This window comes from Rutidosis leptorrhynchoides, chromosome 10, assembly GCF_046630445.1.
Source record: "Rutidosis leptorrhynchoides isolate AG116_Rl617_1_P2 chromosome 10, CSIRO_AGI_Rlap_v1, whole genome shotgun sequence".
Taxonomy (NCBI): domain Eukaryota; kingdom Viridiplantae; phylum Streptophyta; class Magnoliopsida; order Asterales; family Asteraceae; genus Rutidosis; species Rutidosis leptorrhynchoides.
The window spans coordinates 128409194-128481282 of record NC_092342.1 but is presented as its reverse complement, the minus strand read 5'-3'; positions in this window follow the sequence as shown (position 1 = coordinate 128481282).

Here is a 72089-nt window from a genome sequence, read left to right as displayed (position 1 = left end):
TGATTCAATATTGAAGGAAAAGTACGTAGACGCAACGGAGATGATAAACACTAGGTTTGACTTGCGAACAATACCCATGAACATTACCCATAACCTCCATAGCTATAACTCATAGTTTCCTTAGCTTAAACCCGTTTGAAAACCAGTTTTAAAAATAATGCTCTCATGACCTCGTCGTAGTATTTTATGTAATACATAATAATAATACTAATAATAATAATAATAATAAGATCAATAATAATAATATTAATCTTAATAATAATAATAATAATAATAATAATAATATAAATAATAATAATTTAGAGAGAAAGAAGAAAGAAAGAAAGCTGAATGCATAACAACTGAAACTCGCTCGATTTATACATGTTTTCTGCCACCGACACCCATGCGATCACATAGGGATTGTGCCTTAGTGCCATGCGATCGCATGGGCTGCACCTCCAGCTCATGATCGATTGTTTTTTAGCTTGTCGACATATTATTATAATATACATATAATTTATATAATTTATATTAATTATATATATATTATATTATATTCTCGTGTATAGGTGACTTGTAATTTTAGTTCCGATTACTTGTACGTAGTCACTTGACTTATATCTCGGTTCCGGATTTTTGAACGTTACTTCGTATGCTTTATTAACTTGTACTTTACGTTTCGCGACGTGTACCTTTGTGAAAATATAGAGTTACATTACCAATAACTATATTAATCAAAGTGTATCTTGAACTTTTGAGTGTTTTGGTCATTTGCTTCTATAAATTAACGTCTTAATATATAATAATATTATTTTATATCAAAACGTTTTATATCTAAGTTAATATTATATTTTTATAACATTTGTAAAATATACATACATTTTCATTTTGAAATAGTGTTTTACTGTAGCAAAATAATTTTTACTGTAGCAAATAGCAGTTTTTGAAAACACTGTAGCTTAGTAGTTTTTGAAAACACTGTAGCAATTCGAAAATACTGTAGCAATTCGAAAATACTGTAGCAAATTAGTATTTTACTTGTTCATCCTAAATATTTTAGTTAACTTATCTAAATATCAATCGAATCAATAAACAAATGTTACTATCGTATACTAAATAACTTGAAATTATATATATGTATATATCTTTATTTAATATACATAAATCAGTTTTTAAATACACATTGCAAGTTATTTATAATTAATTTTAATAATTAATATTCCAACTTATTGTGTGTATATATATATATATATATATATATATATATATTTACAAGTAGATGTTCGTGAATCGTCGGTCAATAGTCAAAGGTTAACTGAATATATAACATTAGTTCAAAACTTTTAAGAATCAATAATACAGACTTTGCTTATCTTGTCGAAATCATATAAGGATTAAGTTTTAAATTTGGTCAGAAATTTTCGGGTCGTCACAATATGACATAAAAATCTCTGTTTGGTTGCAAGAGCTTAAGGGTATGTTTGACAAAACTAGTTGGTAGCTTTTAGCTTTTTAAATATAATTTGATATTTGACAGAGGAGCTGAATTTGTTAAATAAAGAGTAAAATGACAAGAAGCTAGAAGCTAAAAGCTAAAAGCTAAACGCTAAACGCTAGTTCTAGTAGCTTTTAGATTTTTTCCTCTATCTAAAAGCTTTAAGCTCCTTTAACTAAACCGGGATTTTTATTAAATAGGAGCTTTTTCATAAAAGATAAACCCTAAAAGCTCTAAAAAGCTACGCACCAAACATAGCCAACAGCTAAAAGCTACCAGCTACCAGCTAGTTTTGCCAAATTTAGTTGATAGCTGGTAGCTTTTAGCTTTTAGCTTTTTAAATATATTTAGTATTTGGCAGAGTTGCTGAATCTGTTAATAAAGAGTAAAATGACAAAAAAATATAAACTAAAAGTTAAACGCTATTTCAAGTACCTTTTAGCTTTTACTCCCTGTCTAAAAGCTTTAAGCTCCTTTAATTAACACAACTTATTATTAAATAGAAGATTTTTCATAAAATCTAAAAGCTCCAAAACGCTTCAATAAGCTCGTCGCCAAACATAGCCTATAAGTATCTACAATTAACTTTTAAAATCTTTATTTATCAACTTTAACCGTAAATATATTTATTTGTGTTATATAATATTTCATGAAATTTATATGAATGGATTGAGTGTTTTAAATGCTATTTTATTTATATAATTTTTATCAAATAATATATAATGCAAATAAAAATATTTATGGCAAAAGTTGATAAAGAAATACTTTGAAAATCAAATTTGAATGTTTATATTGGGATCGAGAAAGTAGTATATAAGGTAACTAGGACCCTCATAAACAAATTTCTAATCAATACGACAATATAACCCATTAATTATGACCTAAAAACCCAACAAAACTTATATTAAAATTATTTTCATTACTGATGAATAACATAACATTTCTCAAACCATAAATAAATAACATATTCACTTTCAACAATTATACATTCTCAAAAAATTGAGATCCACTGTATTAACTAAATATATCAAAGTATATTGTTGGTTGAATGTTGGTTAATAGACTAACTGACAAAGTTAAGTATGATGCTTAACTAAAGAATATGTTTTGATAATGACACATACATATGCATAAGTGATGATCGACATCTTAACATAAAACACGCAAGTTCACTAATCCATACTTGATCTTGCAAATGACCAAGTCAAACAAAACTTACAGAATGAAAATAAAGATCATTAAAGTACACGGTCAAAGTACGGTTGACCGTATACTTAACCGTAGAAGCCCAGACTGAATTACAACACAGTTTTGTGAAAACAAGTTGCACGGTCGCCACCATGGTCAACCGTAGTGCGACCGCAGATCTCTCTGTCACCATTTTCGATCAAATTTAGTCTGACTACTTCCCGATATCTATAATTCATTAAACCTTTCTCAACATACTTAGAATAGATGGCCTCTCCATACTCAATTGAGTTTTGGTCATAAAAACACTAATCTTGGTTAATTACGCATAATTACATCTTAATGACAAATTAACCATGATTAGGCATAACATATAAGTGTTAATCAACAACTTGTGATCTTAAAACTTCTCTAGACATTCTTAGGATGATCACCAAGTACCAATACACATAAGCTAATGTCACTAGAACACTAATTACAATTAAGGATACTTAGTGACAAATTAAGGCTAAATGAAGAACAATATTTTCAAATGTAACTAGTAAAAACTTGTAATCCTAAAATACACTTAGATACATGTAGGATGGTCACCAAGTCCCAACTAGAGATTGCTCTTCCCTTTTGCATGTGTTGAACATTAATGTGTGCTTACACACTAATCATGCAATATGTTATATTGCAAATAAGCTTGCTAAAGCTTAAACCTTAGTGTTGTGAAAATATCTATATGATTGATCTTAGACTAACCATCTCTTGCTATGTGTGAGTATTACTTACTACTTGCTAGTATATTTAATACTCATTAATTTGCCAACTTGATTAATATGCTTGCTATGTGTTTACTAGTTAGAATACTAGGATTCAAGTAACTAGTTTACTCCAATGAATTAAGTATAAAATGGTTCACAAAAGAATAATAGTCAATAATCTATTTGGTCTTGTCTAAGTAACACATTGTGTTACTTGTCCAAGTATGACTTAACATTGATGTCTTTACACACTTAATGTTTATTTTAGAAAGACATCATTCAATTAATCTCTACTTAATTTTAAAAAGAATATGACTTGTTATTAATTGAAACTGGGAAGTTAATGACATGTTGACTAGTGTTTAGGATTGAACCAAATGCAATAATGAGCCTAACTAAGTCTTGACTAAACTGAGATTATCCAAAATGTCAATCAAAACACCTCTCCAAGAATGTTGGGTTTACCACATTTGGAGTGTTATGTCATTTTCACTCAATAAGACTGATAGTGCTCCAAATGAACATATATTTAGGCACAATATCCTTCCAATATGTAAAGCTTTTAGTTGCAATTGTTCTATTTTTATGTAATATTCGTTTAAATAAATAAGTGCGAAGACAAAAGAAGAAAACGACGATTTGAAGACGCAAATGACCAAAAAGCTCAAATGTACAAGATATAATTCAAGTGGTTCAATTTATTGATGAGAAACGTCTCAAAATTACAAGAGTACGAGTCGCAAAACGCAAAGTACAAGATATTAAATTATACGAAAGGACGTTCGAAAAACCGAAACCGGGACCTGAGCCAACTATCAACGCGCTACGCAACGGAGCTAAAATTACAAGTCAACTATGCACAAGAATATAATATAATATTTAAATAATTATATAAATTATTTATATATTATATATTATATTAAATAAGTCGACAAACTAGGAAACAAAAAATATGTGAGCTGGATCTGACGGCCATGCGATCGCATGGGAAATAGGCATAAAACTCATGCGAGTGCATGAGCCCATGCGAGTGCATGAAATTTTCACTAAAATCTCATGCGACCGCATGAGTTACTGTAGCAGGCCACGTTCTATAAATTCAACATTTTTCGAACGAGTTATACACTTTTTTTTAATCTCTCTTTATCTCTATGTAATATATAATTATAATTGTAATTTTAATTATAATTAAGATTAATAATAAATTATGGTTTAGTTGGGTTAATGTAAGAAATGTTTTACGGGTTTTAAAGTCAGAACTCTGTCCGTGCAACGCTACGCGATTAATCACCACTGTAAGCTATGTTCTTTCTTTTTAAATTAATGTCTCGTAACTAAGTTATTATTATGCTTATTTGAGCCAAAGTAATCGTGATGTTAGACTAAAAATTAAGACGGGGTTATTAGATTTTGTACCATAATTAAGGTTTGGACAAAAGACCGACACTTGTGGACATTGGACTATGACTATTAATAGATAAGGGGTATTGTCTAATTGAGCGACAACTCATTGGAACCTGTCGAACCTATCTTCAAATTAGTTAATCTAATAATTATTAAAATGATTATGTATGTCCTATTTAGTGACGTTTATACGACATCTTTTACGATCATTTAATTAATTATTTGGGTTGGGTAATTGATTATTCATTCTGATCAAGTGGGTAAATTAATATTCATATCTCATTAAAACAGGGGTGGATTACATACAAGGATAATTGGTGTAATTGTTAACAAAGTATTAAAACCTTGGATTACGCGCAGTCGATAACCTGGTGTAATTATTAACAAAGTATTTGTCATAACCCGTCCTTAACCATAAGAACGTGTTAGATAACGTATGATTTCATTGCGAGGTATTGACCTCTATATGCGACATTTTTAAAAGAGAAACTGCATATATTATACATTACAAACCATAACCATTATTTTTGTTACAAGCTTTAGACAATAAAAAGATGATTATCGTTTAGCGATAATCTTCGACTTACAAACTTTACATATAATGATAACAACACGATTTCGAGCATATTTTACAACACAAATCCTTGGGTATGCAGTTTTATTTTTGACACAAATATGCGTACGCAAGATCCTGCTCAAATTCAACATAATGCAGCGGAAGCTTTAGTAATCACCTGAGAATAGACATGTTTTAAAAGGTCAACATAAAGTTGGTGAGATATAGGTTTAATGCCGGCAGCAATATATATATATATATATAGACCACAAGATTTCGTATATAAACAGTTTAATAAAAATATTCTAAGTGGTTGAGCACTTGGTAACCATACTTAACATTTAATCACGTCGCATATTCCCTTTATTATGAAATCTTACTACACCGTACCAAGTGTAGTCACGAAACGAAGTACTGTGCAACCGTTGAATACTGGTCGTCCAGTCCGGCTGGGGTTGTCAGGCCCGATAGATCTATCAACAGGATTCGCGTTTACAATACCGCTGTAAATAACAGTTACCAAGCTACAGGGAAGTATGCCAGTGGTACAACTCAACGTAGAATATATTTTTTAGTTACTTGTGTCCATAACGTAAAACATAAAATACATGTATTCTCATCCCGAAATATTTAGAGTTTAAAAGTGGGACTATATACTCACTTTCGTCTTGAAGATATATATATAATTTGACTTGGTCTCCGGTTGATATCACGAACCTATCCATATATAATATATCAATACCTTTTCTTTTTAAACAAACGTCACATATATATACTTGTTATACTTTTAATACTTTGAATAATTCCTTAGTCCGTAGTTAGCAGTTCGTTGTTAGTAATTCAATTTTAATGGTTCATTTTTAGATGTTTAATATACCCGCAATGAAATAAATAAAACCCCCAACGAAATAAATAAAACCCCATCGTATATGTATTGGTCGAGATTAATCTTGACCCATGGTACCGGTGTTGTCAAATGACGTGTTGCGTACATAAAGTACCGGTGTTGTCAAATGACGTGTTGCGTACAATCATGGGATCTTATGATTAATCTTCTCGTGTTGTTTACGGGTGATCCTGAACCATATAAAATTGAATTATAAGTACATATATATAAAATATCATGTTAACTTAAAAAGATGTGATTTATTTAATTTTTTCCCAATTATTTTCGTGGCTAAACTAGTCTTGGATATCCGATTTTGTTTCGGTCATAGTTTCTTCGTTACAACTCCGTTTTCGTTGATTCAACTTGCCATCTCCTTGGATCGAGTCCCTCTTTAAGACTATGAACTGTAAATACCTTAGTTTGTATTCAAAATCACACGGCATAGGTCAAACTTTAGTGAAACTTATGAAGTTAATCATTTTCCATCATGTAAACAACCTCAAATGATTATTTTTCTAAAAATACTTATACTTTGAGTTAAATCATGAAATTTTTATGTGTTATCATATTCATAGTAAAAATCATTTTTCCAGAAAATAAACCTCCAATTCAAAGTTTAAGATGGTTTTTAATTATCCAACCCAAAACAGCCCCCGGTTGCACTCCGACGTCGTAAATTCAGTTTTTAAGGTGTTCTTTGAAAAACCAAGTTATACCTTGTTAAGTTAGCATATAATTAAGATATGTTACAGGTCTTGAAGTATTTTAAAAGTTAAGTTAGAAGGATCTATTTAGTTTGCGAACAAGTTTGAAATCATTCAAACTATGTTCTAGTTTATAAACTCTTATATATATAACTTTAAATATATGAATTGAAAAAGAGTTGAAGTAGAGTTTTTACCTCAAGTTTAAAATGTAAAGTTGCTGGAAAGAAGTAGTAAAATAAAAGTTGAGAGAGTTCTTGCAAGTGTGTGTGAAAATTGGAAGTAAAATTTGGAAAATGAATGTGTAAAAAATGAGTTAGAAATGGTGCTTATTTATAGGCTTGAAAATTTGGTTTTTAGTGAAAATATCTAAGATAAGTTAAAATTTATTATGTCATGAATGACATATTATTCCAATAATTGAAGATTTCTATTGGTATATACCAATAGTAAATACTTCTAGAAGCTGTGTATAGTACCCTAGATATACGTATAGGATTATTGAGGAAACGGAACGAGAATTCAAATATAACTATCTTTTGCAAATATACTTATATTGTTTTATGTATAAAAGCCCTTTAAAAATGATTAAATACATTACTTATACGATATATGTATAAACATTATAAATCATCAGTATTTATGTCAAATAACGTTACGTAGGTTATTGTTTTGAAAACTTAAGTTAGTAGTTTCAAAATATACTTATGAATTTTTGTTATTAATACAAAATGAGATATTAAAACATCCTTAGATCATGTTAAATATGTATGTATAATTATCATATATTGTATAGTTCGTGATATCATCGGTCAAACTAGACGGTCAAACGTTGTGTAAAACTCTTTTCAAAAACATAAGTCTCAACAATTTGGATTGCTTATCATGTTGGTAAGGTTTAATTTATGTAAATATTAATCTCATAAGTATAGAACGATCGGAAAAGTGCGGGTCGTTACAGTACCTACCCGTTAAATAAATTTCGTCCCGAAATTTTAAAATTGTACCTATTTTGCGTCATCGAGAAACAAGTGTGGATACTTTTGTTTCATCTGATCCTCTCGTTCCCAAGTAAACTCAGGACCTCTTCGAGCATTCCAACGAACCTTAACGATTGGTATGTTGCTCTGCTTGAGCTGTTTAACTTCACGATCCATGATTTCGATTGGTTCTTCGATGAATTGTAGTTTCTCATCGACATGAATTTCTTCAAGAGGAATGGTGAGGTCTTCCTTTGCAAGACACTTCTTAAGGTTTGAGACGTGAAAGGTATTGTGTACTCCGGCGAGTTGTTGCGGTAACTCGAGTCGATAAGCTACCGGTCCAATGCGTTCGATGATCTTGAACGGGCCTACATATCTTGGGTTCAGTTTACCTCTTTTACCGAAACGTATTACACCTTTCCAAGGTGACACCTTTAGCATAACCATGTCCCCAATCTGAAACTCTAATGGTTTCCTTCGGACATCGGCGTAGCTCTTTTGGCGACTTCGGGCTGTTTTCAATCTCTCCTTGATTTGTACTATCTTCTCAGTCGTTTCGTGTATGATCTCGGGACCAGTTAATTGTCGATCTCCTACTTCATTCCAACAGATAGGAGATCTACACTTCCTTCCATACAATGCTTCGAATGGTGCAGCTTTAATGCTTGCATGATAACTATTATTATACGAAAATTCTGCTAACGGTAGATACTTATCCCATCCGTTTCCAAAATCGATCACACATGCCCTGAGCATGTCTTCAAGAGTCTGAATTGTTCTTTCACTCTGCCCGTCGGTTTGCGGATGATATGCGGTACTCATATCTAAACGAGTTCCTAGTGCCTCCTGCAGTGATTGCCAGAACTTTGAGGTAAATCTACTATCACGATCGGATATAATGGAAATAGGTATTCCATGCCTTGAAACAAGTTCCTTTATATACAATCGTAATAGTTTCTCCATTCTATCCGTTTCCTTTATAGGCAAGAAATGGGCAGATTTGGTAAGACGATCAACAATCACCCAAATGGTGTCGTATCCCCAGGCAGTCTTTGGTAACTTCGTGATGAAATCCATGGTAATACCATCCCATTTCCATTCTGGGATTTCTGGTTGTTGAAGTAACCCTGATGGTTTCTGGTGTTCTGCCTTGACCTTGGAACAAGTTAAACACTCCCCAACATATGTTGCAACGTCTGTCTTTAAGTTAGGCCACTAATAATGTGTCTTAAGATCTTGATACATCTTTCCAACTCCAGGATGTATCGAGTATCTTGTCTTATGTGCCTCGTTCAATATCAACTTCCTTAATCCACCCAACTTCGGTACCCAAATACGGTTTGCAAAATATCGAATTCCATCTTCCCGTATAACGAGTTGCTTCTCATACTTCTTCATTATTTCATTTCCTATATTTTCTTTAGTAAGTGCTTCTCGTTGAACTTCTTTGATTTGTGAGTTGAGATTCATGCGAATTTTTATGTTCATCGCTCGTACTCGAATTGGTTCTCGTTCCTTTCTGCTTAGTGCGTCAGCCACCACATTCGCTTTCCCGGGATGATAACGAATTTCACAATCATAGTCGTTTATTAACTCGACCCACCTACGTTGCCTCATGTTCAGCTGTTTCTGATCAAAAATATGTTGAAGACTTTTATGATCAGTAAACACAGTGCATCTAATCCCATATAAGTAGTGTCTCCATATCTTTAACGCAAACACGACTGCTCCCAGTTCTAGATCATGCGTCGTATAATTCCGCTCGTGAATCTTCAATTGTCGAGATGCGTATGCAATAACTTTCTTTCGTTGCATAAGAACACAACCAAAACCTTGTCGCGAAGCGTCACAATATATTTCAAAATCATCGTTCCCTTCAGGTAACGATAAAATAGGCGCCGTAGTTAACTTCTTCTTCAGTAATTGAAATGCGTTCTCCTGCTCCGAGGTCCATTCGTATTTCTTCCCTTTTTGCGTTAATGCTGTCAACGGCTTAGCTATTCGGGAAAAATCTTGAATAAACCTTCTATAATAACCGGCTAAACCCAAAAATTGGCGTATCTGCGTTGGTGTCTTAGGAGTCTCCCATTTTTCAATGGCTTCAATTTTTGCTGGATCAACCTGAATTCCTTTGCTGCTAACAACGTGGCCAAGAAATTGCACTTCTTTCAACCAGAAAGCACATTTAGAAAATTTAGCATATAGCTGTTCTTTTCTTAACAACTCTAATATCAACCTTACATGCTGCTCATGCTCTTGCTCACTCTTGGAATAGATAAGAATATCATCAATGAAAACGATAACAAACTTATCTAAATATGGACTACAAACTCGATTCATGAGGTCCATGAATACAGCTGGCGCATTCGTCAATCCAAACGGCATAACCAAAAATTCGTAATGACCGTAGCGTGTCCGAAAAGCAGTTTTCGGAATGTCCTCTTCTTTGACACGTAGTTGATGATAGCCCGATCTTAGGTCGATTTTCGAATAAACACATGATCCCTGGAGTTGATCAAATAAGTCGTCAATTCTCGGTAGTGGATACCGATTTTTGATAGTTAACTTATTTAATTCACGATAATCTATACACATCCTAAAAGATCCATCTTTCTTTTTAACAAATAGAATCGGAGCTCCCCACGGTGAAGTACTTGGTCGTATGAATCCATGATCCAGTAATTCTTTTAACTGACTCTGAAGTTCTTTTAACTCGGACGGTGCAAGTCTATATGGAGCACGAGCCACTGGTGCGGCTCCTGGTACTAAATCTATTTGAAATTCTACAGATCTAAATGGAGGTAATCCCAGCAACTCTTCCGGAAAAACTTCAGGAAAATCTCTTGCCACAGGCACGTCGTTGATGCACTTCTCTTTTTCTTTCTTTTCGACTTTATTAACATGTGCTAAGATAGCATAGCACCCTTTCTTCAAGCACTTTTGAGCTTTCAAATAACTAATGAGTTTTAGCTTTGAGTTACCCTTCTCTCCATAAATCATTACTGGCGTTTTATTCTTACGAGGAATGTGAATTGCTTTCTTGGCGCACACAACTTCGGCTCCTGTTTTGGACATCCAGTCCATGCCGATTATTACATCAAAACTTCCTAATTCTACGGGTATCAAATCAATCTTAAATGTTTCTCCGGCTAAATTTATTTTACAATCACGGCAAATTTTATCGGCTTTAATTAGTTTACCATTAGCTAACTCAATCATGTACTTAGCATCTAGAGGTAATGATGAACAATTCAATTTAGCGTGAAAGTCTCTACACACGTAACTTCTATCAGCACCAGTATCAAATATAATAGATGCGGATAAGTTATTAATGGTAAACGTACCCGTAACAAGCTCCGGGTCTTCACATGCCTCTCTAGCATTAATAACAAATGCTCTCCCACGTGCAGGTCCGATATTCTTCTCTGGATTCGGGCACTGGCTCTTATAGTGACCTTGTTTTCCACACCCAAAACAAGTAATGGTAGCCAAAGCAGTTCTATTTGCATTGGTGGCAGGAGTCTTGGTACCATTTGTATTTGTAACGAGAGCCCTACAATCTTCAGCAAGATGACCCTTTCGATTACATTTGTTGCATACCACATTACAGTAACCAGAGTGATGTTTGTGGCATCGGTTGCATAAAGGATTTTGTCCTTTATAACCAAAGCTTAAACCACTACCCGCACCTTGCGTGTTTTCTTGTTTCTTAAAAGATTGTTGTTGGTTACCTCGATCATAATTTCCATTCCACTTTCTTTTGTTACCTGATACCTTCACATCAGTATTGGATACTTTCTTATCCATGATGACCTGATCCATTAGCTCGTTTGCCATGGTTATAGCTTCATGAATTGTCTTAGGTTTCGATGCTGTAACGTTTGCCTTGACCTTTTTGGGCAAACCATCTTTGTACATTTCAATCTTCCGTTCTTCGGTTGGAACCAATTCAGGACATAGCAAAACTAATTCCATGAATCGCTGATTGTAGTTGGTGATTTCAGTACCAACAACCTTCAGACTTCGTAATTCATCTTCCAACTTCCTAACCTCGTTCCTTGGACAATATTCGTTGATTAACATTGTTTTGAATTCTTCACATGGAGTATCATAAGCTACATCTCCTCCTACAGCCTTCACATAATTTTTCCACCACGTGAGTGCACTATCTTGTAAAGTGCATGATGCATACTTGGTCATGTCCTTTTCAACACAACCACTGATTTTAAACACAGTCTCCATCTTTTCTATCCACCGGGTTAAACCGATTGGTCCTTCTGTTCCACTGAATGATGAGGGCTTGCAAGCTTGAAAAGTTTTGTAAGTGCACCCCACACGAGGATTTGGGTTAACTGCAGCACCTCTTGCAGCCTCGACCCATAACATTCTGTCGTTCACTCGTTGATTGATGAGTTCCTGGATTTCTTGTTCCGTCATTCGGTTCAATCGCGCCATATTCTTCTATAAGAATGAAAAGAAAATAATTATTCACATGGAATATTATAGCTGTAGTGTATATTTACAGTACATTATAGCTTATTAATAATATGAACCAGGTATTATTATAAAAGCCTTTTCTTCTTATTAGCGTTTTATAATTATATCTAGGGTAGTACCTACCCGTTAATGTCCATACTTAATAGCTTAGTACAGAATCAATTACTACCATCTAAATAATACTTAACCATGGAAAATTATTGCATTTCACACTTCACTATTTTACATATGCTTATCTTATATCGAACATTAAGCAAACCACACTAATAATATTATACAAAACATTATATGATCCCATGGTTTAATACGGCAGCGCATCATTTGGTCTATTTTCTAGGACGTTTAGGTTCAAAGAATCGCTTAACGCTTATCCTGGCTGTCTGCCTATATTTTGGCTGTGGGGCTGAAGAACTGGATGCCGGGACAGCACGAATAGGAATAGCGGGAATAGGGGTGGTAGTGTCTAGTGGAGTTGGTGCCACATCATCCTTACTAAACTCGGGATTTGAATTTTCTAATTCATTAGCCTTTCGTTTCTTTCCTAGTTCGAACTCGTCTTTTGTAATTTCCTGTATTTCTTCCTCGGGTTCACTTTCCTCCTCGGGTTCACTTTCCTCCTCGGGTTCACTTTCCTCCTCGGGTTCACTTTCCGGGTTCTCTATAGTCGGTTCATCCGGAATTTGTGAGTCTTCCCCAAAGATATTATTTTCGTCATCGGATAGGTTAATGACTGGAACACCATCTGAAGATTCTGGTTCGGAGTCGCTGAATGTGATAACAAGTTTTGAGCCCGACATCTATCATACAACAACTAACCCATTAGTACTACATAATATTTACATATAAATTTTAACCAACAATGATAAACAATGGTTTTTAAATCAGACCCGGTCAAAGTCCAGACTTACTAATGTATCCTAACGACTTATCGGTTAGACACACTAATGCAAACCTGGTTCGCTAAGACCACCGCTCTGATACCACATGTCATAACCCGTCCTTAACCATAAGAACGTGTTAGATAACGTATGATTTCATTGCGAGGTATTGACCTCTATATGCGACATTTTTAAAAGAGAAACTGCATATATTATACATTACAAACCATAACCATTATTTTTGTTACAAGCTTTAGACAATAAAAAGATGATTATCGTTTAGCGATAATCTTCGACTTACAAACTTTACATATAATGATAACAACACGATTTCGAGCATATTTTACAACACAAATCCTTGGGTATGCAGTTTTATTTTTGACACAAATATGCGTACGCAAGATCCTGCTCAAATTCAACATAATGCAGCGGAAGCTTTAGTAATCACCTGAGAATAGACATGTTTTAAAAGGTCAACATAAAGTTGGTGAGATATAGGTTTAATGCCGGCAGCAATATATATATATATAGACCACAAGATTTCGTATATAAACAGTTTAATAAAAATATTCTAAGTGGTTGAGCACTTGGTAACCATACTTAACATTTAATCACGTCGCATATTCCCTTTATTATGAAATCTTACTACACCGTACCAAGTGTAGTCACGAAACGAAGTACTGTGCAACCGTTGAATACTGGTCGTCCAGTCCGGCTGGGGTTGTCAGGCCCGATAGATCTATCAACAGGATTCGCGTTTACAATACCGCTGTAAATAACAGTTACCAAGCTACAGGGAAGTATGCCAGTGGTACAACTCAACGTAGAATATATTTTTTAGTTACTTGTGTCCATAATGTAAAACATAAAATACATGTATTCTCATCCCGAAATATTTAGAGTTTAAAAGTGGGACTATATACTCACTTTCGTCTTGAAGATATATATATAATTTGACTTGGTCTCCGGTTGATATCACGAACCTATCCATATATAATATATCAATACCTTTTCTTTTTAAACAAACGTCACATATATATACTTGTTATACTTTTAATACTTTGAATAATTCCTTAGTCCGTAGTTAGCAGTTCGTTGTTAGTAATTCAATTTTAATGGTTCATTTTTAGATGTTTAATATACCCGCAATGAAATAAATAAAACCCCCAACGAAATAAATAAAACCCCATCGTATATGTATTGGTCGAGATTAATCTTGACCCATGGTACCGGTGTTGTCAAATGACGTGTTGCGTACATAAAGTACCGGTGTTGTCAAATGACGTGTTGCGTACAATCATGGGATCTTATGATTAATCTTCTCGTGTTGTTTACGGGTGATCCTGAACCATATAAAATTGAATTATAAGTACATATATATAAAATATCATGTTAACTTAAAAAGATGTGATTTATTTAATTTTTTCCCAATTATTTTCGTGGCTAAACTAGTCTTGGATATCCGATTTTGTTTCGGTCATAGTTTCTTCGTTACAACTCCGTTTTCGTTGATTCAACTTACCATCTCCTTGGATCGAGTCCCTCTTTAAGACTATGAACTGTAAATACCTTAGTTTGTATTCAAAATCACACGGCATAGGTCAAACTTTAGTGAAACTTATGAAGTTAATCATTTTCCATCATGTAAACAACCTCAAATGATTATTTTTCTAAAAATACTTATACTTTGAGTTAAATCATGAAATTTTTATGTGTTATCATATTCATAGTAAAAATCATTTTTCCAGAAAATAAACCTCCAATTCAAAGTTTAAGATGGTTTTTAATTATCCAACCCAAAACAGCCCCCGGTTGCACTCCGACGTCGTAAATTCAGTTTTTAAGGTGTTCTTTGAAAAACCAAGTTATACCTTGTTAAGTTAGCATATAATTAAGATATGTTACAGGTCTTGAAGTATTTTAAAAGTTAAGTTAGAAGGATCTATTTAGTTTGCGAACAAGCTTGAAATCATTCAAACTATGTTCTAGTTTATAAACTCTTATATATATAGCTTTAAATATATGAATTGAAAAAGAGTTGAAGTAGAGTTTTTACCTCAAGTTTAAAATGTAAAGTTGCTGGAAAGAAGTAGTAAAATAAAAGTTGAGAGAGTTCTTGCAAGTGTGTGTGAAAATTGGAAGTAAAATTTGGAAAATGAATGTGTAAAAAATGAGTTAGAAATGGTGCTTATTTATAGGCTTGAAAATTTGGTTTTTAGTGAAAATATCTAAGATAAGTTAAAATTTATTATGTCATGAATGACATATTATTCCAATAATTGAAGATTTCTATTGGTATATACCAATAGTAAATACTTCTAGAAGCTGTGTATAGTACCCTAGATATACGTATAGGATTATTGAGGAAACGGAACGAGAATTCAAATATAACTATCTTTTGTAAATATACTTATATTGTTTTATGTATAAAAGCCCTTTAAAAATGATTAAATACATTACTTATACGATATATGTATAAACATTATAAATCATCAGTATTTATGTCAAATAACGTTACGTAGGTTATTGTTTTGAAAACTTAAGTTAGTAGTTTCAAAATATACTTATGACTTTTTGTTATTAATACAAAATGAGATATTAAAACATCCTTAGATCATGTTAAATATGTATGTATAATTATCATATATTGTATAGTTCGTGATATCATCGGTCAAACTAGACGGTCAAACGTTGTGTAAAACTCTTTTCAAAAACATAAGTCTCAACAATTTGGATTGCTTATCATGTTGGTAAGGTTTAATTTATGTAAATATTAATCTCATAAGTATAGAACGATCGGAAAAGTGCGGGTCGTTACAGTATTAAAACCTTGTTACAGTTCGAATCCCTAATTAGTTGGAATATTAGACTTCGGGAATAAGGTTAATTTGACGAGCATTTTATAATTATGACCGATGGACTATTATGGACAAAAACCAAATAGGTATCAAATAATCCAGGACAAAGGACAATTAACCCAGGTAATAAATTAAAATCAACACGTCAAACATCATGATTACGGAAGTTTAAATAAGCATAATACTTTTATTTCATATTTCATCGTACCTTTATTTACTGTCATTTTAATTACTGCAATTTACTTTATCGTAATTTAAATTCTGTCATTTATTTTATCGTCGTTTATCTTTACGCTTTATTTAAAATCGACAAACCGGTCATTAAACGGTAAAAACCCCCTTTTATAATAATATTACTATATATAATTATATATATTTTATACAAATATAGTTTTTAAAATATAGCGTTAAACTTGGCTAGCTCCCTGTGAAACGAACTGAACTTACTAAAAACTACACTACTCTACGATTAGGTACACTACCTATAAGTGTTGTAGCAAGGTTTAGGTATATCCCATCTATATAAATAAATAAAACTTGTATCATATTTCATAGTATTTCGTAGTAAAAATATAACTATTTCGTATACACCTCGTAACACATCAAGTTTTTGGCGCCGCTGCCGGGGACTCGATGAAGCGAAACGCTATAAAAAAATTAATTTTTAAGATATTTTTGTAAAAATATAATATTTCTCATTTTGTAAAAATATTTTGTTAAATATACAAAAATATAAAAAGAAAAAAATATATATATATATATTTTTAAGAGTTTGTTTAAAATATATAAAATTATAAAGTATTTCTATTTTTTATTTTAGTTTTTAAAGTATAAGTGTTTATTTATTTTATATAAATATTTTATAAGTTAAAAACAGAAAAAATAAAAAAAAAAAGTAGTAAAAAGTATTCGGGTCGTACTGTAGCAGCCCAAAACATTTGGCATGGTATCCACTGCCATGGACCCCATGGAAAAACAACTAACACCTCATGCGATCGCATGAGGTGATTTGACTGGTCTAGATCCTAGTCTGTACGATTAGGGTTATGTATTAATAAATATTATTAATAATTAATTATAATTAGGGTTTTTTAATTTAATAATATTTAGTTTTAGTTGTATTTAATTTGTAATATTTAGTTTAAATTAGTTTTATTAATTATAAATTAATACTTTTATAAAATAATAATATAAAAATAATATTTTTATAAAAATAAGTAATTTTAACATTTTTTATATTTTTATAAATTGTATCTTTTTAATCGTATAATTCGTTTAAATTGTATATTTTTCGTTCGTAATTAGTTTTAAGTTTAGTATTTTTCCGTAGTTATTTTTATTTCTAGATTTTTAGTCTTTGCCGTAAAATCCCTTAAGTTCTTTTTCTTTAGACTAAGATTTAGGTGCTTTAGAATTTTGCGACGCCGTTTTAAGATTTTAGTACTTTTTAAGTTATTGCCGTTTTGGATATAGAATTCCTTTTAAGCTTTAATACCTTTAGGCGCAACTTTTTATTTTTAGTTTTTAGAATTCTAAGTTTCGACGTTTTTCTTTCTTATTATTATTTTTCGACCTTTTATTTTTCAACGTTTTTCGACGCACTCTTTTTCTTTCTCATTTCTCGACGCTCTAGTTTTTTGGACATAGATTTTTTCTATTTCTTCTCTAAAATTTCTAAACAAAAAAATTATTTTAAGCAGTTAAATTGATAGATATCCAAAATTTTCTGGTTCGTAGTAATAGTTGAATTTGTTAGTGGCGAGTTGTGGGCTTCCGATTTAAAGGGTCCTGGCTACCTGCTGCATCTATTGGCTATTCGAAACGTGGGCAAAATCAGAAAAGTCTATTAATTTGATAACTTATATAATTTTTATCTTTTATAACTAATAGGATATTCAGTGAATGCACCGAGCAAAACGTTCACCACCTTTTATACGTTCACCACCTGTAACTCGATCAAGACATCTAACCAATATTGTTGCCGTTGATTTTTCTTTAGAATCGTCATCTAGTCAACCAAGTACTCCAACTCAACTTTTTGATAATCCATTTTTTGAACCCGACTTCACTACCGAGAACCCGGAGGATATTCATGGACAATTCCAAGATCCTGAACCACAAATCACTCATCTAGAAATTGTCGAGGAAGAAACCATTAAATCAGAATCCTCTAGTGATTCAGATTCAACAAATTTAATTATGGAAGTAACAGAACCTCTAAGTATGGAAGACCGAATGAGAGCCACACGCACGGGCCAAGGTCACGCCATTATTAAGCCAGATATTAATGCGCCAGATTATGAAATCAAAGGACAAATCCTACACATGGTAACTAATCAATGCCAATATAGTGGTACGCTGAAGGAAGATCCAAACGAACATCTTCGAACCTTTAATAGGATCTGTACTCTATTCAAAATCAGAGAAGTTAAGGATGAACAGATCTATCTCATGTTATTTCCCTGGACTTTAAAGGGAGAAGCCAAAGATTGGTTAGAATCGTTACCTGAACGGGCGATTGATACATGGGATGTCTTAGTTGAAAAATTTCTTAAACAATTCTTTCTGGCATCTAAAGCCTTGAGACTTCAAGGAGAAATAGTTACGTTCACACAAAAGCCAAATGAAACATTATATGAAGCGTGGACAAGATTTGGAAAGTTGTTGAGAGGATGTCCGCAGCACGGTTTAGACACTTATCAAATAGTGCAAATATTCTATCAAGGTGTCAACGTTGCTACACGAAAAGACATCGACATAACAACTGGAGGTTCCATTATGAAGAAAACCGCAACTGAAGCTCACAAAATTATTGATAACACAGCCTCCCACTCGCATGAGTAACATAAAGAAAAAGATATCTTTCGTTCATCTAAAGCGGCTAGAGCCGATTCTAGTCATGACTTTGATTCCATTTCCACAAAAATAGATGCTTTTGAGAGACAAATGGAAAAGATGACTAAAGATATTCATGCAATACGAATCAGTTGTGAGCAATGCGGTGGACCACACTTAATGAAAGATTGTCACATTGAACAAACGATGGAACAACGTGAGAATGTTTCCTACATGAACCAAAGGCCGGGAAATAATTATCAAAATAATTATCAACCACCAAGGCCAAACTTCAATCAAAATCAAAACATTCTTTACAATCCAAATGGACCCAACAATAACTCGTACAACCAACAAGGTCGGAATAACCAACCAACTCAAAACAACACTTTCAATCAACAAAGACCTGGTTTGTATAAACCACCACAACAAATCGAAGAGAAAAAGTCAAATTTAGAAGAAATGATGGCAAAGCTAATGGAATCTCAAACACAATTTATTAAATCTCAAACGCAAACAAATGAGAGGTTTGATCAGTCATTAAGAACTCAACAAGCTTCCATTTTGAATCTAGAAAAACACGTAGGTACTCTTGCTAGCATGATGAGTGAGAGGGAACAAGGAAAGCTACCGAGTAATACTGAAGTAAATCCTCGGAATGAGAATGTTAATATGGTCTCAACAAATTCTGAAAAACCAGCATCAGAAGATGGGAAGGTTTTAGATGTGAGTAACAATGAAGAAGTTACAACACCACCACCACCCGAGTATGTAAAGCCAATGGTGGCACCATACAAACCACCCATCCTGTTTCCAAGAAACGGAGTTGAGTATGAGAAAGTAATAGGTAATAAAGTTTGTGATACCTCTGGAAAGAAGAAGAAGAATACAAAAGTACAAGAAACAAAAACCGTAAAGATAAACCCGGTGAAGACAGTTCCACCAAAACCTCCACCCAGGGTGGGTGATCCGGGTGAATTTATTGTTCCTTGTCTACTTAGTGATTGTGTCATGTATGATGCACTAGCAGATTTAGGTGCAAGTGTGAGTGTTATGCCTCTTTCATTATATAAGAGATTAGGAGTAGGTGAGTTAAATCCAACAGAGATGAGTGTTCGACTCTTTGATCAAACCATTAGGCACCCAATTGGAATTGTTGACAACCTACCCGTTCAAGTGGGTAATTTAACCTTTTTAGTCGAATTTATTGTCATTGACATAGAAGAGGACTCAAACATTCCTCTAATTTTAGGTCGACCATTCTTAGCGTCTACCGGGGCGTTATTTAATGTAAGAAAGGGTAGAATGACACTTAGTAATGATGAGAAATCGATCACCTTTATGATTCAAAAGTCTAAATCTCCACCAACCAAAACCGTTGAACCGACAAAAACGATATGTAAGAACCATGTTGTTTTACCAACTCCAACGGTAGTGCTTAGCAATAATAAAATGCCTAAGTGTGGGGAAAATGAAGTAACACCTAATGATGACCTGATAACAAAGAACCCCGTTGTTGATGCGAAATTAAATGACTCCATTATTAACAGTTCAATGAAGAAACTTGTTAAACGGATTCGCGATGCTAGAACCAAGGGGAAATTTAAGTTATGTAACCGGTTAGTATCCAATCTATCGCCTAAAGAAAAGGCAAAACTAGTTGAATTTGTGGATATTACACTGGAATCCGACCAATGGCTTAAAGCAAAAGTCACAGATATGCAAGTTGATTATGGTCCAAACGAAATTAACGATGAAGCTAATCACAATTTCAAAACCACAGCTACCTAAGTGTGGGGAGATTCAAATGTTCTAAAAAGAAAACGTTATTTAGAGTTAGTTGTTCTGTTCTCGTGTAGTTCCGAGAATGGAATCCGATTGGTCTTTTCCACTAGCAGACACTAAAGAACTAGTTTTCTCCCCCATTCTGAATTTTTGTTTTGTAGGTTTTGTATGAAATTAATATGCATTTTTAAATTTAAGTTTTGTGTGAATTTAAAAACAAAAATTACTTTATTTCATTAAGTTTAAAAAATGATTTCTAAAATTCATCGTAAGTTGAAGACTAGGTCATGGAACTGAAATTGCTTTACCCGAGGGCGGGGCGAAAAATTTTGTTATCATTATTTTTAATTTTATTGATCTAAAGTATAAAAAAAAAATAAAAAACCCAAAAATCTTTGCTTATAAAACAATCGCTTTAAAAACGACAAATTTTAAATTTTGTCGAGGGACGGACTAGCTAAACATACCGAAACTACCTAAAGTAAAAGGAAACAAAATTTTAAAAAAAATTATTCATTTAAATTGTTTTAATAAATAAAGGTTTTTATAAAAAAATATATATATTATATATATGTTTGTAGTTTATCTTATGTACAAAACAGGGTAAAACAGCGCATTTTCAAAGACTGACATTAAAGTTCAGCAAAAGCTACTAATTTTGACGATAAGACGCAAAACATATGTGAAATTACAACAAAAGGAATGAACGATGAGGCGCGCCATCTATCATTCGACGACCTTAGTAATTACAAACTGGGTATTTTTAATCACTTTTCTACACTAATCACACATCAAGTTTTTGGCGCCGCTGTGGGGAAGGGTTATAAATTCTCTCGGGTTTACACATCAAGTTTTTCTACACTAATCACACTCATGAATTTATAATTATAGTCTGATTTCATGCAAATGAGGGCATTGCATGATCTCAACTGTGGGGAAGGGTTATAAATTCTCTCGGGTTTACACTTAGTTTAATTGCCAAACTTTGTGAAAATTTGAAAAATTTTCAACTAAATGAATTCAAAACCAAGTTTATACATATTTATGAACGATAAAACTAGGTGTTAATGCCGGAATTATTGTTACCTCGGAGAGAACATAAATGGAGAAACAACCCAAAACGTTAGAATTCATTTAAAATGGAATAGAGGAGAATAAAAAGGCAAAGAAAAGAATAAATAAAAGCTAAGTGTGGGAAAAATGCACCAAGTTCTTTAACATATATCAGATATTTGTACAAGATTATTGCAGGTACTTTTACTTTGGACTAAACTAATCAGTTTTACCCGATTTACTGTAATATATTTGAAAGAAAGATGGATCTACACGATGAATCAATTCCATCATTAAAAGGAAGTAAAGTCTTCTGAAAAAGACACGCGCTTCTTGATTTAGGTCAGGAAGTTGTCGTCCAGACCAGCTGTAGGTTGACGAAAAATCTAGAAAAGTCATCTCTAAAATCACCAGGAAATCCACGGACCTCAGCATCAAACAGGGTCGCCAAGTGGTCAGACTTATCCTAACCATGAGAGGATCTGTCTCGTAAAATGGGGAGGGCGCCGTGCAAATTAGCTTGAATCAGACCTCCAGAAAGGATAATCTCCTTAAAAGATTAAAAATCAGCTTTTAAGCCTGATATTACTCAATCCTTGTGATTGACTTTAAAAATTGAGAATTACAAACTCATGGAATTCAATGATATCTAAACTCGAGCTTGAACGAAAAAATATTTTGATCAAATTACAAACCGATTTGTTTTCTGAAAACCCATTTTCAATGCGTTCATTACCATTGAACGTAAAATCCTAAAAATTCACCTGGAATTCATTAGGTCACCTGAACCAATTCGGGTGTCAACCGTAAGAACGGTGGTTGCATAGCATGGTCGAAGATAGGACCTTGTGCCAGACCGAAAAACTATAGGGTGATCTTTACTATTGCTCCTACAAAGGATAGTAATTGCATCCGACACGTTTTAGACCATGAACATCTGCATGTCATTAGACATTGCCTTAACAGTTGCTTGTTCAACGCTTTCCTTTACAACCGGACGGTAGTTTACCGAAAGGTAATATACGGAGCAAGTATACTGGACGTGTTGCTTTACCAATACAAGGTTAGCAAGTGGATGACACAAAACCGCAAGTTTTGAGCTAAAATTTTAAAATCTGAAACCCACAAAACCCACAAAAATATTTTGCAAACACCGGTGAAGGGTTATTTCAGAAAACTTATCTAGGGTAAAAGCTAGAATAAATTTTCAAAAGATCAAATATTTTCATAAATATCCAATTTCCTTAAAGGATCTAAATTTTTATAGTCATGTGGGACTGTAAACCACATCGTTACTATCATTGTTTATACCGCCGTATCAAAATCACTGATGTATAAAGTGTGAGAATAAAAAAGTGATTCGAGTGAAGTGTGATTTTAATTTCAAATTCTGTATTGCTTGAGGACAAGCAACGCTCAAGTGTGGGGATATTTGATAGTGCTCCAAATGAACATATATTTAGGCATAATATCCTTCCAATATGTAAAGCTTTTAGTTGCAATTGTTCTATTTTTATGTAATATTCGTTTAAATAAATAAGTGCGAAGACAAAAGAAGAAAACGATGATTTGAAGACTCAAATGACCAAAAAGCTCAAATGTACAAGATATAATTCAAGTGGTTCAATTTATTGATGAGAAACATCTCAAAATTACAAGAGTACGAGTCGCAAAATGCAAAGTACAAGATATTAAATTATACGAAAGGACGTTCGAAAAATCGGAACCGGGACCTGAGCCAACTATCAACGCGCGACGCAACGGAGCTAAAATTACAAGTCAACTATGCACAAGAATATAATATAATATTTAAATAATTATATAAATTATTTATATATTATATATTATATTAAATAACGTCGACAAACTAGCAAACAAAAAATATGTGAGCTGGATCTGACGGCCATGCGATCGCATGGGAAATAGGCATAAAACTCATGCGAGTGCATGAGCTCATGCGAGTGCATGAGATTTGCACTAAAATCTCATGCGACCGCATGAGTTACTGTAGCAGGCCACATTCTATAAATTCAGCATTTTTCGGACGAGTTATACACCTTTTTTTTAAACTCTCTTTATCTCTATGTAATATATAATTATAATTATAATTTTAGTTATAATTAAGATTAATAATAAATTATGGTTTAGTTGGGTTAATGTAAGAAATGTTTTACGGGTTTTAAAGTCGGAACTCTGTCCGTACAACGCTACGCGATTAATCACCACTGTAAGCTATGTTCTTCCTTTTTAAATTAATGTCTCGTAACTAAGTTATTATTATGCTTATTTGAACCAAAGTAATCGTGATGTTAGACTGATGTGCAGCGGGGTAGTATATAAAATAGTTATTATTTTACTAGAAAATACTATTAAATACGATACAATTTTACACAAGATATTTATTTATTTATAGAATGGATATACTTAAACCTTGCTACAACACTTATAGGCAGTGTACCTAATCGTACAGTAGTGTAGTTTTTAGTAAGTCCGGTTCGTTCCACAGGGAGATCTTTAAGCAAAGCTCAACGCTATATTAGTTTACTTTTATAAAAATACAAATATATATATAAGTAATATTATTATTATAAAGAGGGGTTTTTACCGTTTAATGACCGGTTTGTCGATTTTAAAACTTTAGTCGCAGTTAAAACCTAATGTAAAATATAAAATAAATACAAGACTTTAAATTAAAGCGTAAAGTAAATAACGATAATGAAATTGCGAATAATAAAAATGCGATAAAAATTAAATTGCGATAATTAAAAAGTACGATAATTAAAAGTGCGATAAAATGAAATAACAATAAATAAAAGTGCGATAATTAGAAGTGCAATTAAATATAAAATAAAGGAAATAAAATATGATATAAAAGAATTATGCTTATTTAAACTTCCGTAATCATGATGTTTGACGTGTTGGTTTTAGTTTTATGCCCATGGGTTAATTGTCCTTTGTCCTGGATTATTCAATATGTCCGTCTGGTTTTTTTGTCCATAACAGTCCATCAGTCATAAATATAAATTGCAAGTGTCCTTGTCAAATTATTATTATACCCGAAGATAAATATTCCAACTAATTGGGGATTCGAATTGTAACAAGGTTTTAATACTTTGTTTAATGAATACACCAGGTTATCGACTGCGTGTAAACCAAGGTTTTACTACTTTGTTAACAATTACACCAATTACCCTTGAATGTAATTTCACCCCTGTTTTAATTATTCTAGTGGCTATTAATCCATTCCCGTGTCCGGTTAAATGAACGATTATTCGTACATATAAATACCCTGCCCATCGTGTCCGATCGAGTGTATATGGTAATTTATAGGGACGCCCAATTGTAAATCTTTATATTAACATTAACAAACTTTCATTTAGTTAAACAAATATAAAGCCCATTAATAACCCATAGTCTAGTTTCCACAAGTGTCGTTCTTTTGTCCAAACCCCAATTATGGTACAAAGCCCAATTACCCAATTTTAGTAATTAGCCCAACATCATGATTACTTCGTTTTAAATAAGCATAATAATAACTTAGCTACGAGACATTAATATAAAAAGGTTGAACATAACTTACAATGATTAAAAATAGCGTAGCGTTACACGGACAGAATTTCGACTTACACCCTTACAACATTCGCTAACATACCCTTATTATTAGAATTATAATTAAAATTAAAATATAAATTATAAATATAAATATATTTACGTTGAAGAGGAAGAGAAAAAGGATGATGATTTTGATCAGAATTCGGGTTGATTTATAGCCAGACTTGAAATTTGGGGCTCCGCGACTCGCGGCCAAATACCCTTAAAACTCCGCGAGTCGCGGAGAGGTATTTACAGTTTACACCCTTGGAGTTTCCTGCTGCCGACGGTTTTAAATATATATATATAATATATATATAATTAATATAATTAATTATATATTATATTATATTTATATATATAGTTAACTTGTAATTTTTAGTCCGTTGCATCGAGCGTTAAGAATTGACTCTGGTCCCGGTTCCGGATTTTCGAACGTCCTCGCGTACAATTTAATATCTTGTACTTTGCGTTTTGAATCTTGTACTCTTGTGATTTTGAGACGTTTCTTATCAATAATTGGAACCTTTTTGATTGTCTTTTGTTCTTTTGAGCTTTTTGGTCGTTTGCGTCTTCAAATCGTCGAATCTGTCTTTTGTCTTCACCTTTTATTATTTAAACGAATATCACTTGTAAATAGAACAATTGCAACTAAAAGCTTGTCTTTCTTGAGGAATAATGCTATGAAATATATGTTCGTTTTTAGCATTATCAAATATTCCCACACTTGAGCGTTGCTTGTCCTCAAGCAATATCGTCTTGAAATACTAGAATCACTTTTTTATTCTTCACACTTTGTACATCAGTGATTTCTATACGGCGGTATAAACAATGGTAGTAACGATATGGTTTACAGTCCCACATGACTATAAAAATTTAGATCCATTAAGGAAATTGGATCTTTATGAAAACATTTGATCTTTTGAAAATTAAATCTAGTTTTTACCCTAGATAAATTTTCCGGAATAACCCTTTACCGGTGTTTGCAAAATATTTTTGTGGGTTTGGTGGGTTTCAGATTTGAAAATTTTAGCTCAAAACTTGCGGTTTTGTGTCACCCACTTGCTAACCTTGTATTTGGAAAGCAATACGTCCAGTTTACTTGTTCCGTATATTACCTTTCGGCAAACTACCGTCCGGTTGTAAAGGAAAGCGTTGAACAAGCAACTGTTTAAGGCAATGTCCCGTGACATGCTTTTGATTATGGTCTATAACGTGTCGGACGCAATTACTATCCTTGGTAGGAGCAATAGTAAAGCTCACCCTTATAATTTGTCGGTCTGGCACAAGGTCCTGTCTTTGACCATGCTATGCAACCACCGTTCTTACGGTTGACACCCGATTTGATTCAGGTGACCTAATGAATTCCAGGTGAATTCCTAGGATTTTACGTTCAATGGTAATGAACGCATTGAAAATAGGGTTTTCAGAAAACAAATCGGTTTATAATTTTGATCAAAATATTTTTTCGTTTAAGCTCGAGTTTAGATATCATTGAATTCCATGAGTTTGAATTCTCAATCTTTAAGGTCAATCTCTAGGATTGAGTAATATCAGTCTTAAAAGCTGATTTTTAATCTTTAAGGAGATTATCCTTTCTGGGGATCTGATTCATTAGTCTTATCCAGCTAATTTGCACGGTGCCTCCCCATTGTACGAGATAAATCCTTCTCATGGTTAGGATAAATCTGACCACTTGACGACCCTGTTTAATGCTGAGGTCCGTGGATTTCCTGCTGATTTTAGTGATGATTTTTCTAGATTTTTCGTCAACCTACAGCTGGTCTGAACGACAACTTCATGACCTAAATCAAGAAGCGCGTGTCTTTTTCGGAAGACTTTACTTCCTTTTAATGATGGAATTGATTCATCGTGTAGATCCATCTCTTCTTTTCTTTCATTGGGTAAAACAGTTTAGTTTAGTCCAAAGCAAAAGTATTTTCAGTTATTTGTTGCAAATATATGTGGCATATGTTTAAAATAACTTGGTAAATTTTCCCACACTTGGCTTTTTATTTTTCTTTTTATCGTCCTCTATTCCATTTTAAATGAATTTTAACATTTTAGTTTGTTTCTCAATTTATGTCCTTTCCTAGGTAACAATAATTTCGGTGTTAAAACCTAGTTTTATCGTTCATAAATATGTATAAACATGATTTGAATTCATTTAATTGAAAATTTTGAAAAATTTTACTAGAATTGGGTAGTCAGTATATAAGACTAGGGCTGTTCTTTTTTATCAGAGAGCACTAGATTCTAATACAACTACTGCTTTACTAGTATTTTTAATGGTAACCAAGTGTTTAATATAAAAATTTTTAAAATCCGAAAGAATTTAATCCCTTCCCACACTTAAGATCTTGCAATGCCCTCATTTGCAAGAAATCAGTAACAATTTAAATTATTGAGGGTGATTTGTGTGAAAATGATTAAATTTTTACCAAAGTTTCCAAATATATTGGCGTTTGTTTGCTGAATGATAAATGGTGCACATCATTTGTTCATTCCGTCTTGTTGTTATTTCACATATATTTTGCATCATTGTCGTCAAAATTACTTGCTTTTGCTGAACTTAATGCCAGTCTTTGAAAATGCGTTGTTTTACCCTGTTGTTTACATAAGATAAACTGCAAACATATATACATATTTTTGAAGTTTGGTTTATTACCCCACATTCAAAAATTATTAAAATCTAAGAATAAAAGTTAGATAATTATAAAAATGATTACAATATTAACAAAAATATTAAATACATCAATAATTACAAATTACATAATAATAAAAAAAATAAGTAAACTAAGGATGATATTGGTACCAATAGGGGTTCCACGCATAACCATAAGTGCTATAGAATGCTTCGGCAGGGTCATACGTAGGATATGGTGGCTGCATCTCTATCGACCAAGGAGGGAAGACGGGCTTCGGTGTAGGAATATAGTTTCTACCTATATGTTGGCAATGCCCTATGATCTGGTTCTGATGAACTTGCCAATCTTCAAATGCTCTCTGTCTAGCATTTTCGTATTCCTGAGAAGCTATAAACCTATGCATCTCATTCCCCCCTCCTACATTACCTTGTTCCTGGTTTCTCTCTACCTGTGGATGTCTACCATTGTATCGTACTGCGGCGTTATTTCGCCGCTTCAACACTTTCGCACCATGGTATACATTTAAACCTATAGTGTCGCGGGGTTCCGGCTCTTCTACTAATAATCCCCCCCGACTTATATCCACACCGAGATATTCACCAATCAAAGTAATAAAAATACCACCTCCTATTATGCTATGTGGACGCATCCCTCGAACCATAGCTGATAAATAATAACCCACACAATATGGTATACTTACAGCGCTGTGTGGGTCTCGAATACACATATGGTAAAACAAATCTTGTTCATTTACCTTTTCTTTGTTTTTACCCCTTTGTGTAATCGAGTTAGCTAAAAACCTATGTATTACTCTTAATTCGGCTCTATCTATATCCAAATAAGAGTAGTTTCCTCCTTTGAAACGGTGATGGCTTGTCATTTGACTCCACACACCGTGTGTATCAAAATTTTCATCTATTTTCCTACCGTTTAGTATCAATCCTCTACAATCGGCAGACGCTAATTCCTCAGGCGTATATATACGTAAAGCCTGAGCCATGTCCAGTAAAGACATGTGGCGCATCGAACCGCCTAACAAAAATCTAATAAAAGAACGATCGGTTAAACTAGCTACCCGATCATTCAACTCTATACTACATAACAACTCTTCACACCATACTTTATATACAGGTCTGCGTATGGTGAATAAACATATCCAGTCATTAAAATAAGAATTACCATACCTCTGTACCAGTAATTCCCTAATTGGCCCGGCCAATTCTACAGCTTCCAAGGGTCCCCATTCTATGACCCTCGGTACCTCAACAACCTTGGAATGAAGAGTATGCAAACCCCGTTGATATTTTGGATAATCTATCCAAAGTCTGTCAAATCTCAGGTTCGGGTGCAACTGTTCCAAGTGCATATCTGAAAAGGTCATGACTGGATGAGGTACATCCTGCTTGTAGTAGTTATCTACCTCCTGTTGTTCCAAGTTCTCAGCAGGAGCATGGCGGGCTTGGGATGAAGATTCACCCCTTTCATTCTGCAAAACACATCAAACACAAATTTTGTGCATCCAAATATGCATTAGTGTCAGCAAAATCATCAATCAAAATAATTACAATGACATTATCAATTTATATCAAACTATAGCTCATTTTCACATTTTTATCAAATCTATACTTTTTCAAATAAGCATATACGAAAATTTTCGCCAAGTTCATAAGCATTCAACTCAAATAACATGTCAAAATAATCATTACTAGCAATCAAACAAGTCTCAAATGGCATTATCTTTCAAAAATCAAGTTCATGAATTTTGGACTTGAAAAAGTCCACTTTAATTCTCAAAATCATGTTTAGGCTCAAAGTTTGGATCATTTAACTACCTAGACATGTTACACTACTCAATTTAGCAACAATTCATGACAAAAATCGGCCATAACCTGTTTATATCAAAAAGCCCCAAATTTGCTCAAGAACACAAACCCTAGATTCTAAAGATTTTGAAGTTTTTGGCTTCAAATCATGTTAACAAGCATCAATCTAGGTTATACATGCATAATATACTAACAATTTAACACTAATTACACTAAAAATTAACAAAATTCAAATTATGAAAATATGCTCAAGAACACACTAAAATTCGGATTTAAAGGTGATTTGGGGTGTAATTGTACCTGTTTTCTTGAGTAATTCTTAGATATCATCCTTCTCAACATGATTTTAGCAAAAAATTTGGTGATTAACGGTTAAAAATTGAGATTTTTGGGGGTGATTTTCGTGGGTTTTCGGGTGCTTTTTCGCAGAAAATTTCTGTGTTTTTGGTGGTGGGAGTTTACTGATCGATTCAGCTGTTTTATTTTTTTTCTGTGTTTTGGTCCCTCCGCGAGTCGCGGAGGTTTTCACTGAAAACTCCGCGAGTCGCGGAGTTACCCTTTTTTTTTTTTTTTTTTTTTTTTTTTTTTTTTTTTTTAATCCTTAACTTATAAAACAATTAAGAAATTAATTTTAAAATTTTGTTTCCCTTGTTATTTAGGACGAGGTCGTTTCGGATCGATGTCCTAGTCCGTCCCTCGACAAAATTTTAAAATTTGTCTTTTTGTAGCGATTGTTTTAAAAGCTAAGATTTTTGGGTTTTTTCAATGTTTTTGGCATACTTTAAATCAATAAGATTAAAATTAATGATAATAAAAGTTCTCGTCCCTCCCTCGGGTAAAGCAATTTCGGTTCAAAGACCTAGTCTTCAACTTACGACGAATTTTAAAAATCATATTTTTAACTTAATGAGATAAAGTAAATTTTTGTTTTTAAATTCACACAACATAAATATAAAATTCAAAATTAAAATTAAAAATTCACACCAAACTCAAAATTTAAAATGCATAAAATTAAAATTCATATTTTAAAAATTAAAAATTCACACCAAACTTAATTTAAAAATTCATAAATTTATATCAAACTTATATTAATTTTTCAAATATTTACAATTTTGAAAATATTATTTTTATAAAGTTTACAATATTAATTTAAGGTTTAAATATTAATTTTAAAAACATGGTAAAAATAAAATTAAAAATCTTTTTGTCTTTTTATCCCACTTTAATCAATCAAATATTATCAAAAATATGCGCCCCTCTTTTCGGTAAAGTAATTTCGGTTCCAAGACCTAATTTAACTCATGACGAATTTTTGAAATATTTTGGGTTGATTGATTAAAGATATTTATACCTTAAGAATAAACGTTAAATTTCGCAGTGATGTAATAAATTTTTGAACGATATCAATAATTTCGGTCGCCAAACCTAATTTTATTTAATACCAATTTAATACTTTTTAGCGAACAAATTAGCGTTTATTATCAAAAGGTTAAAAATAAAAATAAAAAAATAAAAACTGTACAGACATACCTGTGAAATAGATTTCTTAGTTATATGATCTATTATATTCATAAGATAGTCGGTTTAATTGGTCTTCCATGGCTGCATAGGCGTAACCTCGAGCATTCATTGTCTTTTCTTCTAAACATATGAACGGTCCGTCTCTGCATAAAGTAACAAATTCGGTATTTGAATAGGTTTGATTATTTGAACATTTACCTCCATGTGACCATTTTCCGCATTTGTGACATCGTTCTAGGTGTCGTGCTCTTCTTTTCGCTGCGGATTTTGATTTTCCTTTACCAAATTGTAACTTATTATCTTCGCATCTGGATCCTTTTCTAACTCCGTCCATTCTTTCTCTGATTACTGATACTATTTCACTCGGGAGTATGTCATTATTACGTTTAGCGATCAAAGCGTGTAGCATTAGACCATGGTTTAGTTCACAGGCAGTCTTCATTTCGTAAAAACCTAAAAAAAATAAAAATTCAGAATGGGGGGAGAAGACTAGTTCTTTAGGGTCTGCTAGGGAAAGACCATACGTGTTCCATTTTCGAGAACTATACGAAAACAGACAATCTAACTCTAACAGAATATATATTATCCTTTAAAGACTTGATTCTCCCCACACTTAGTTAGCTGTGGTGTCGAAATTGTGATTAACTTCGTTTTCGACTTCCATCGGACCATGTATGTAATGTTTAACTCTGTGACCATTAACTTTAAATTCAATCCCATTTGAATTTATTAATTCTATCGTTCCGTATGGGAAAACTCTTTTGACTATGAATGGTCCAGACCATCTTGATTTCAATTTTCCAGGAAATAGCTTGAATCGTGAATTGAAAAGAAGAACTCTGTCTCCTTCTTTAAATTCTTTTGAACTTCTGATTCTTTTATCATGCCATTTCTTCGTTCTTTCTTTATATATTAACGAATTTTCGTATGCTTCATGTCTTAATTCTTCTAATTCGTTTAGTTGACTTAATCGTAGACGTCCGGCTTCATGTAAATCAAGATTACATGTCTTCAAAGCCCAAAATGCTTTGTGTTCAATTTCTACTGGAAGATGACATGCTTTTCCATAAACAAGTCTAAAAGGTGTGGTTCCAATTGGAGTTTTGTAGGCTGTTCTAAAAGCCCAGAGTGCATCCTCCAATTTAATGGACCATTCCTTCGGATTTGATCCTACGGTTTTCTCTAGAATACGTTTTAAAGCTCGGTTGGTATTTTCAACTTGTCCACTTGTTTGTGGATGATATGCGGTGGAGATTTTATGAGTTACTCCATATCTTTTAAGAACTTTCTCAAGTTGATTATTACAAAAATGAGTACCCCGATCACTTATTAAAGCTTTCGGTGTTCCAAACCTTGCAAAAAGACGTTTTAAAAAGTTGACTACAACTCGTGCATCGTTAGTTGGGAGAGCTTGTGCTTCCGCCCATTTAGATACATAATCAATGGCTACGAGTATATATAGATTATTATGAGATTTTGGAAATGGACCCATAAAGTCAATACCCCAAATGTCAAATACTTCACATACTTGGATGACATTTTGTGGCATTTCATCACGTTGACTTATTTTTCCGGCCCTTTGACATGCATCACAGGATTTGCAAAGAAGGTGTGCGTCTTTGTAAATTGTAGGCCAATAGAATCCAGCTTCATAAACTTTTCTTGCTGTTAGTTGAGGCCCATAATGCCCTCCTGTTGGTCCTGTGTGACAATGGTTTAAAATTTTACTAGCTTCATCTCCAAATACACATCGGCGTATTATTCCATCGGGACAACTTTTAAACAGATGTGGATCTTCCCAGAAATAGTGTTTTATATCACTGAAGAATTTCTTTCGTCTTTGGTACGATAATCCTTTTTCAAGGAATCCACAAACTAAGTAGTTTGCATAGTCTGCAAACCATGGGATTTCTTTATAATCTATCTTCAATAGATATTCATCAGGAAAGTTGTCTTGTATGGCCGATTCATTCAGAACTTCTAATTCGGGATTTTCAAGACGAGAAAGATGATCAGCGGCGAGATTTTCTGCTCCTTTTTTATCTCGGATTTCAATATCAAACTCTTGTAAGAGTAAGATCCAACGGATTAATCTTGGTTTAGCATCTTGTTTTGAAAATAGGTATCTAAGAGCAGAATGGTCGGTATAGACCACCGTTTTTGCTAGAACGAGATATGATCGAAATTTGTCAAAAGCAAAGACAATAGCAAGGAGTTCTTTTTCAGTAGTTGTATAGTTCGTTTGTGCTCCTTGTAATGTCTTACTAGCATAATATATAGGTTGAAATCGTTTTTCAATCCTTTGTCCTAAAACGGCTCCCATTGCAAAATCACTTGCATCGCACATTAGTTCAAATGGTAGATTCCAATTTGGTGTTATCATGATCGGCGCATTAGTGAGTTTTTCTTTAAGAATATTAAAAGATTTGATACATTCATCTGAAAAGATGAATGGCGCATCCTTTTCTAGGAGTTTATTCATAGGAGTGGCAATTTTAGAAAAATCTTTTATGAAACGTCGGTAAAAACCGGCATGCCCTAGAAAACTCCTAACTCCTCTAACATTGGTGGGATGTGGAAGTTTAGCAATTACATCTACTTTAGCTCTATCCACTTCAATTCCTTCTTTTGAAATTTTATGTCCAAGAACGATGCCTTCTTTAACCATGAAATGGCATTTCTCCCAATTGAGTACTAGATTTGATTTTTCGCATCTAATTAGCATTCGTTCCAGATTAACTAGACATGATTTAAATGTATCACCGAAGACTGAAAAGTCATCCATGAATACTTCCATGCATTCTTCTATCATGTCATGAAAAATCGCCATCATACACCTTTGAAAGGTTGCAGGGGCGTTACAAAGTCCAAATGGCATGCGTTTGTAAGCAAAAGTACCATAAGGGCACGTGAATGTGGTTTTCTCTTGATCTTCGGGTGCTATTGGAATTTGAAAATATCCGGAAAATCCATCTAGAAAACAATAGTAACTATTTCCGGCTAATCTTTCCAACATTTGATCTATGAAAGGTAAGGGAAAGTGATCTTTTCTGGTGGCGTCATTTAATTTTCTATAATCAATACATACACGCCATCCTGTTACAGTCCTAGTAGGAATAAGTTCATTTTTCTCATTTGTGATGACAGTCATGCCACCCTTCTTAGGCACGCATTGAACTGGGCTTACCCATGGACTATCAGAAATTGGATATATCAAACCTGCATCTAGCAGTTTAATAATCTCTTTCTTAACTACATCTTGCATATTAGGATTTAGTCTTCGTTGGCGTTGCACATACGTTTTATGACCTTCTTCCATAAGGATTTTATGTGTGCAATACGAAGGACTTATTCCTTTAATATCATGAATCTTCCATGCAATGGCTGGTTTATGAGCTTTCAACACAGAAATGAGTTGTGATTTCTCATTTTCAGTAAGAGAAGACGATATTATTACAGGTAATTCAGATTCACCATGTAAATAAGCGTATTCCAAATGGTTTGGAAGTGGCTTTAACTCTAATTTCGGAGGTTCTTCTATCGATGATTTATATCGATATCTGTCTTCTTCTTTAAGCATTTGAATTTCTTCTGTTGTTGGTTCATATCCATTAGCTATAAGTGTAGCTAACATTTCGGCTTCATCAATTGGTTCATTACTTTCTCCTAAAGAACATTCTCCTGTTCCTTGTAATTCTGGAAATTCTTCTAATAATTCTGCATGTGCATCTATAGTTTGAATATAATAACATGTATCATCTGCAGATTGTGGTTGTTGCATTGCTCTATCAACTGAAAAGGTAACACTCTCATCCTCTATACTTAGGGTCAGTTTCTTACCGAACACGTCTATCATTGCTTTAGCCGTGTTTAAGAATGGTCTTCCTAATATGAGAGGAACTTGAGAATCTTCTTCCATGTCCAGAACAACAAAATCTACTGGAAATACTAAAGTACCAACTTTAACTAGCATGTTCTCCATTATCCCTCTAGGATATTTTATTGATCTATCGGCTAGTTGTATGCTTATTCTGGTTGGTTTCAATTCTCCAAGGTCTAGTTTAGCGTATAGTGAATACGGCATTAGATTTATACTAGCACCTAAATCTGCCAATGCTTCTATTGAACTAAGGCTACCCAGAAAACATGGAATTGTGAAACTTCCTGGATCAGATAATTTTTCTGGTATCTTATTCAACAGCACTGCTGAACAATTAGCATTCATAGTAACAGCCGAGAGTTCTTCCATTTTCTTTCTATTCGTGATTAGATCTTTCAAGAATTTAGCATACCTTGGCATTCCTGAAATCACATCAATGAAAGGAAGATTTACATTTATCTGTTTAAACATATCCAAGAATTTGGATTGCTCGGCTTCAAGTTTTTCCTTCTTCATTTTACTCGGATAAGGAAGAGGTGGTTGGTATGGTTTAACATAAGGTTTATCCTTAACTGTGTTATCTTCATTAACCTTTTCAACTACCGGTTCTTTTTCCTTATCTTGATCAGGTTGTGGTTCTTGTGTAGTAGGAATAGTTTCATCAGAAGTTACAGGTATTTCAGGTGATTTAAGTGTTGTACCACTTCTTGTGGTAATAGCTTTAGCTGTTTCATTCCGGGGGTTAACATTCGTATCACTAGGTAAACTTCCCGGTTTTCTTTCACCTATTAACCTTGCTAGGTTACTTACTTCTTGTTCCAGATTTTGAATAGAAGCTTGTTGATTTCTAAATGCTTGAGCATTTTGTTCATTGGTTTGTTTTTGAGATGTGAAAAACTGCGTTTGAGTTTCAACTAGCTTTGTCATCATATCTTCTAAATTCGGCTTTTTATCATCGGTTTGTTGTGGTGGTTTGTTTTGAAAATTCGGTCTTTGCTGATTGTAAGTATTATTGGATACTTGTTGATTGCTAGGACCTTGTTGGTTGTTGTATGGAATATTTCGGTTATAATTCTGGTTTTGATTGTAAATCGGTCTTGGCGGTTGATAATTATTCTGATAATTATTTCCAGGCCTTTGGTTTATGTATGAAATATTCTCTCTTTGTTCCATTGTTAATTCAATACTGAGACAATCTTTTGTCAAATGTGGTCCTCCACACTGCTCACAACTAATTCGTATTGAGTGAATATCCTTAGTCATCTTTTCCATTCGTCTCTCCACAGCATCTATCTTTGCGGAAATGGAATCTAAGTCATGGCTAGAATCGGCTCTAGCTGCTTTAGATGATCTAAAGATATCTTTTTCTTGGTGCCACTCATGCGAGTGGGAAGCAGTATTATCAATAATTTTGTAAGCATCAGTTTCGGTTTTCTTCATAATCGAACCACCAGCTGCTATATCTATGTCTTTTCTTGTAGTGATGTCGCATCCTCGGTAGAATATTTGTACTATTTGACAAGTGTCTAAACCATGTTGCGGACATCCTCTTAACAACTTTCCATATCTTGTCCACGCCTCATATAGAGTTTCATTTGGCTTCTGTGTGAACGTAACAATTTCTGCTTGAAGTCTTACGGCTTTAGATGCAGGAAAAAATTGTTTAAGAAATTTGTCAACTAAAACATCCCATGTATCGATCGCCCCTTCAGGTAACGATTCCAACCAATCTTTGGCTTCTCCCTTTAAAGTCCAGGGAAATAACATGAGATATATTTGTTCATCCTCCACTTCTCGGATTTTAAATAGTGTGCAGATCCTATTAAAGGTACGTAGATGTTCATTTGGATCTTCCTTCGGCGCACCACTAAATTGGCATTGATTAGTCACCATGTGTAGAATTTGTCCTTTGATTTCATAATCTGGCGCATTAATGTCTGGATGAGTAATTGCGTGACCTTGGCCAGTGCGTTTAGCTCTCATTCGGTCTTCCATACTTAAAGGTTCCAGATTCTCCATAATTGAATTTGTTGAATCAGTATCACTAGATGATTCTGATTTAATAGTTCGTTCCTCAACAATCTCTGTTTGAATGATTGGTGGTTCCGGAGGAAAGTTTAATGGTTCAGGATCTATGAACCGTTCCTGAATATTTTCTGGATTCTCAATTGTGAGGTCGGGTTCAAAAAATGGATTATCGGAAATTTGAACTGAAGTACTTGGTCGACTGGATGACGATTCTAAAGAAAAATCAACGGCGGTTATATTTGTTAAACGATGTCTTGATCGAGTTACAGGTGGTGAACGTACAAAAGGTGGTGAACGTCTTGCTCGGTGCATTCACTGAATATTCTATTAGTTTTAAAAAGGAAAGAAAAATTATAATAAGTTATCCAATCAATAGACTTTTCTGATTTTGCCCACGTTTCGAATAGCCAAAAGATGCAGCAGAGGGGCAGGATTCGTTTGGTCTCAATATAATTGAGGACTGTTTGGCTCCAATAACCCGGTCCACGTACAAATCCAACTATTACTACGAACCAGAAAATTTTGATGTCTATCAATTTAACCACTCAAAATAAATTTTCGTAATTTTTAGAAATTTAGATAAGAAGTAGAATAAAATTCTAAGTCCTAAAAACTAGAATGGCGAGAAATAAGAGAGAAAAAGATTGCGCGTCGAAAAATGTCGAAAAAGAAAAAATGGTTGAAAAATAAAAGGTGACGGAAAAATAAAAGAAACTTATCAAAACTTAAAAATACTCAACTAATTTAACCTTATTACTACAACTAACTTAAAATTATAATCGCAAATTGAAATTACTAATTGAAATGATAATTGATACATAGTAAAAGGTCTAAAAATATTAAAGCTTACAGGAAAAACTAAATCCCAAATGGAAATATCTTAAAAAGAAACTAAAACTTAAAAAGGCGTCGCAAAATTCTAAAGCACCTAAATCTTAGTCTAAAGAAAAAGCACTTAAGGAATTCTACGGCATAGCCTAAAAATATAGGAGTAAAAATAACTATAGCAAAGACTAAGTTTAAAATTAATTATGAGCTAAAAATATAAATATTACGCTACAACGATTAAAAAGGTACAAAATATAAAAATATACAAAAAGTTGTAAAAATTACAATTTTTATAAAAATATTATTTTTATATTATTTATTTTATTAAACTACTAATTTTACAATTTAATAAAAACTTATTAAAACTAAATACATAAATATAAAGTAAAAAGTAAAAAACTAAAATTAATAATAATAATAATAATAATTAAGTTAAATAATAATAATAATAATTAAAACCCCGTAATCAATGCGAAATTAGGGTTTTGTCCGTGTGTCAGAGGGCCTCCGCGAGTTGCGGTGAATAAAGAGGAAAACCCCGCGAGTCGCGGGGTTCAGGAATTCAGTTGACAGCTTTTGTTTTTACGCGTTTTTCTTTTTATTTTTATTTTTTTATTTTGTTTTCTGTTTTTTAATTAAATAAAAGATATTAAAATTAAAGTTATATTTTTATAAAGTAAAATAGAAATAAAGAAACTTTTAAAACTTAACTATTTAACAAAATCTTAAAAATAATAATATTTTTGTTTTTCTTTTTATATTTTTCGAATTTTTAAAACGTAATTTTACAAAAACGACTTTTAATAAAAGTAGATAAAAATCTTTTTTTTTTTTTTTTTTTTATATTAGCGTTGCGCTTCCGGCTTTTAAGATAGTTCCCCGGCAGCGGCGCCAAAAATACTTGATGTGCAGCGGGGTAGTATATAAAATAGTTATTATTTTACTAGAAAATACTATTAAATACGATACAATTTTACACAAGATATTTATTTATTTATAGAATGGATATACTTAAACCTTGCTACAACACTTATAGGCAGTGTACCTAATCGTACAGTAGTGTAGTTTTTAGTAAGTCCGGTTCGTTCCACAGGGAGATCTTTAAGCAAAGCTCAACGCTATATTAGTTTACTTTTATAAAAATACAAATATATATATAAGTAATATTATTATTATAAAGAGGGGTTTTTACCGTTTAATGACCGGTTTGTCGATTTTAAAACTTTAGTCGCAGTTAAAACCTAATGTAAAATATAAAATAAATACAAGACTTTAAATTAAAGCGTAAAGTAAATAACGATAATGAAATTGCGAATAATAAAAATGCGATAAAAATTAAATTGCGATAATTAAAAAGTACGATAATTAAAAGTGCGATAAAATGAAATAACAATAAATAAAAGTGCGATAATTAGAAGTGCAATTAAATATAAAATAAAGGAAATAAAATATGATATAAAAGAATTATGCTTATTTAAACTTCCGTAATCATGATGTTTGACGTGTTGGTTTTAGTTTTATGCCCATGGGTTAATTGTCCTTTGTCCTGGATTATTCAATATGTCCGTCTGGTTTTTTTGTCCATAACAGTCCATCAGTCATAAATATAAATTGCAAGTGTCCTTGTCAAATTATTATTATACCCGAAGATAAATATTCCAACTAATTGGGGATTCGAATTGTAACAAGGTTTTAATACTTTGTTTAATGAATACACCAGGTTATCGACTGCGTGTAAACCAAGGTTTTACTACTTTGTTAACAATTACACCAATTACCCTTGAATGTAATTTCACCCCTGTTTTAATTATTCTAGTGGCTATTAATCCATTCCCGTGTCCGGTTAAATGAACGATTATTCGTACATATAAATACCCTGCCCATCGTGTCCGATCGAGTGTATATGGTAATTTATAGGGACGCCCAATTGTAAATCTTTATATTAACATTAACAAACTTTCATTTAGTTAAACAAATATAAAGCCCATTAATAACCCATAGTCTAGTTTCCACAAGTGTCGTTCTTTTGTCCAAACCCCAATTATGGTACAAAGCCCAATTACCCAATTTTAGTAATTAGCCCAACATCATGATTACTTCGTTTTAAATAAGCATAATAATAACTTAGCTACGAGACATTAATATAAAAAGGTTGAACATAACTTACAATGATTAAAAATAGCGTAGCGTTACACGGACAGAATTTCGACTTACACCCTTACAACATTCGCTAACATACCCTTATTATTAGAATTATAATTAAAATTAAAATATAAATTATAAATATAAATATATTTACGTTGAAGAGGAAGAGAAAAAGGATGATGATTTTGATCAGAATTCGGGTTGATTTATAGCCAGACTTGAAATTTGGGGCTCCGCGACTCGCGGCCAAATACCCTTAAAACTCCGCGAGTCGCGGAGAGGTATTTACAGTTTACACCCTTGGAGTTTCCTGCTGCCGACGGTTTTAAATATATATATATAATATATATATAATTAATATAATTAATTATATATTATATTATATTTATATATATAGTTAACTTGTAATTTTTAGTCCGTTGCATCGAGCGTTAAGAATTGACTCTGGTCCCGGTTCTGGATTTTCGAACGTCCTCGCGTACAATTTAATATCTTGTACTTTGCGTTTTGAATCTTGTACTCTTGTGATTTTGAGACGTTTCTTATCAATAATTGGAACCTTTTTGATTGTCTTTTGTTCTTTTGAGCTTTTTGGTCGTTTGCGTCTTCAAATCGTCGAATCTGTCTTTTGTCTTCACCTTTTATTATTTAAACGAATATCACTTGTAAATAGAACAATTGCAACTAAAAGCTTGTCTTTCTTGAGGAATAATGCTATGAAATATATGTTCGTTTTTAGCATTATCATAGACTAAAAATTAAGACGGGGTTATTAGATTTTGTACCATAATTAAGGTTTGGACAAAAGACCGACACTTGTGGACATTGGACTTTGACTATTAATAGATAAGGGGTATTGTCTAATTGAGAGACAACTCATTGGAACCTGTCGAACCTATCTTCAAATTAGTTAATATAATAATTATTAAAATAATTATGTATGTCCTATTTAGTGACGTTTATATGACATCTTTTACGATCATTTAATTAATTATTCGGGTTGGGTAATTGATTATTCATTCTGATCAAGTGGGTAAATTAATATTCATATCTCATTAAAACAGGGGTGGATTACATACAAGGATAATTGGTGTAATTGTTAACAAAGTATTAAAACCTTGGATTACGCGCATTCGATAACCTGGTGTAATTATTAACAAAGTATTAAAACCTTGTTACAGTTCGAATCCCTAATTAGTTGGAATATTTGACTTCGGGAATAAGGTTAATTTGACGAGCATTTTATAATTATGACCGATGGACTATTATGGACAAAAACCAAATAGGTATCAAATAATCCAGGACAAAGGACAATTAACCCGGGTAATAAATTAAAATCAACACGTCAAACATCATGATTACAGAAGTTTAAATAAGCATAATACTTTTATTTCAAATTTCCTCGTACCTTTATTTACTGTCATTTTAATTACTGCAATTTACTTTATCGCAATTTAAATTCTGTCATTTATTTTATCGTCGTTTATCTTTACGCTTTATTTAAAATCGACAAACCGGTCATTAAACGGTAAAAACCCCCTTTTATAATAATATTACTATATATAATTATATATATTTTATACAAATATAGTTTTTAAAATATAGCGTTAAACTTGGCTAGCTCCATGTGGAACGAACCGGACTTACTAAAAACTACACTACTCTACGATTAGGTACACTGCCTATAAGTATTGTAGCAAGGTTTAGGTATATCCCATCTATATAAATAAAAAAAACTTGTATCATATTTCATAGTATTTCGTAGTAAAAATATAACTATTTCGTATACACGTCGCAACACATCAAGTTTTTGGCGCCGCTGCCGGGGACTCGACGAAGCGAAACGCTTTAAAAAAAATTAGTTTTTAAGATATTTTTGTAAAAATATAATATTTCTCATTTTGTAAAAATATTTTGTTAAAAATACAAAAATATAAAAAGAAAAAAATATATATATATTTTTAAGAGTTTGTTTAAAATATATAAAATTATAAAGTATTTCTATTTTTTATTTTAGTTTTTAAAGTATAAGTTTTTATTTATTTTATATAAATATTTTATAAGTTAAAAACAAAAAAAACAAAAAAACAAAAGTAGTAAAAAGTATTCGGGTCGTATTGTAGCAGCCCAAAACATTTGGCATGGTATCCACTGCCATGGACCCCATGGAAAAACAACTAACACCTCATGCGATCGCATGAGGTGATTTGACTGGTCTGGTATCCTAGTCTGTACGATTAGGGTTATGTATTAATAATTATTATTAATAATTAATAAATTAGGGTTTTTAATTTAATAATATTTAGTTTTAGTTGTATTTAATTTGTAATATTTAGTTTAAATTAGTTTTATTAATTATAAATTAATACTTTTATAAAATAATAATATAAAAATAATATTTTTATAAAAATAAGTAATTTTATCATTTTTATATTTTTATAAATTGTATCTTTTTAATCGTATAATTCGTTTAAATTGTATATTTTTCGTTCGTAATTAGTTTTAAGTTTAGTATTTTGCCGTAGTTATTTTTATTTCTAGATTTTTAGTCTTTGCCGTAAAATCCCTTAAGTTCTTTTTCTTTAGACGAAGATTTAGGTGCTTTAGAATCTGAGTCAAACGGCTATACAATGAATACATACTTTTGGATTGGAGCACGCACGGTCGAACCACGGTCGACCGTGCATGTGACCGTGTGACAACGGCTAGTTTTTGAATCTCACTATAAAAAGCAAGCATTGAAGAGCATTTGAAGCTGACCCTCTTGCATATTTCAAAGGCATATTTCCAGATATCACAAGGGCTTTAATTACTACTCAAATGTGATCAAGCTAGAGAAGATTCTATGATCTTATAGATATAGAATTTGGTTGTTGTAAACCTACTAATCAAAATTGTGTATCTTGTGAGTTTACTTAGTGTGATGTATGTCCTAGTATTGTCTTAGGATCATCATTACAAGTTGTATAAGTCTTGTAACTTCAGTTAGTAGAAGCATAGGCTAGCTTAGTGATCTACTTCCTTAAAGGGACTTAGGAAGTTGATTAAACTTATTTGAAGATTAATACTTGTCCAAGTTGAAGACAAGTTGAGCTAGGTTGGAGTTGGTCTTTCAAAGGGATAGAAAGATTAGGTTTGTTGTCTACCAAAGAAGTTGAAGACTTGTAATTTGTCTAAAATCCATCCCTTCCCCCACTCTCTATTGGCTCGTTTCGTAGGTCCTTACTCTGGATGTTGTTCATACGGTGTGAAAGCAGTTAGTTACGATCTCCACCGGGTTTGGAGAAAAGTGCTTAGTGTAGCAAGAAATCCCGATTAGTGTAATCAGGTAGTGAATTAAGGTGGATTAATTAACATCCACCTGAACCACTATAAACCCATGTGTCTATGTTCTTTACATTACTTTGCTGATCATTTTGAACATACACACCACACACATCAAGTTTGAGTTGAATTGGTTGATCATAGTTAATCAAATTTAGTGATCAATCGAAAAAGTGCTAAAAACGTATCAAGTAACTATTCACCCCCCTCTAGTTACTTACAATTGGTATCAGAGCGGTTACTCAAATCATTGCTCTATAAACGTTTTGATAGTGTCAAAATTCGTTTTGTGCAAAAACTTGAGTCAATGATTCTCGGATCAACTCAAACTATGGGATACTTAGAAGAATTGGTGAAAGAAGCACCAATCTTTGATAAAGAAGATATTGATGTGTGGAATTTAAGATTTGAAGTTTATCTCAAATCTAAGGATTACTACTTGTGGAGAATAATCAAAGTAGGAGACTTTGTTCCACAAGCTAGTTCAAGACTAGTGAAATCAACATTTCAAAACAATGAAGTTTTGAAACAATTTGATGCTATTTCACTACTTCATGAAGTTCTTCCTAATGAAGAAAGAATGAAGAAAATTTCATATGAAAGTGTAAAGGAATGTTGAAATTCACTATGCTCTCAAGAAAAAGAAAACTCTAGGAGTTTAAAAGGTAAAAAGGTAAGAGAGAAATTGAAGAAGATTGGAGATTTTGATAGAGATACTCAAGAAAAGGGTTTGAATGGAGATGAAGAGTTTTGCCTCATGAGATCATGGAATCATTTGAATCAAGATGGTCAAAGTGAAGAAGAGGTTGAATCTCCCTTCAAAGAAGATGATGTCTCAAGCATGGATTGCAATGAGGTACATGTATTCTATCATTCTAATTATGAAGAATTGCTAGATGATTACAAAACTATTAAGTTTGTATATGATAGTAGTCGTGACAAAGTAAAACTCTTAGAAAAAGAATTACACAAAGTTAAGCAACTTAACAAAGTTCAAATTGATGAAAACAACTCTTTAAAAAGAAAGCTTGAAAAGATGACTATTTATGATTCATCAAAAGATAAACTTGAAATTTGTGTCACGACTCTAGCAAATACAAATCATGTAATCAAAGTCCATTGTCTATTATTAGGAGAATTGAGAACATGGAAAAATGTGCCAAACTAGCAATTCAATGGAAGGGATAAGTCAAGGATTTGGTAACCTTAAAATCAATCAAAACCAATGATCAAAATGCTAATGAGAATAACAATTTCAAAAGACTTTGAATTAATGAAAGGTTTTTCATACAAATACAAAATTGTTTTTGAAAATGATTTTAAAAGGAATGTTGAAGGAAGTCTTCTTGTATTAGGATTGTGTGTTTGAATGAAAATATGAATTGCATGCTAAATACAAGTTGATGCGTTTTGTGTATACTATATGTATAATTGTGTATATATATATATATATATATATATATATATATATATATATATATATATATATATGGTATATTATGTGTCATTGATGATGAAACATTGGGAGGATGTGATCATTCATTGTTAGGATGTAACAACCCGAATCCGTTTACCCAAAAACGAATCACAATTTTTTTTGTTAGGTCCCATTAAAGCATTCATTCATAATACATAATGTGATGACCCGGGAATTTCCGACCAAATTTAAACATAATCTTATATGATTCGACTCGATAAGCAAAGTCTATTAAACCGAGTCTCATTATGTTTGAACTATTTCATGATAACATTTGACCTTTAACTATTTCCGACGATTCACGAACCTTTAATTGTAACTAAGAATGTAAATATAAATAATTATATATAAAACTAATTATATTAGTATTAATGAACTATTAAGTAATTTTGTTATTATAAAAGATAACATTTAATAACTAAAGATTTTCATTTTGAATATATATAGTATATTGTATATAAATGATTCAAACATATTTTACTAACGTTATCAAAATATTAAATGTACAATGTTATACTTTGTAGTTAATTGTTTAATATACATAATTAATCATCTACTCAACATTTAAAACATGATTTTATATATATGGTAGTATACATATATACATAAATATAACTATATATATATATATATATGATTTTATACATAATTATTATATTATGTATATGTAGAAATTTATAATATATCTATGATGAAATAATGTACTATTTTAATAAATATATATAATACTTACATATATAAAACATTTATATTTTTCATAATTACATACATAAGTATAATATAATTAGTATGTAAATAAATATTATAATATATTTATATTAAAATGCATAAATATATAATATTCAGTATATGTTACAATACATATTACATAATTATTAAATATTACATAATAATAGATGATATTAATAAATTAAATTTAAATACAAATATAGTTGTTGTAGTAATGTTATTTGTATCGTCAAATATCAATATTTGTATTCATAATATCACTTTATATCATATAAAGATGAAATTGGATGTATAAATTAGATTATTATTACTAATATTATTATTATCGATAAAATATTAATATTATCATAATTAGTATGGTATTATTATTATTATTATTATTATTATCATTTTTACAATTATTATTATCATTAATATTATATTTATCATTATTATTAATTTTATTAATATTATTAGATATTAATAGTATTGTTATTATATATTATTATTATTAATTAAAAAAAAGCAGTAGGGATCTATATTATACGCTTGACCTCTGTATCCTTTATCTCTATTATTATTATTTTTTTTGTTTCTTTCCTGCTCCCAACTCGTGAACCTGTGTTGACATTTTCTCCATTTTTTATCAACCGATCTCTATTATTACAACATGATTATGTATAATTGCAAATCAAATAAAAAGGAAATCCAATGGGATTAAAGAGCACAGCGATATTTTTGTTTTCTTCTTCTCTGCACGCTCCAATTTTTTTTTCTCTTAATTCAATTTCGAATAAAGTTTCAAAATCTAAAAATGCAGAAAGGTTAGAAATCTTTCTTTGAATCTATCTGCAAAATCTCAACTCTCAAATCTTTATATCGATCTTGAATTTTGAAGTCAAAGTTTAGTTTAAAAAAAGTCAACAATTGTTCTTGAGACAAATTCGCGTTCGTGTATATGTTTCTGATCAAATTGACGATTCCAGTAGTTTTTATACATGTTTAGAAAACTATTTCGTGTTATAAACATTATCTATAATGTTATCTATTACGAAATCAATTTTTTTTGTTTTGTTCCAAGAACCGACGCTGCAGTAGGCCTTAGTGTTTTTTTTTTTTTATTTTAGAACCCAAATTATTTTTTTTTCTGTAATGTTTTGAAGCTTTAAAGGGAACCCCGATTTTTTATTTTTTTTTGGTTATTGATGTTTTGTTGAATCCATGAGACTTGTGGAGAAGAAGAGGAATAGAAGAAAAACAGTTTATATATAAAATTTAAATTCGATATTAGTACAGAGAATCAGAATTGGTGGGATGGTCGAGAGTGTTTGCGTGTGAGCATGTGGTCACGAGATCGAGTCCAGAGGACGGTAGTTTCTTTTTTTTTTTTTTGAAACTCTTTTCATGTGAGGTAGTTTTCTTTTCTAATTTTTTTATTGTTATTATATATTAATTATTATTAGTATTATTATTATTATTGTGATTGTTTTGATTGTTATTGTTATTGTTATTATTAGTATCATACTTGTTATCATATTTGAAAGTATTATAGACATTACTATTATTATTATGATAGGTATTAATAATATTATTATTAGTAATAAACTTATCATTTTAGTATTTTATCATCATTAGGATTATGATTATGATTATCATTATTATTATTATGAAGGAAATAAAAATATATTATTATCATCAATATTAGAATTTGTACCGGTTTATAAATAATAGTATCATCAGTACATTTACAATTAATAATATCATATTTATCAGTATCATCATTAATATTTACTAGTATTATTATGATTATCATTTATCATTTTATAAATATTAGAACCCTTATTATTAACATAAGTATGGTATTAGTATTAATATTATTTTAGAGTTATTATTATTAGTATCATTAACAGTTATCATTTTCATTTTTTTTGCTATTAGTATTATCATTATTAATAAAATTATTATTATTATTAGTAAATCATTATTATCTAAATTATTATTTTAACAAATAAATCTTTTGTACACTATATATATACTTATGGTATATACTAGGATTGTATTAATAATTCACATAACAAACTAATAAAATTTCATAAATACAATACTAACCACAAATATATGTATATAAATATATTAATGTCACTATTTATATAAACGTAAATCATTATAGATATATACATAAAATCGATATATATATATAAAATATAACTTAAAATATAATATAAGTATACGTTTTAAAATAAAGGTTAGAATAAATTCTACAAAACTATAATATATAAATAATACATATTAATAAATGAAATTTTGTAACTTACATTATACGTATTAATATATACACAATTGATATAGGTTCGTGAATCCGAGGCCAACCCTGCATTGTTCAATGACGTCATATGTATTTTTACTACAAAATACAGTATCGTGAGTTTCATTTGCCTTTTTACCCTTTATATTTTTGGGCTGAGAATACATGCGCAACTTTTATAACTGTTTTACGAAATTGACACAAGTACGTGAAACTACATTCTATGGTTGGATTATCGAAGTCGAATATGCCCCTTTTTATTAAGTCTGGTAATCTAAGAATTAGGGAACAGACACCCTAATTGACGCGAATCCTAAAGATAGATCTATCGGGCCCAACAAGCCCCATCCAAAGTACCGGATGTTTTAGTACTTCGAAATTTATATCATGTCCGAAGGAGGATCCCGGAATGATGGGGATATTCTTATATATGCATATTGTTAATGTCGGTTACCAGGTGTTCAATCCATATGAATGATATTTTTGTCTCTATGCATGGGACGTATGTTTATGAGAAATGGAAATCTGAAATCTTGTGGTCTATTAAAATGATGGAAACGATTGTTTAAGTTAAACTAATGAACTCACCAACCTTTTGGTTGACACTTTAAAGCATGTTTATTCTCAGGTACGAAAGAAATCTTCCGCTGTGTATTTGCTCATTTTATAGATATTACTTGGAGTCATTCATGGCATATTTCAAAAGACGTTGCATTCGAGTCGTCGAGTTCATCAAGATTATTATCAAGTCAATTATAGTTGGATATATTATGAAATGGTATGCATGCCTGTCAACTTTCGATGTAATGAAAGTTTGTCTTTTCAAAAACGAATGCAATGTTTGTAAAATGTATCATATAGAGGTCAAGTACCTCGCGATGTAATCAACTGTTGTGAATCGTTTATAATCGATATGGACTTCGTCCGGATGGATTAGGACGGGTCTTCACAGTTGGTATCAGAGCGGTGGTCTTAGCGAACCAGGTCTTGCATTAGTGAGTCTAACTGATAGTCGTTAGAATGCATTAATGAGTCTGGACTTCGACCGTGTTTGCATGTCAAAAGTTTTGCTTATCATTTAGTGTCAAAAAATTATTTGCTTATCATCCTTAAAGTCTAAGACACGTCTTACTGCCTTTATTGCATAGACAGTGTATAGTTAAATTCATATCTTAGCGTATCTGTTATTGTTACCTTTGCCTGACAGCTTCCGTAGATTCCTCCATAGCTTATGGGATTTTAGTATTATATATGCTTATGTAAATTATGTATTGCAGGGTACTAATCTACATCCTATAATCTATTTCTTATCGAAAATCCTTCATCTGATCGTACGAGATGAATCCCTCAACCAGTTCGAGTCCATCAGATTTCGATAGCTATTTCGATAGTTATTCCGACAGCTATTTCGATATGGATTTCCACTCGAGCTCCGAAAGCAGAGTAACCGGAATGAATCGATCAATTAGCCATCATCTATTCTGAATGAATTGGAGATGGGTTCGTAGTCGACTTAATCAATGGAAACGCGAAGAAGGCGATCATTTCCACTAACCAAATTCACCTCTTGACAATGAACCTAAAACGTTTACCGGCGAACCTGTTCGAGACACCATTTTCTCTCTCATTTCCAAAGTATCTCATCACGATCATATACTATCTCAGATTCTAAACCTCATTCATCCGCTCGTCCGAACCGACAATCATCCCGGTGTAATAGAAGAAGTTAACGAACTTCGCGCATAAGTTGTAGTCTTGGAAAATATGGTGCAAAACGTACCAGCTTCATCCAAATCACCGGCACCAACAGTACCACCAACAACCCAAATTTCAATATCACATGCCTCAACATCTCAATCTATACCTCGAGTATAATCATCATTCTACATGACATTCTACATCAGTTATCTTCGTTCGACATGGTGATTATGTAATCTCTAATGTTTTAGAGATTATTTATTCTAGTTCCAACTGAAAACTAAATGAGTTTAATATCATGTTAACTCATTAAATTCATGATTACATCTGAAGAAAATATATATGTATATATGTTTTCATAAAGATTGTAATTAAAAATTCTTTTGTACAAACTGTTAATAATAAAAATATTTTAACGGGTAGGTAATACCCGAGGAATATTTAAATTTCACATTAATAAGTTACACTGTATATTCTTCGAATCTGATTCAACAGTTATTCACTATCCTATTTACAACCACCGGGATACTTATCCGTTCACCAAAGAATAACTATTTTTATTCAAATTCAATTTCATATTTGAATTTTGACCTATCAGAATCCAACAAGTGGCATAATGAAGAAATAATGGACACAATAAAAATTGATTAGAAACAGACTAATTAACAATATTAAATTTTATTAAGAAACCACGCTAACAAAATCCTAGCTAACTGTTCCTAGCTAACTGTTAATTCCGTATTACATTTTATTTATCGCAATTTATTTATCGCAATTTATTTATCGCAATTTATTTTATCGCAATTTATATTCTCGCAATTTTATTTATTGTCATTTAATTTCTGTTATTTACTTTACGCACTTTATTTATCGTCATTTAATTTCTGTTATTTATTTTACGCACTTTAAATATCGGGACACGTATACAAGGTTTTGACATATCATATCGACACATCTATATATATTATTTGGAATCACCATAGACACTCTATATGCAGTAATGATCGAGTTCTCTATACAGGGTTGAGGTTGATTCTATAATAATATATATACTTTGAGTTGTGATCGAGTCTGAGACATGTACACGGGTCACGATACGTATTAATTAATTCAAATATTATATATTAAACTATATATGAATGATTGCACTGTCAACTGTGGACTATCGACTGTGGACTAATAACATTGGACAATTAAAATGAATTAAAATATTGAATATAACATATGAAACTAAACAATTCTTCAAGTTTGCCACTTGACTTCGTCTTAAACCTCATTTGTATCTTCACGATTACATTCTGCGTTCAAACCTTTCATGATTCTTGAAAACACCTCAATCGATAGGATGAATCAACCGCACTTTATCTACGGAAGGAAAGATTTATGCATATAGTTATGCACCTGAGAAACTCTCGGCAATTGTGTAAAAGTTCAACACGTAGCCGCGTCAGATCCTTTGGCATTTATTAACAAAAACAACTTTGCGATCCCTTTTCAAAATTAGCCAATTTTGTCACAGCTCCAACAAGTCAACTTCGACTTTTCGTACGAAACAACCTTATTATAACGTTTATATATACGCGTGCTCTTTTATTGTTACCAGGTAACCTTTCATATTCCATCATATTACCATCAGCGTTTAATCATCTAAAAACACAATTCTCCTGAAACCACCTCGGATTAATAACCGATGATTCAGATATCATAGCATTAAATGCAGAGGAAACAGAAAAATGGTAGATGGTCTAAACGGACAAAAGTTTGATGATAAAGAAAGGAGTGTTAGGAACGCTCGATAGAAAATTGGGTATTGAAAAACAGATTGAGTTACCCATGAAGGAGACCAAGGACAAATACAAGGACCAAATCCTATATTCAAAGGATTCAGGTAATTCTGGATCCGTTGAAATCTTTAGAGAATATCTTGCTCCGAAGTCATGTTAAAATCTTGCGGAAAATCTTTCTCCATCAACCGTCGAACTTAGAAATTCCAAAATATCATCATCAATATCTTTGATATTTCTGAGGATATTTTCATAAATATTCTCGTCCGAAATTATATACCTCTTCGTGCTTCCTGTGTATCAATATATTGGAAACATTCAATAGAAAATATAGTGCCGAAAAGCAGATTATGCGAAACTATGAAGAAAGCCGTGGATAAATCACAAAGAATAAGTTTGACTTCAAAGAATCCAAATAATTCAATGTCTGCTAAAGTCTATAGTGAATAACTTGCTCCTTACTCTAAACCCTTGCAGACAATAGTTTCTATCATCCTATGATCTTAGATATTCTGAGATATTATCGTACCTTTCATTATAAATATCCTCCATATTTCTGGAGATATTTTTATAACTATTCTTATCTGAAATCATTAATCTTTTCGTGCTATCAGTATTACATCATATAGAAACTGTTAGTTTCTATATTCTGTAAATTTTCAAGCTTAAAATATGAATGTTATTGTAGTAATGATGGGAACTAATGCATGAGTTAGTATAATATAATGACACTTGATCAACGTGATTATATTACAGTAAGTCATGCTGAGTTTCTAAATGAAACGTGATGATTCACAGATCATAACGTCATCATGTGCCATGTTACATAACTCTTTCATCCTACTTAACTCCGTAACAAATCAAGAAAATGTATTCTTGATGGTTCTATCTTCCGTGATGTTGATAAATTTGAAAATCAAATCGTGCTATCACGTTCCTTCATGCTTAGAACATTATAATCATTCGAAACTCTATATCTATAAATTCTGGACCATTATTCGCTTGACTTGAAGTCGGGAAGAGAAAACAAAAGCATAGAGCTTTGAAATATAAGGGAGAATATAAAGTCCGATAACAACACATAAATTACAAACCGTGTATATCAATGTTTATCGCAACATAAAGACACGGGAGAATTAAAAACATTATAATCCCGAGGGCGAAGTAGAAGAAAGCAGATTCCTCTGGTGGAAGTTGGAAAAGGAGAATGATTGTTGCGATAGTAAGGATGAGGACAAGGATCAAAACTGGATTAATCATTTTCAGAATCTTTTGGATGTATGAACTAAGAAAGAAAGTATAAGAATGGTGAGAATAATGGAAAGGAAGAGCTTAATTTATACTGGAAATATCAGACGTAGTAATCGGGGCAGATCACCGTATTTAATTAAAGAGATCTTAATTTCCATAAATCCCGAAGAATCAGATTTTATAGATCTTCAAGATTTTCTTTAAATTCCTTAAATTCCGGAATTCAACCAAGGCAATGTCAAAAGTTAAGACGCGCCTTATTTTCTAAATTCAAACCTGACTACGTCAAAAGTTAAAAACAAATCTTTGTTTCTCATTTCATCCTTTTGTGAATAGCTTCATTCGCACTCTTCGAATAATCGAATTATTTTTATCCATATTACTCAATGATGATAAAACTCAAGTTATCAACTCATATTCGTCAGGAAAACATATTTATTGTTAGCTATGACGACCTCACTCAAATTTCGGGACGAAATTTCTTTAACGGGTAGGTACTGTGATGACCCGGGAATTTCCGACCAAATTTAAACATAATCTTATATGATTCGACTCGATAAGCAAAGTCTATTAAACCGAGTCTCATTATGTTTGAACTATTTCATGATAACATTTGACCTTTAACTATTTCCGACGATTCACGAACCTTTAATTGTAACTAAGAATGTAAATATAAATAATTATATATAAAACTAATTATATTAGTATTAATGAACTATTAAGTAATTTTGTTATTATAAAAGATAACATTTAATAACTAAAGATTTTCATTTTGAATATATATAGTATATTGTATATAAATGATTCAAACATATTTTACTAACGTTATCAAAATATTAAATGTACAATGTTATACTTTGTAGTTAATTGTTTAATATACATAATTAATCATCTACTCAACATTTAAAACATGATTTTATATATATGGTAGTATACATATATACATAAATATAACTATATATATATATATATGATTTTATACATAATTATTATATTATGTATATGTAGAAATTTATAATATATCTATGATGAAATAATGTACTATTTTAATAAATATATATAATACTTACATATATAAAACATTTATATTTTTCATAATTACATACATAAGTATAATATAATTAGTATGTAAATAAATATTATAATATATTTATATTAAAATGCATAAATATATAATATTCAGTATATGTTACAATACATATTACATAATTATTAAATATTACATAATAATAGATGATATTAATAAATTAAATTTAAATACAAATATAGTTGTTGTAGTAATGTTATTTGTATCGTCAAATATCAATATTTGTATTCATAATATCACTTTATATCATATAAAGATGAAATTGGATGTATAAATTAGATTATTATTACTAATATTATTATTATCGATAAAATATTAATATTATCATAATTAGTATGGTATTATTATTATTATTATTATTATCATTTTTACAATTATTATTATCATTAATATTATATTTATCATTATTATTAATTTTATTAATATTATTAGATATTAATAGTATTGTTATTATATATTATTATTATTAATTAAAAAAAAGCAGTAGGGATCTATATTATACGCTTGACCTCTGTATCCTTTATCTCTATTATTATTATTTTTTTTGTTTCTTTCCTGCTCCCAACTCGTGAACCTGTGTTGACATTTTCTCCATTTTTTATCAACCGATCTCTATTATTACAACATGATTATGTATAATTGCAAATCAAATAAAAAGGAAATCCAATGGGATTAAAGAGCACAGCGATATTTTTGTTTTCTTCTTCTCTGCACGCTCCAATTTTTTTTTCTCTTAATTCAATTTCGAATAAAGTTTCAAAATCTAAAAATGCAGAAAGGTTAGAAATCTTTCTTTGAATCTATCTGCAAAATCTCAACTCTCAAATCTTTATATCGATCTTGAATTTTGAAGTCAAAGTTTAGTTTAAAAAAAGTCAACAATTGTTCTTGAGACAAATTCGCGTTCGTGTATATGTTTCTGATCAAATTGACGATTCCAGTAGTTTTTATACATGTTTAGAAAACTATTTCGTGTTATAAACATTATCTATAATGTTATCTATTACGAAATCAATTTTTTTTGTTTTGTTCCAAGAACCGACGCTGCAGTAGGCCTTAGTGTTTTTTTTTTTTATTTTAGAACCCAAATTATTTTTTTTTCTGTAATGTTTTGAAGCTTTAAAGGGAACCCCGATTTTTTATTTTTTTTTGGTTATTGATGTTTTGTTGAATCCATGAGACTTGTGGAGAAGAAGAGGAATAGAAGAAAAACAGTTTATATATAAAATTTAAATTCGATATTAGTACAGAGAATCAGAATTGGTGGGATGGTCGAGAGTGTTTGCGTGTGAGCATGTGGTCACGAGATCGAGTCCAGAGGACGGTAGTTTCTTTTTTTTTTTTTTGAAACTCTTTTCATGTGAGGTAGTTTTCTTTTCTAATTTTTTTATTGTTATTATATATTAATTATTATTAGTATTATTATTATTATTGTGATTGTTTTGATTGTTATTGTTATTGTTATTATTAGTATCATACTTGTTATCATATTTGAAAGTATTATAGACATTACTATTATTATTATTATAGGTATTAATAATATTATTATTAGTAATAAACTTATCATTTTAGTATTTTATCATCATTAGGATTATGATTATGATTATCATTATTATTATTATGAAGGAAATAAAAATATATTATTATCATCAATATTAGAATTTGTACCGGTTTATAAATAATAGTATCATCAGTACATTTACAATTAATAATATCATATTTATCAGTATCATCATTAATATTTACTAGTATTATTATGATTATCATTTATCATTTTATAAATATTAGAACCCTTATTATTAACATAAGTATGGTATTAGTATTAATATTATTTTAGAGTTATTATTATTAGTATCATTAACAGTTATCATTTTCATTTTTTTTGCTATTAGTATTATCATTATTAATAAAATTATTATTATTATTAGTAAATCATTATTATCTAAATTATTATTTTAACAAATAAATCTTTTGTACACTATATATATACTTATGGTATATACTAGGATTGTATTAATAATTCACATAACAAACTAATAAAATTTCATAAATACAATACTAACCACAAATATATGTATATAAATATATTAATGTCACTATTTATATAAACGTAAATCATTATAGATATATACATAAAATCGATATATATATATAAAATATAACTTAAAATATAATATAAGTATACGTTTTAAAATAAAGGTTAGAATAAATTCTACAAAACTATAATATATAAATAATACATATTAATAAATGAAATTTTGTAACTTACATTATACGTATTAATATATACACAATTGATATAGGTTCGTGAATCCGAGGCCAACCCTGCATTGTTCAATGACGTCATATGTATTTTTACTACAAAATACAGTATCGTGAGTTTCATTTGCCTTTTTACCCTTTATATTTTTGGGCTGAGAATACATGCGCAACTTTTATAACTGTTTTACGAAATTGACACAAGTACGTGAAACTACATTCTATGGTTGGATTATCGAAGTCGAATATGCCCCTTTTTATTAAGTCTGGTAATCTAAGAATTAGGGAACAGACACCCTAATTGACGCGAATCCTAAAGATAGATCTATCGGGCCCAACAAGCCCCATCCAAAGTACCGGATGTTTTAGTACTTCGAAATTTATATCATGTCCGAAGGAGGATCCCGGAATGATGGGGATATTCTTATATATGCATATTGTTAATGTCGGTTACCAGGTGTTCAATCCATATGAATGATATTTTTGTCTCTATGCATGGGACGTATGTTTATGAGAAATGGAAATCTGAAATCTTGTGGTCTATTAAAATGATGGAAACGATTGTTTAAGTTAAACTAATGAACTCACCAACCTTTTGGTTGACACTTTAAAGCATGTTTATTCTCAGGTACGAAAGAAATCTTCCGCTGTGTATTTGCTCATTTTATAGATATTACTTGGAGTCATTCATGGCATATTTCAAAAGACGTTGCATTCGAGTCGTCGAGTTCATCAAGATTATTATCAAGTCAATTATAGTTGGATATATTATGAAATGGTATGCATGCCTGTCAACTTTCGATGTAATGAAAGTTTGTCTTTTCAAAAACGAATGCAATGTTTGTAAAATGTATCATATAGAGGTCAAGTACCTCGCGATGTAATCAACTGTTGTGAATCGTTTATAATCGATATGGACTTCGTCCGGATGGATTAGGACGGGTCTTCACACATAACATTTCAAACTCTGTTTTAACCAAATACATAATATCATAACGATACGTTTAATAATTTAAAATGACCCTTGGTACACAAATTACACATTACAAAATCATTTGTAATAATGACCCAATCACACGAAATACGGGTTAATACACAATAACCCAACCCGATACCGAGAGTATAATCCCGGGGACTACCAAATCCCCCAAACCGTTTTCGAATATCTAAAAGCTAATCCTCCAAGCTTAAGCAACGTCTATCAATCCTAGTCTAGCAACTTGGTAACTCCACATCAACAATACCTATAAAAAGGTAACAACGAGAGGGGTAAGCATAAAGCTTAGTGAATGCAATAATTATACATATACATATATAATGTACCTACTTGCATACACTTGCTCAAATACTGCATACATGCTAGCAATATAATTAGCATACCATCTCAAGTATAAAGCTAATAACCTCCAATACCGCAACTAGCATAACCAATAGCATATAAATGACATAATATAATATGCTACATTACCACACATACACAAATCATATGGTTAACCAAAAAAGCTATGATGCTAACGGCTCATGGTTCACACCATACGTAATTCTATGACACTACCGGCTCCTTGGTTCACGCCAATACGCATTTGTGTCATACCCTTTTATAGTGCTACCGGCTCCTTGGTTCACACTTTGGTGCTACCGGCTCATGGTTCACACCTCATTTTATAGTGCTACCGGCTCGTGGTTCACACTTTAGTGTTACCGGCTCGTGGTTCACACTTTGATACTACCGGCTCGTGGTGCTCGCATCAACCCAAATATCAAGATGTTACCAGCTCGTGTTTCACATCATGACACTCGTCACATACATGTTATGGAACTACTGGCTCGTTGGTTCATACCATAACATTCACAAATAAATACGCCATATACACATACGTATAATTATTCCACTCACCTCGTGAACTCGAGCATTACAAACCATGCGCGAAATCTCCACCAAACGCAACCGAGCAAGCTTTTACCTATAATACGCATATAGGTATACACACAATTAACATACATTCTCTACAAGAGAATTCAACGCCAACGCCCTTAACCAAGGGTTTATACCTACCTCCACAATCCGCCCATTTAGACACCTAAAGTGAATTTCACCAATTACCACTACGGGTGGTAATTCCGACCCATTCAAATGAGTACAACTAACCCAATTAATACACGACACCAATCAGACCAACCGAGGTCTAAGCACTAAATTACTACTTAGGTAGTAATCATTTCAAACGCCAATTACACCAAGAACCCCAACACGCGCAGTATTGACCCATATTGCTTTTGACCACGTTTGACTTATGTTAAAATATCATTTTAACCTATAATTACTTCTCGCGTGTAATTTCATCCAAAAACATAATTTAACACTTAACAAAAGCGTTTAACATCCTTTTAATCCAAATTAGTGTCATCTTGACCCAATTCAAAGTCAACCCATTTTGACATAAGTCCCAAAAACGCTCAAAATCACTAACGACTAGTGATTATATTTCCAAAACACCAATTATCACTTAAACCAAGTATTTACATACTTGATTCACCAAAACTTGACTCAAAACTCATTTTGACTCCAAACCATGTCAACACCCATTTCGACTAGCAAACTTATTCTTAAGAACATCAAAACCACCAATACACTTACAAACTAGTGACTAACACCCAAATCCATGAAAAATACTTCCAAATTCGTCATCAAACCCTAAACCCACAATAATCGGGTTTACTTACACAATACATACAACAAAACCCCCAATTTCATGAGAAATGGGGTTTATAACCCTAACTAGCTCAAACCCCAAACATGAACAAGAACCTTAAACAATTAAATTCGGAGTTGGAACTAACCAACACTACCACAACGTAGCCGTGAACGAGGTGAACAACTTTAACTCTTAAGACCCGACCCGAATCACTCTTCTTTTTCTCCAAATCTCCGATTCTCTCTCTAAAACCTCTCTCTCTCTAGGGTTTGATGTGTTTGAGTGGATAAGAAATGAGGATAAGGGTGAAAAAAAACCAGTTTTGTGGCCAAAAACTCGTCCTCAATGTGAAAAGACTAAATTACCCCTCATTTAACCCTTTTAAAACGTCCCAAAAAGTGCTGATACCAGTCGAGGCGCGACGCGGCTATAATGGCCGCGGCGCGGCTCCAAGGCTAAATTGAAGTCAGCCGTTTTTTTTCCAAAATTCAAACATCTGAACGAACGTTAGCCGCGGCACGCCCCTTTACCCCGCGGCGCGGCTTATCTGGCCAACAGATTCCTGATTCTGAAGTTCAGGGACTGATTCTGACTAATCCTGATTCTGGTGTAAATTCTGAATATGCATAAGTGTTAGGTAGACTTTCAGTGACACTTTCTGATGCACACATTTACTGACACTTTCAGGAACGTTTTTTGATGCGCAAAATTCAGGATCTTACAACTCTCTCCCACTTAAATTGGATCACGTCCCCGTGATCTCCGTCACTTAACCATCCGGACCCACACTCTATGGTCCACCGACACACATCCAACTCGATGTCCATAGCATTTTCCGTAAATCTGAATACTCCACCACACACTAATAGTCACTAACATGCATTACCGCATCAAGCGGTATCTCATACGCTCAACGTCCAAAAATGCCCGCTTAGGAAATTCGAAAACCACCAATATACTCCTTCAAATTCTCTCAACTACAACTCGCAACAAGCTACATCCACAACTATATCACCCAATGCACTACGCCGTGAACCAAGTCTTGCGTTAATCCAAATCGAGAAGGATCAATGCCGCGTTAAAATCCGTACTTCAACGGTCCATAAACGTTTCACTCAACCGGTCAATCATGATGTTCTCTACTTCAAGAACTAACTTCCCTCGTCTCCGCAACCGGGTTATTCCTTCAATCAAATAAAATTTGGTATCACCAAAGTAATCACTCTAGGGAACACAAACTTTCCCATCGATCAATCCGCACACGACCATCAGTCTCTGGATTAATCCAGGACGACAATAATACACCACGAACTAGGCAAAACATCAACACTCGATACAGGGTTTCTCCCTTAAACTCTACAACACATCCATACCCTACGGCTTCCTAGTACTAGCATGGAAACTATTCGTGTACTAGAATCCCGTCAACAGCGAATTATCATCATAACAATTCGCGATTTGCCACACGACTCACAAATATATTCACCTATGCAGGGTGAATCCTCCTACCTAGACCGTCCGTTAAGGATGGCCTCGACATTTCAATGCAACCAACGTGTCACATCACTAGGTTACACACCCTCACAAACAAACAACATCCGCGTGTCTCTAGGTGAGATAATCGAAACCGACACTCCCCGCCTCACAATCATCTATAAAGTGAAATAATCCACTGACGATTTTCACGAACACATTTCTCGATAGGGAAAAATACAGTATTCACCATAATATCGAACTCGTACTCACTCAACAGTACTACCTGAGTTTCACAACAACTCAAATTTACATCACGAGAGCACCCACAATGACAGTTTCATTCTCTTACTCTGGGATCTCAAACTACACTTTTGGTCTCATACCGCACATTGGTACTACAAGACCACCTTACATAAGAAGACTTACACTTCATTCGATCCCATCATCAAAATCTTCACGCATAATATTCCAGAATTGTAACTCACAATCGTAATGCACGATCTTGAGTCGACATTAGCAACCTGTCACTCTTCCTCATTAGGAAATCCGAATACCTATTGAGGCTTAGCACGGTACACTCTGACATTTCACTATACATAACACCACCGGAACTTCCTCGGGCGGCAGTAAAAACTCCCTCACTTAGGATTCAGCTCCACATTCTCACCGCTAAGATGATAACATCCCGCAGAATTAGCATTCCGCAACACACATGATCATTCTCATCATTGATCATAAACACCGAATCACTGCAAATTCACTATAGGCTCTCAGAGTCGTCATACACATTTACATGAAATGTCGTATACGCAATGACATCGCACCTTCATACCATAACTACAACCAACAGTCCTTCATCGTTCGCAAAGCGAACTCCACTAAAGTCCCACATACGCCTCTATGACTAAGCATATGCCACTTTGTTTAATCAGTCGTGCATCCTAGTCGAGATCACTTGACCTTCTACGCAACGAACCTTTATCAACAATTGCTCACTCTCATGGAGAAGAGTGACCAATCCGACACAATAATTGCATCGACCGTAATATCAACGCTTCATCATAACCTTCGGCCTAACCGACCATTAAATTAATCACCAGCTCACCGATCATATTTAACTGTCTATCACTTAAGATAAACAAGATTCGCTCATCCCTCACTTCATAAGAAGTATTCTACAATGCTCTTAAACTTCGACTTTCGCAACCGTCGAATTACTATCACCCGTCGATCACTTTTATAATCTCCACTACTTCCAAGGGTATCTCATGGGCACCCTAAGCACAAAGTGATCACACCATCACCGGAGTTGAACATCACACTAGCAGGTATAAGGGGGTACCAGACGTAGTGTCATGCAGACTCCCACCGCAATCTACCGAGATTTAGAAACTCGATCTTTGGGTTCCATACACCCGATGTCACTCGTCTCTCCATAATAATGACCCGAAGTCATACCTACCCGCCAAAACTTACGGGTTATTGTCTCATCAAAAGTTTCTAGCGATCACACGCTACCCGCAATTTCTACAAGGCCAAACGATATAGCCTCACGAAACCTTCCATCTAACACTAAAGTGATGCTTGGAAACACCAAGTCTTATACCCTTTCGCACATCGACACAACCACCACTACATGGGATATTCCATTAGGAATGTTACCCTATAATCCACAATTCACTATCACAATCATCATCACATGGGACCTACTCCCATGAGTTTAACGGCCTGAAGACTCATCGATTCGACAATTCCAAGGCGACTCATAACTAGAATCCTTACACGATTCTCTAACCACACAATCTACTTAGCGTAACCCCACACTACAATAATTAGACTTGTCATATTCCATTACAGAATTCAAGTCCTCGTCGCACACACACGCACACATAAATCGGTCATCCTAGTTACGATGTGTAACTACAACCAATGACAATCTCAATAGTGTACCCACTACTTAGGGCGACTACGCACGCGCCGAACTCGTGAGTATGCTCACTCACCTTAGCTAACCGAAACCACCGTAACACTTCCTGACTCATAATGACCCGATGTGACAACAAGCACATCACCTGAGACAACTATATCCTAGGAACCAATAAAAGATTCCTAATTCATCCCGAATCTACCCCAACCATGTCACGTTTCCTCCGTTCGGTACTCATCATGTCATGATTGGTGTCAAGATACAAGGTTGTAATAATGGTAATCAGTCACTATTACAATTGTGTACCTTACCATTTTCACATGATCACGCAAAGTACTTTACCTGGACTGACGCGACATTCACACAAAATAACACGCGATGACTCCTAGTACCCGAATGACCAAAGTCCTTACAGTGAACTTGATCACTCACAACCGCCAAACATCTGAATCTTTCCAATAGATTCGTCTCTAGGACACCGCACCAATAGGTACCTGTATATATATATATACCTATATACAATATAATAATAAATATACACAAGTACACCGCAACAACAAGTCAACCTACAACCTAGGTGACTATCACCAAAACAACGTTCAAGTTCGCCTACTTACATTAGGCACTAGCTATCTAAGGCACTAATTTACACGCGAAATAAGGCCCCGCATAATCACGCTTTGGACAAGCACTAGTCCTAGTTAGTCACCTACTCTAAGGCGCTAACAAATCTCAATCCGACCCGTACTCCTACAAGTCCCGCAAATAACGCACCACTGTCAATAAGTCTAAGACTAGGCACCTACTCCAAGGTCACCTAATTATCTTAGAATATGCTCTGATACAACTTGTAACGACCCGAATCCGTTTACCCAAACACGAAGAACATTTTTTTGTTAGGTCTCATTAAAGCATTCATAATACATAACATTTCAAACTCTGTTTTAACCAAAAACATAATATCATAACGATAAGTTCAACAATTTAAAATGACCCTTGGTACACAAATTACACATTACGAAGTCATTTGTAATAATCACCCAATCACACAAAATACGGGTTAATACACAATAACCCAACTCGATACCGAGAGCATAATCCCGGGGACTAACAAATCCCCCAAACCGCGTTTGAATATCCAAAAGCTAATCCTCTAAGCTTAAGCAACGTCTATCAATCCTAGTCTAGCAACTAGGTAACTCCGCATCAACAATACCTATAAAAAGGTAAACAACGAGAGGGGTAGGCATAAAGCTTAGTGAATGCAATAATTATACATATACATATATAATGTACCTACTTGCATACACTTACTCGCATACCGCATACATGCTAGCAATATAATTAGCATACCATCTCAAGTATAAAGCTAATAACCTCCAATACCGCAACTAGCATAACCAATAGCATATAAATGACATAATATAATATGCTACATTACCACACATACACAAATCATATGGTTAACCATAAACGCTATGATGCTACCGGCTCATGGTTCACACCATACGTAATGGTATGACGCTACCGGCTCCTTGGTTCACGCAACTACGTATTTGAGTCATACTCTTTTATAGTGCTACCGGCTCCTTGGTTCACACTTTGGCGCTACCGGCTCGTGGTTCACACCTCATTTTATAGTGCTACCGGCTCGTGGTTCACACTTTAGTGTTACCGGCTCGTGGTTCACAATTTAATGCTACCGGCTCGTGGTGCTCGCATCAACCCAAATATCAAGATGTTACCGTCTCGTGGTTCACATCATGACACTCGTCACATACATGTTATGGTACTACCGGCTCGTTGGTTCCTACCATAACATTCACAAATAAATACACCATATACACATACGTATAATTATTCCACTCACCTCGTGAACTCGAGCATTAAAACCATGCGCGAAATCTCCACTAAACGCAACTGAGCAAGCTTTTACCTATAATACGCATATAGGTATACACATAATTAACATACATTCTCTACAAGAGAATTCGACTCCAACGCCCTTAACCAAGGGTTTATACCTACCCCCACAATCCGCCCATTTAGACACCTAAAGTGGATTTCACCAATTACCACTACGGGTGGTAATTTTGACCCATTCAAATGAGTACAACTAACCCAATTAATACACGACACCAATTAGACCAACTGAGGTCTAAGCACTAAATTACTACTTAGGTAGTAATCATTTCAAACGTCAATTACACCAAGAACCCCAACACGTGCAATATTGACCCATATTGCTTTTGACCACGTTTGACTTATGTTAAAATATCATTTTAACCTAAAATTAATTCTCGCGAGTAATTACATCCAAAAACATAATTTAACACTTAACAAAAGCATTTAACATCCTTTTAATCCAAATTAATGTCATCATCAATTTTGACCCAATTCAAAGTCAACCCATTTTGACATAAGTCCCAAAAACGCTCAAAGTCACTAACGACTAGTGATTATATTTCCAAAACACCAATTAACACTTAAACCAAGTATTTACATACTTGATTCACCAAAACTTGACTCAAAACTCATTTTGACTCCAAACCATGTCAACACCCATTTCGACTTGCAAACTTGTTCTTAAGAATATCAAAACCACCAATACACTTACAAACTAGTGACTAACACCCAAATCCATGATAAATACTTTCAAATTCATCATCAAACCCTAAACCCACAATAATCGGGTTTACTTTCATAATACATACAACAAAACCCCCCAATTTCATGAGAAATGAGGTTTATAACCCTAACTAGCTCAAACCCCAAACATGGACAAGAACCTTAAACAATTAAATTCGGAGTTGGAACTTACCAACACTACCACAATGTAGCCATGAATGAGGTGAACAACTTTAACTCTTGAGACCCGACCCGAATCACTCTTCTTCTTCTCCAAATCTCCAATTCTCTCTCTAGAACTCCCCCCCTCTCTCTCTCTCTCTTTAGGGTTTAATGTGTTTGAGTGGATAAGAAATGAGGATAAGGCTGAAAAGAAACCAGTTTTGTGGCCAAAAACCCATCCTCAATGTGAAAAGACTAAATTACCCCTCAATTAACCCTTTTAAAATGTCCCAAAAAGTGCTGGTACCATTCGAGGCGCGGCGCGCCTATAATGGCCGCGCCGCGGCTCCAAGGCTAAATTGAAGTTAGCCGTTTTTTCCAAAACTCAAACATCTGAACGAACGTTAGCCACGGCGCGCCCCTTTACCCCGCGGCGCGGCTTATCTGGCCAACAGATTCTTGATTCTGAAGTTCAGGGACTGATTCTGACTAATCCCGATTCTGGTGTAAATTCTGAAAATGCATAAGTGTTAGGTAGAGTTTTAATGATACTTTCTGATGCACACATTTACTGACACTTTCAGGAACCTTTTTGATGCGCAAATATTCAGGATCTTGTATAGGAAAATAAAACTTGTCCTCAAGTATTCTATAGAACCTAACAATCGTCAAAATGCGCTCAAGAGAAGAAGAAGTGAAGAAATTCTTCATCAAGAGATCCACGGCTGCATCACGGCTGACCGCATACACGACCGTAGAAACCCGTTTCAAAAGTCTGGAAGTTTTTCCCACGGCTAACGCCACGGTCAACTGTACTTCAACCGTACGCAGCCTGACTCTGTTTTAAATCTAATAAAAGTCTCACTTTTCATTTTATTCAAACACACTTCAAAACAAATACTCTCTGCACGGCTGAGGAGATCGACCACACATAGAAGAACACGCATTCCTTAAATCTCAATTCCTACTTTTAGTATGATTAATCCTTGCTTTCTTAACATTCAATTGTGTTTGTATGATGAACTCTTCACAAATAATGTGAAGAAACCCTAACTAGAATGTCCCAAAACCCAAATTAATGCAAACAATCAAAATTGTTCTTGAGAACAACTTAGAAACGATTGTAATGATGCCTATCTATGCACTAATTTAACTTTGGATAATTCTAGGGTTCATTATACATCTAGGTTAGATTTTAATAGAATAGTTGTTCATATGATATAAACTACATTGTTACAAATTGAGTGTGATGATGTTAGATGTCAAAACATGTGTTAATGATGATCTTAAAAAATCTAGAACACATATGAACTTTGTGAAAATCATAATCCAGTTGCAAACTCATTGACACTAATGAAGAGTGAAAATGTGAAGATCATTAACATCAAAACATCCAAGTATTGATGATAATTAAAGTTTACAAAACTTGTTTCCTACAATTGAATTATACATACACTCTAAATTAATTTGAAGTATCATTGTGTAGAAAATGGTAAGAACTAAGGATGCTCAATCAAGAGGTGGTGAAGAAAGATATAATCCACCTGCTGATGAAAGAAAATGTACAATTTACAACAAGAAGTGGCTCAAAACTAGAACAATTGCAGAAGGAAGAATGGTGAACATTGAAACATTTCCTGAAATAGTTGACAAGCTATTCCAAAGAAATCTAGCATAATTCGTGCTAATCAACGGACCCGTATATCCTGAACTAAAAAGAGAGTTCTATGCTAACTTCAGCTTCAACTCAAGAAATCAATGTGGCTTTTCTAATCGCATCTCGAATGAGCAACTTAATGACTAAATCAACTAGGTCTCTTTCTTATGGCATGCATCTGAACAATTTGTTCACCCATCTCAAACTCTCTCACTTCGTCGTTCAACAACCTTCGTTTGAACTAATCAAAAAGTTGACCGTCATTTGAAGTGGCCATCTACCAGAAACCTCTCATGGAAGAAGATCAAGTCTTCAAGAAGATCTAGATGAAATTGAAAACTATCAACCAGATGAGGAATCGGATGAAGAAGAAATGTAAGATGAGGCAGCAAACTTGCAGGAGTATCAAGAATTCGTGAACTCAAACTTTGAAACAAAAGTTGACAAAAATCTTAAGTGAGAAGAGAAAATTAGTGAGAATCACTCCAAGTTCAAGAAGGCATTGAAGGATTTTGTGAAGACAATCTCATGTAGGAGGATATAATTTGTGTGTTTAGAATAGTGTAATAAAAACTTGGTTGAATGCTTATGTTTGAATTGTGTATGCTTGAATGTTAGTCTAAAACAATGATGTATTTGTAGATTAAATCAATAATGTATGCTATGTGCTCACAACTAATTATTCTTGCATGCACAAGTCAAGAACGCATGAAAAGAATGACTCTACTTCTGTACGATTGTCAGTACGGTCGACCGAGGATCGACCGCAGAGTGTCTGACAAACTCATTAGAATTAATTACTCTACCTACCTTACCAAACCTGCTAGGGCTATAGTACTCTTTGAATCTCTATAAAAGATAAACACAATCAACCAAACTCATCACTTTCACCACTTATTCAAAAGTCTTCTTCAAACAAAGCTTAATCTCAATATGAGATCCATTGTTGAAGGGAGAGAGGTACTCACACACCATCTATCTATCTATTCTCTTGAAAATCTCTCAAACATCAAATGTGATGCCTTTCTCAATCTAAGAGGACAACTTTATCCTCTTCATATCAAAGAATTCTACGAAAACCTTCAATTTTCACAAAATGATGAGAAAATTTTATTTTCTCTTTATAGAAAGAATTTCTTTGTCTCTTGAAGAATTTAGAAATATAATGGATGTTCCGAATGAAGAACGAACATTCTTTCTAAACCCAAATTCATTTGATGAATTCCCTGAATGGGTAAAGAGAAATAGTGTTCTTGACATATTGTGCAATGGAACACTTCAACCCGAGTTCATTAACAAAGATGGATTTCTTCGTCATCATCTTGCTTCAACGTATGATATTTGGCAACAAATCATCACTGCAAATGTTTATGGAAAGGGTGAACTACTTGAACGACTTAATGCAAATGAGGTTACGCTTCTATGGTGTCTCTTGAACTCATCAAAAGTGAATGTTGCATACTTTATGGCATCTAGAATGCAACATGCATGTCAAAACTCTCATATGTCTCTTCCATAAGGTCTCCACCTGACCAAACTTTTCGCATATGTTGGGATGACATCTCCTTTTCACCATTCCACTCAAGTATCCTTGTACCCAATATGCAAAGCATCGACTAAACAGGTCCATGATCATTCTCTTGAAAACCCATCCAACTTTTGTTCCCTCTCCACACAGGGACAAAATAGTGTGATTCATGGAAACATCCTAAAAATTGGTCGAAGACTGTCCCGCCTTGAAGACAAGGACAAGGGTCACTCCTCTCATCATGATGACTGAACTTATTTTACATTCATTTAAAAATCTCACTTGAGAAATGTACTACATGAATTATCTATGGTTAATTATTGCTAAGAATAATATGTGTGCTTGTTATGTTTTTAATAATTAACTTCCATCGTGCACAATTTAAGGGGGAGCTTTGCTCTAAGGGCGAGCATAGTTCTAGGTGGAGCTAACCTTTTTGCTTCGACAAAAGGGGGAGAAATATGGATACAAGTGATGTTAACAGTTGCGTATTTATAGCAAAATGTTCCTCATCACTTGTATGTTTGTCATCATCAAAAAGGGGGAGAATGTTGGTTGAATGTTGGTTAATGGACTAACCGACAAAGTTAAGTATATTGCTTAACTAAAGAATATGTTTTGATAATGACACATACATATGCATAAGTGATGATCGACATCTTAACATAAAACACGCAAGTTCACTAATCGATACTTGATCTTGTAAATGACCAAGTCAAACAAAACTTATAGAATGAAAATAAAGATCGTTTAAGTACACGGTCAAAGTAAAGTCGACCGTATACTTAGCCGTAGAAGCCCATACTGAATTGCAACTCAGTTTTGTGAAAACAAGTTGCATGGTCGCCACCACAGTCCACCGTAGTGCGACCACAGATCTCTCTGTCACCATTTTCGATCAAATTTAGTTTGACTACTTCCCAATATCTATAATTCATGAAACCTTTCTCAACACACTTAGAATAGATGCCCTCTCCATACTCAATTGAGTTTTGGTCATAAAAACACTGATCTTGGTTAATTACGCTTAATTACATCTTAATGACAAATTAACCATGATTAGGCATAACACATAAGTATTAATCAACAACTTGTGATCTTAAAACTTGTCTAGACATTCTTAGGATGATCACCAAGTACCAACACACATAAGCTAATGTCATTAGAACACTAATTACAATTAAGGATCACTTAGTGACAAAATAAGGCTAAATGGAGAACAATGTTTTCAAGTGTAACTAGTAAAGACTTGTAATCCTAAAATACACTTAGATACATTTAGGATGGTCACCAAGTCCTAACTAGAGATTGCTCTTCCCTTGTACATGTGTTGGACATTAATGTGTGCTTACACATTAATCATGCAATATGTTATATTGCAAGTAAGCTTGCTAAAGCTTAAACCTTAGTGTTGTGCAAATATCTATATGATTGATCTTAGAATAACTATCTCTTTCTATGTGTGAGTATTACTTGCTACTTGCTAATATGTTTAATACTCATTAATTTGCCAACTTGATTAATATGCTTGCTATGTGTTTACTAGTTAGAATACTAGGATTCAAGTAACTAGTTTATTCCAATGAATTAAGTGTAAAATGGTTCACAAAAGAATAATGGTCAATAATCTATTTGGTCTTGTCTAAGTAACGCATTGTGTTACTTGTCCAAGTATGACTTAACATTGATGTCTTTACACACTTAATGTTTATTTTAGAAAGACATCATTCAATTAATCTCTACTTAATTTTAAAATGAATATGACTTGTGATTAATTAAAACCAGGAAGTTAATAACATGTTGACTAGTGTTTAGGATTGAACCAATGCAATAATGAGCCTAACTAAGTCTTGACCAAACTGAGATTATCCAAAATGTCAATCAAGACACCTCTCCAAGAATGTTGAGTTTACCACATTTGGAGTGTTATGTCATTTTCACTCAATAAGACCAAATCTCACACACTTAATGCATATAGTACTTGTATAGGATATTGGGTTTCCATTATGTCATTTTGCAGGTGCTAGATGGAGTAAAGATTCCAAAATGTGATGTTCAAATCTGAGTCAAACGGCTATACAAGGGATACATACTTTTGGACTGGAGCACGCACGGTCGAACCACGGTCGATCGTGCCGGTGATCGTGTGACAACGGCTAGTTTTTGAATCTCACTATAAAAAGCAAGCATTGAAAAGCATTTGAAGCTGACCCTCTTGCATATTTCAAAGGCTTATTTCCAGAGATCACAAGGGCTTTAATTACTACTCAAATGTGATCAAGCAAGAGAAGATTCTATGATCTTATAGATATAGAATTTGATTGTTGTAAACTTACTAATTAAAATTATTTATCTTGTGAGTTTACTTAGTGTGATGTATGTCCTAGTATTGTCTTAGGATCATCATTACAAGTTGTATAAGTCTTGTAACTTCAATTAGTAGAAGCATAGGCTAGCTTAGTGATCTACTTTCTTAAACGAACTTAGGAAGTTGATTAATCTTATTTGAAGATTAATACTTGTCTAAGTTGAAGACAAGTTAAGCTAGGTTGGAGTTGGTCTTTCAAAGGGATAGAAAAATTAGGTTTGTTGTCTACCAAGGAAGTTGAAGACGTGTAAATCGGATCTCCACCGGGTTTGAAGAAAAGTGCTTAGTGAAGCAAGAAATCCCGATTAGTGTTATCGGGGAGTGGATTAAGGTGGATTAGTTAACATTCATCCGAACCACTATAAATCATTGTGTCTATGTTCTTTACATTACGTTGCTTATCATTTTGAACATACACACCACACACATCAAGTTTGAGTTAAGTTGGTTGATCATAGTTAATCAAATTTAGTGATCAATCGAAAAAGTGTTAAAAACGTATCAAGTAACTATTCACACACCCCTCTAGTTACTTACGTATATGTTGGGAAAAAAATGATACAACAAATTTTTGCATGAACCACTCTCGAATATATGAATGACATATGAATAAACAGTGCAATGCCATCAGCATTATCAATCATAAATGAATAGTGATGGATGACCCGTCTTATTAATTTGATTGACAATGTTCGATAAATAAAAGTGCTCTTTTGATATACGAATAATAATAAACTCAATAATACCAAAAAATATAATAAATATTTGCATCAAATCAAAACAATAGTTGTAGATATCAGAGAGTTAAATTATAAATTATAATTATAATAATAAATAATTGATGTGCTAAAATGCAACATAAATATCTTGAACTAAACTTATAATAATAAATAATTGATGTGCTAAAATGCAACATAAATATCTTGAACTAAACTAATCAAATTAATTCACAAATCAGAAAACTATCCTGATCAATGCAGTAAAGATATAACAACAACAACAACAACTGCAGCAGCAGCAGCAGCAGCAGCAGCAGCAGCAACAACAACAACAACAACAACAACAACAACAACAACAACAACAACAACAACAACAACAATAACAACAACAACAACAACAACAACGGTAACAACATCATCATCATCATCATCATCAACAACAACAACAACAACAACAGTAGCAATAACAACAACAACAACAACAATAACAACAACAACAACAACAGCAGCCGCAACAGCAGTAGCAGCAGCAGCAGCAACAACAATAATAACAACAACAATAACAACAACAATAATAACAACAACAACAACAACAACAACAACAACAACCGCAGTAGCAGCTGCTGCAGCCGCCGCAGCAAGAGCAACAACAACAACAACAACAACAACAACAACAACAACAACAACAACAACAATAACAACAACCGCAGCCGCA